The 72,089-nt window shown below is 36.6% G+C and overlaps 1 protein-coding gene across 1 annotated transcript; it reads right to left on the bottom strand.

The window, feature by feature from the left end:
- Positions 1 to 58,290: 58,290 nt before the first annotated feature.
- LOC138337406 (uncharacterized) lies at positions 58,291 to 59,844 on the bottom strand. The gene is made up of 3 exons (XM_069287315.1): positions 59,640 to 59,844; positions 59,173 to 59,306; positions 58,291 to 58,971 (listed from the first exon to the last, which is right to left on the bottom strand). Exons 1-3 carry the CDS (start codon positions 59,842 to 59,844, stop codon positions 58,291 to 58,293), a joined length of 1,020 nt encoding a protein of 339 aa, XP_069143416.1.
- Positions 59,845 to 72,089: the final 12,245 nt, after the last annotated feature.

Raw genomic sequence — 72,089 nt, 5'->3', positions numbered from 1 at the left:
TTAACATACGACTAGTACTTATCAACCATAGAACGAACTACAAAAACCCAAAATTCAATAATTTTCCATGTGACCTTTATACGGTGTATCGTCAAGTCTAAGGTATATAGACTCCATACACGGAACATAAGTTCAACTATAATGTTTTACCAAGTATAGGAACTATCTGCGAGACCTTTCCCACAACTCGTGAAACTTACTACGAACTTTTAAAACCTTCCATAGGCTTAAGGTCCTAAATTAAATATCTAATCCATCCTAACAATGTCATCTACGACTCGTTAAACCTTCTAATGTTCTTCATTTCAAGTCGTAGGTTTAATCATCAAAAACATAAATATACAAACTCACCTCAGGTTTTATGACTCGCCTCCTACGGCTCGTACAACTTTCTACGATCTGATGGGATAGATTATTTTATCGGTAAAATTTCTGCACTTTTTTTTCCTAACTCAACTTTCCATTTTTCAAGCCGTTACAGAGAGAGTCTTGCTCGAATTTATGATTAATTGGTCTATTAAAGATCATTAGGAAAGTGGGAGAGGTAGACTGTGTATTGTCTCTACCTCCATATTTGTCAGGTGTTACTTTGTGTTTCATGTGTCTATAATGAAATAGTTTCATGGTAATGGAAATTATGTAATTCTGTTGGACTCTATGTTGGTTAATGATATCCTATATTATAAGAAGAAATATGCTGCTATTCTAAAAAACAAGGATTGTATGTTAAAAAATATCTTGAGGGATTCCTTTTGTGATAGGCAAGTTGAAGAACCACATGTAAAAAAGGCGACTTATGAGACCGAATGAGACATGTGTAGCAATATCTTCAACTTTCATGGATTCAAGTACAATTTATTTTTTATTATCCATCTCTTGTTGTAAATTTTTGAATGATTTGTTATTAATTAGAATCTAAAATAATGACATGTCCAGTTATTGTGGGTTTTTAGGACCATATTACCCCTATATATGTGTGCATTGGGTAAGATTTAAAAGATAATCAGGAAATGTGACTTGGTTTCTGGCTCGTTGTCAGGGCTTCATTATAGCATAGAGGTTTCCTCTAGAAAAGTTAACATAAAAAGTCTATATCTCGCAGAAGTTTTCCAAAATGAAGGTTATAAACGGGCAATGTGACTTAAAATCTATTTACTGCACAATTTTTGTCATATCTTACAATATTCACCTAGAGAATCCAATATTAACTTTACTTATATCTAGGGAATTTTATTTCTATAGGTAAATGTTTTTTGTCTATATTTTCAACCAATTCCTTTTAGATTCAAAGAAAATAATCTTCAAGGGAATTTATGGGATTTGAACCCTAGATATACTTATTTTGGTGGGATAGAATTTGGGGAAGATTATATGCATATTTTTAAATAATAAATGACTTAATTATACTTTTTAGTAAAGAACTATAAATTTAGTTTTTAACTGTCTTTTGCGAACCTACTAACTTCATAAAATTGGTTCTTTAAGATTATGAACAACTCTCTCAACTGAAGAGACGTTAATGGGGTTTAAACTGTATGAATGAGATACGTGTGATCATAGAGCCTCCAATATGATGAAACAAATCCTGGATAAATTTTTAGACATTCTAAAAAGGTAGAATTATGTGGGTGTTAATACCAAGATGTTTGTTTGAGGTGGCAGATGGCTAAAGTACTATTACCCAATGTTTATTTTTGTAACACATCCAAAATAACATATGTGGAAATTGAGTCGAACATGTGTGCCATGAGTTACTAATGTCCTAAAATTGTTTATAAGGATGTTTAGAAGCATTGTTTAATGTTTGGTGAAGTTTGGAGGTGAAACATCCAAGATGTATGGAATGTAGTTGAAGTTGAACTAGTGTGTTCTAGTGTTTTGTACTGGAGTTTTTGAGTATTGTTTGAGGGGGAAATTGATTTTAGATGATTTATACACATATTCTGACATGTAAAGGATCAAAACCTTTGAGAACGACACAGAAGGACGACTTCAAGGTTCCTAGAGGATAACCCAACTTGTTGGTCAAAGCTGCCTAAGGCAGCAGAATTTCTTCATGAAAGGAACACGTCTGTGTTGTAGACTTGTTCCTAACAAGTAAAAATTTATCCTTTACCTCGTGGACACAAAGTTTAATGTAATTTTCTACAAATTAATTTAAAAAATCATGCGGGAGCAGCTCTGCGTCATAGAAGATAATTCAGGATATTTATGTTGAGTTTGACTTGGTTAAAGGGTCCTATAAGTGCATGGGTATTTTGGGTATTTAATGGACTATTATTTGAGTTTATTAGACCTTTTTATACCCCAATTCACCACTCAAATGAAAACCCTCAATTCCAAAACAAAACGTCTCCATCTCTTATCTCCAAAAACCTCCATTGATGAAGCTTTGAAGCTCAAAGGAAGAAGACTGATTTTTGAAGAGTTTCTCCATAAATTTAGTGGGCTTTTCATCACAATTACTGTTTGATTTTTCATCCTTGAATTCTCTTCCAGTCAAGGAGTCAGTTGTTATGATTTAAAGATGATGAAAAAGTGAATTCTTCTATTTTCAATTCTAGCCATGGGTGGTTGCCTAAAATGTTTTTAATAAATGAATTATGATTGAAATGATGATTAATTTGATGATTTGGGATCAGAAACTCCATGAACCCATGAAAATTATGATTTCCTTATTTTGACCATTTATGGGTTATTTGATCATGTCTCAATTGTATTGAATTCTTATGTAGATTATATTGGAATATTAATTTTTGTATAAATTGTGGTAGAATTTAATATAGTCAGTCTTTATTTTATGTTTTTCATATTGGGTCTAGTTAGATCATTGTATATTGTGATTATTGGATTGAATTGGTGATCATGGCTATTGGTAAGATCATTTGTGTATTGAGTTGGATGAATTGGCTATGGATTAGAGTTGTGGAACTTGAATGGTGGTATGTTGACCTAACTTTCTCTATATTGTGTATTATAGTTCTTGAATATGATTGTGATTGGTATGGTCCACTTATGGTGGCGGTGCTTATATATTATACTTGTGAATAATGTGGCCTCATCAGCATTAGTTTATGAATTATGATATTATCAGGTCATAACATTAATATATTAGTATTGTGAAGGTCTCGATGACTTATGGGTATATGTGAAGTCAAAGTATGTGTTCCTGTAGTTGATAATAAGTAATCATGGTAGGCTATAGTGATGCCTTGTATGTGTATACTTGATCTTGAAGTGTGAATCTTCTTAATTGACAATGTGAACATTATTATGTGTTATATTTATGATTCTATAAAAGTAGGTAGGATGACTTGCAATTATAGCTAGTTGTTCATGTGTGCCTCTTGAATAAGATGTTATCTGTGACAATGTAAAGTGATGTGTGTCTTCTGTAGGTAGACCTATGTCCCTTGATTGATACATGAATGAATATGAATCCTTGACTTAGTATGTAAGAACACCCTTTGTCATGACTGTATTGGTATGAAATAAATATGATCTTGAATGTAGCAAAGAATATCCGTAATGTGAAACATTTTAGAGTGAAGGTTATGATGTACATGAAGTTCAAAGTCGTAATGGTATCCTTCTCGTGTGAATGATGTACTTAAGGTATATTTCCTGGAACGACATGAAATCATCCTAAGGAAATTCATTGAGCTATCCTCATAACCATTGTAAGGCAACCCTAGGCGACCACTTTCGTAAGATGTAATGTCATGAGGTTTTGAACTAGATATGGAACCTTGTCATGTACTTCTTTATTTGATTTAATCTAATAGAACAAAGGCTAGCAATGAGTAAGTACGCTTAGGGTGTTGGTCTAAATAAGATGACATTCGAGAACAATGAAACCCTTGATATTCCTTAACCATGTGCCTACATGGGGTGTGTCTTAGTTCATAATTGGCAAGTAGAACACCCTCCATCGAAGTAGGTTTATCACTTCGGATTCCATGCATAGTTGTTATGGTCTATGTCGTTTATTGCCTATTCTGCCATGTGGTATAGATGCTAGTGTTGTATAAGTTCTATGAGGTTTAGGTAGTGGAATGGGATTCTATCTAGCCATTGCACGACTAGGCTTTGAAGATATTACTATGTGAGTGCCCTAGGTCTTATCGAATGCCATTATGTAACATCCCTCAATTGACTTATGTGAATCTACATCCAACATGGTTGTATTCACGGTATAAGTTCCTAAAATGGTATAAAATATCGTATGGAGGCAGTATCTATAGGTTTAGGCGATTTGAGAAACGTGAAGGGACCACCAAGGTGTTTGACGACTAAGTCACCTATGTGCCTCAGATGAAGTTACGTGCCTAATTGTGTGTTTCGTGATTTAATGAAGTCATTATATTAGTTATTATTGTGTTTATAGGCAGTGAGTCATGTTTTATTAAGTTTGGAGGTCAAACGTTCATGACGTTCGAATGGTTTTCCTTGAAACGACCTTGGGTGTCTATGCATGTTCCATCGAGTTTTACGTGTTTGTTTTGGATGAAATTGTTATTGTAGATCCTAAAATCATACAAACATATTTGGATTATAAACATCCTGGTACGACTCTGTCAGAACTTGCATCTAGACCCAAGACGAGACCGGCGTCGTTGACCTCTCAGAGGTCGTACACAAGCATACTTACATCAGTCTTACTTTAGATAGGTTAATTTAAGCTAAAAATTTGAAACTCTTTATTTCCTTACATACTTATAAAAAGATTCTCATTAATATGTAATTTTTCACCATCAATGATCTAGCATTAAAGATAAGCAACTGAAAGAAAGAGTTCAATTCTTATTATGTGTATAATAAACACAATGGAACCAATACAAAGTTTGAATAAAAACAAGATTGAAACGCTAGTGGAACATGATCCACTAGCTCAACTCTAAAATGAAGATAGGATATAAAACATTAGCATGGTCGAAAGCTTGAGGACCTACAAACTTTGGATGAATGTTGGATGTTCGGATAACTGCAACGATGATTCTCTAGCTCTATCTCCACCTGTTCCTGCACCTAAAAATAGTAGAGTTTTTATAGGGTTAGTACACACTTGTACTAAGTATGGGTATATGCAAGCACACACCACGGACATGCATGAGAAATAATAGCTCTTTCCTAATAACATGCTTTTTGGATGTCAAGTTTGTTCACTTTATAAATTGAGATTAAGAAAGTTTCCAAATTTGGATTAGGCTAGTTAATAAGCTTTCCAAATTTTGATTAGGAAAGTCAATGATCTTTCCTTATTTGTATTAGGAAAGTTATGCCATGAGATTAACATACATCATCATACTTTTCACATTTGCACACAACACATAACATTTACACATAGCACATATCATATAGCATACGTCACATTTTGCATGAAGCACATAACTACTTTAATATCATTCACCCCTTTTCCATGAGAACTTGGAATCATAGACTTAACTTTAAGACATCCCAGGAACGAGGGCTCAACAGATGGGACCTCAACTAGAGAGTCTCCATTAGAAAACAAAGAGTCTGCTTCGTTCATTCATATGTATTCCATTTCATTTCATTCATATGCCAGTATAAACACTAGTTATACCTAGGATGTAGTTTAAGACTTTCATTAGGTTCGTTGTGAAATGACCAAGAATGACCTAATGTGATTGCTTGAATCTAACTCACCTTTTGATTACTCTATCCTAACACCTTTGGTTCATTCATTCGTTATGTGCATCATTTAAGGTTGGACTCATTCTTTCATTGGGAAATTTAAAGTTAACTGACATATATCATTTAGCATCATGAAATCCATTGTCTCTCACACACCGAAAAGAGGTGGAATCACCGGCCAAAGTGACCCATAACATCCTAGCGTACATAGGGATTTAACCCCGACAGATAGTTATATTGGCTATATAGGATCAAAGAATAGGAGATATAAGGAGACCCATACCCGAAAAGACGAACAATCTTCTCTCATTAGAGTAACGTGAACCTCCGCCCTTCCTGAAATAAGGCATCACCGCTCATACCTAGCCTATCGGTGCTCAGTATAAAGTTCCATTTCATTCATCTCATACATCACGGATGTTTGATTATAGTATGAGGACATCATAAATCATTAGATGATTTCTCATCTTATCATTAGTATTAAATGTGTCAAGATCAATACTTTCATTAGAGTGTTCATCGAGACAGGTCTCTTAATTATCTTACACTCTCATAGGTGAGTACGTTTCGGTTATATTTACATAGGCTCATTTGAGATTGCTCTAATCATTTACATTAGCCTCATATCATTTTGTCACCGCATTACTTATCATTAGCACCTTCGCTTTTCATAGTGACTCACTTCTTAATACGTGAATGTTCATTTCATCATATACCAATGCACTTGGCCATTTAGTGTGTTTCACAACCTTACCTACCCCTTCTAGGGTTTTATCATTTCATTGTACAGTCAATCATTTCATTGCTCATTTCATAATTTCATTGTTCATTTAATTGCATACAACTTAGGTTCACTTACTTTTGAACATATGCTAGACTTATGAGACTATACATATAAGCGATGGGTCATCGTTCATAGTTCGTTAAGTCATTAATACATTCCTAAAATTATGTGGTACAAGACATATGTATCTTGTATATATTCCAACCTCCTTTTTGAACGAAATTAAAGTTAACTAAGCTGGAAAATTATTCATAATTATTAGCATCCTTTCATCAACCTTTTCATGTTAGTTTCTTAGGGCATTTCACCAAGCATTTAGTGCACTGTTAGGTGTAGTTTAGTAGTTAAACTAGTCAAGAGTTTATACTCATATTAGTAACATCACACCCCATATGAACATTAGTTTGTGTTCAACTTCTGCACATAAAATTTAAGGATTATACATCCCTTTACACATCTCAAAACAGCAACCAACTTCACTGCCACACATTACACACACAAATCACTTTTTCAAATGATTTCGAACAATATATTAATTATTCACAAAATTACAAACATGCATACTAAAACATAAATATTACAAAAACACATTTCATCCCTACTTTGTACCAGTAAACATACCTAACAAAAAGTTCAATGGGAGCTAGTGACAAGGACATGCAAAAGGAGGAACAATCCTAGTTTTTGGAATGAATATCTTTAATATTAAGGGGTATCTTGGGAAAAGGACAAGAGGAAAGAAACCCATACCTTAATTGATGTTCAAACGATGAATTTTCTGCCCAAAACCCTCTCCAAAATCATTCCAAGCTACCTCAACGTCCACACCACTCAACGAACAACTTCTCTTTGCCTTAACGTTTTTGGTTACTTTGTTTTTCTTATAATTTCATGTGAGTTCTTCAAGTGAGAAGAATTCTTTATATTATTTCTGTTCTTTGTTCTTTTTGGCAGAAACCAACGTGAGAGAGATGATGAAATATGAGAGAGATATCGTGAGAGAGTAGTCTTATATAGGAGTTTTAGTTTGGGAATTAGTCAAACTAGGACTACTTATTCGTTTAAATAAACACCTGATTTAATTATCTTATTGAAATGAACATTATGCCCTTAAAAATCATATTATAAACATTAATTATATCACCAACTTGTTGCTTCCAATGGGGCTCAAACTCGGGTAGAGTGGCGCTTGTGAAATGGACCATGACGGGTCAACCTGAGCCGAATTGGGTCTTTTAAAAAATTAATTAATTCCTTAGGGTAATTACGATATTACCTTGACCTAGAAAAGACCATTTTACCCCTGCACTCTCAAAACATAAGATTTCTTCTTTTTTAAGTCCCATAAAGACTCCTTAAATTAAAGCTTCATTTTCGAGATCCTTACATGGTTGGTTACAACTTGTTCTAGATCAACTAACTCCCCATGTTTGTTTGCTTGGCTTTAGCAAGGTTTCTGAGGTCTGCTTCTATGCGTATCAATCTGTGTGAACCTTGGTCTAATCACAAAAATTCTTGATACCTTAAGTATTTATCCTATTCTTTTTTAGGGTTGTTACATTATCTTCCCCTTAGGAACATTCGTCCCCAAATTATACAATCACGACATTTGTAATGCCAGGCAGATCATAACATAATCATTATGCACAGTCAATAAATACCGACAATATGGATAGATAAGAAAACATAGACTTAAGAGTAGAAAATCTAACATCAAGAGCTTGAAAGATGAGGGTAGCAGGGACTCATGTCGGTCTCAGCCTCCCACTTAGCACCCTTAACAAGATGATTTCACCATAATACCTTAACTTTGGCAATCTCATTGTTCCTCAGCCTCTTGACCTGTCTGTCAAAGATCTCAACAGGTACCTCTTCATAATAAAAGTCTTCATAAATCCCCAACCTTCTATTGGTATAATTGATGTTGGATAACCTAGGGACTTCTCCAAGATAGAGACATGAAAGACTAGATGGACAGAAGAAATCTCCGCAAGCAATGCTAAATCATAGGCTACTTCTCCCACACGCTATAGGATCTCATATCGACCAACCTACCTGTAACGACCCGTTTAGTCGTTTTGAGCAACAGACTTCAATTCTGGAAAAACTGGCAGAAGTGACGGACCCCACGACGGAAGGTCATGGGCACGATGGACCGTCGAGGGGGTCTCGTCCCAAAATACTTAGAAAATCTTAAATTGGGTAGTGAAAATCAGCTCTCTGAACTTTGTGACGGAATGGCAGGACGGACCGTCACAGGTGTGACGGACCGTCACAGACCATTGGTGGAAATTTGGGTCTCTGAACTCTGCGACGACCTGCAAGACGGACCGTCGCAGGCACGACGGACCGTCATAGGTTGCACAAATCCCAGGCAGAGTCGGATTTCTGGTGAAGAAAAGCCCTCCACAAACCTGCATTAGTAACCAGCCAATCCCAGAAAGCTACGGATGTCAGTGCGATTAAGGGGATTTGGCCAGTTCTTAACATCTTTAATCTTTCTAGGGTCTACCTCTATACCTCAATCAGACACAACATGACCCAGGAAGGTCACTAATCCCAACGAAAATTCACACTTGCTGAATTTGGCATAAAACTAATGTTCTCTAAGTACCTGCAAGGTTAGTCTCAAATGTTGATCATGATTCCTTCGAATTAGAGTAGACGAGACTGTCATCAATGAATACTATAACGAAAGAGTCAAGGTATTCGTGGAATACTATGTTCATGAGATCCATAAATGCAGCAGGTGCATTTGTGAGACCAAATGACATGACTAGGAACTCATAGTGACTATAGCGGGTACGAAAGGTTGTCTTTGGAACATCTCCATCCCGAACCCTAAGTTGATGGTACCCTAAACAAAAATTAATATTTGATAAGAAACTAGACCCTTTGAGTTGGTCGAACAAGTAATCTATTCTAGGAAGTGGATACTTATTCTTGATAGTGACTTTGTTGAGCTGCCGATAATCGATATACATTCTAAGGATCCCCTCTTTCTTCTATACAAACAATACTAGAGTTCCCCAAGGGGATATGCTCGGCCGAATGAAACCCTTATCAATGAGATCTTTTAACTGCAACTTCAATTTTTTGAGTTCTACTGGAGCCATTCAATAAGGAAGAATTGAGATTGGTTTAGTATCGGACTCTAAGAGATATTACACCTAAAACTAGTATTGTGGTTTTAGTGTTGGATACTCGAAGAGAAGCTGCTAAAAGGGCTGAGGATAAATGGAAAATGTTCGAGCTCATGAAAACAATATTCCTTTACAAGACAACCAAGTGCATCTACTTCAAGAAGTTTCTATGGGTAATCAAGTTATGGTTGTTCCTCCACCAGAGATCGATGGAGAGATAAGGTTGTCTTTTCTAACGTTAACCCAAGCCATGACCACTTAAGCTAATGTCGTCACTTCAGAAGTCAAAGCAATGAAGGCCCAAATAAATACGGAGGTTGGACCTCGACTGCCTCAACATGCTAGCAATATGTCCTCTCATTTGAGAGACTTTACAAAAATGAACGTACATATGTTGTTAAGGTAAAAGTCAGATGAGGACTCTCAATACATCCTTGATGAGTCTATAAGATTCTCTATTTTATGGGTATCACCTAAATTTAGAAGGCCAAGTTGGTGGCTTATCAAATCAAAGATATGGCCCAAACTTGGTATGTGCACTTGAGGGATAATTGAGCACTAAGAGCTTGTCTTGTGACTTTGGAGATATTCAAGAAGGCTTTCCTTGATAGGTTCTTTCCTAGAGATATGGGAGAAACTAAGATGGAAGAATTTATCAACCTTTTTCAAGGAGGTACGAGTGTAGTTGACAACTCTTTGATGTTTACTAAATTGTCCAAGTATGCTCCATCACTGGTGTCAAACACAAGGGATGAGATGAGTCGTTATGGGGGTGTCCTATCATTTGGTTGAAGAATGTATGTCAGCTATCCTACATGCTAATATGAATTATCTCTTGTCTCATTGTTTATGCTAAACCTATGGAAGAAACTAGGTTAAGAAGAAAGAGTAGAGAGGCCGAGAAGGAAATGTGGAATGCAGCAAACGTGCCGTCATCTTCGACTCAACAGTAATTCAAGCCAATCTTCGTCACACCGGATCTTCAGGGTGAGCTAACACTTCTAGCTTGGATTGGATCTCCTCCGTCACGTCTTGATGCCTTGAACCTCTGGCACGGACTAGCTTCTTATGTATTTTTAGCTTTTAGAATACTCTTAGTTTTGTCATTTGATTTTAGATGTTCTTGTGGTGATGACTTCCAGATTCTGGGGATAATGATAAGTTTTTGAGTTATAGAAGTTGATTATTGATTTTACTTATGAGCTTAAGTCTTCCGCATTACTTTCTGTTGTTATTACATTGAAATGTTAAGGTTAGATTTGTTGGTTCGCTCACATAGGAGGGTAAGTGTGGGTGCCAGTCGCTGCCCGGTTTTGGGTCGTGACAAACTTGGTAACAGAGCATTAGGTTCGTTGGTCTCATCACACAAGAACAGGTCTAGTAGAGTCTTAAGGAACGGTAGGGGGATGCCTTTACTTTTCCTTGAGAGGCTATAAGACTTTAGGAAAATTTCACTCTTTCATTCTTTCTTTCGTGCTACTACTTGAGTCCAATTGGTATCTAGGTGATACGAATTGGTATCTGACCATCTTCACTCTCTTTCGCAGATGGTTAGAACTAGAGCAACGACTACGCCAACATCAACACCGGCCAGACAAGAAACAACTGAGCCAGCCACTGGGGCTGTGGCTCGAGGAAGAACAACGGCAAGGGGCCGTGGTAGAGGTCGTAGGAGGACGTTCTCTAGAGGAAGAGGACGAGCACCTAGCCCATCTGATACTAGGGCAGTAACTCCTCCACCGATTGAGGAAGTAATAAGAGAAGGGGAGGATGGGGAAACTGAACAAGTGCAAAACGAGAAAATGCCACCCCAACCTACCCCAGAGATGATCAATCAGGTTCTGGCTTATCTTAGCTGGTTATCTGATCAAGGTCAGGCACCTCCAGTGTTTTCTGTGCCAACACCTCCGGTTTCAGAAGTACAACATGCGGCTACTATGGCTCCCCGCATGGATGTTCCATTGGACATAGGCACATTTCCACGTCTGACTACTGGGCCTATAATGACAAATGATCAGCATGAACTTTTCAGTAAGTTCTTGAAATTGAAACCTCCGGTCTTCAAGGGTGCTGAATCGGAGGATGCTTATGATTTTCTGGTTGACTGTCACGAACTACTACACAAGACGGGTATAGTCGAACGGTTTGGTGTTGAGTTCGTGAGTTATCAGTTTCAAGGGAACGCCAAAATGTGGTGGTGGTCACATATTGAGTGTCAACCAATAGAGGCACCACCTATGACTTGGGCCTCGTTCTCTAGCTTGTTTATGGAGAAGTATATCCCCCGGACTTTGAGGGATAGGAAAAGGGATGAGTTCCTGAGCCTAGAGCAAGGTAGGATGTCGGTTAATGCTTATGAGGCTAAGTTCCGTGCACTATCCAGATATGCCACTCAACTCTGTTTCTGTCCTCAAGAGCGGATTCGCCGGTTTGTGAAGGGGTTGAGGTCAGAATTGCGGATTTCGGCCTTACAGGTAGCGGCAACGGCAAAATCCTTCCAAGAAGTGGTAGACTTTGTGATAGAAGTTGAAGGAGTGAAGCCAGACGACTTCACCCCAACATCGACATCAAAAAGGCCTCGAAAGGGAGGTGATTTTAATGGTTCTTACACTAGGGGACAGGGTTCGGGAAGTTACTCAGTCCGACCAATTCAGTCTTCACTACAGACTGTAGTTGGGGGACCACCTCAGACCGGTCAACACTTCTCCGAGGGGCCTAGGATTGACTCCAGAGAATGTTATGGATGTGGGGAGATTGGACATATTAGAAAAAATTGTCCCAGACAAAGTTATAGACCCCCAATAGCTAGAGGTAGAGGTGGTCATGGTGGAGGCCGTTATTCTGGAGGACGTGGTGGTCGAGGTAATGGTGGTCACCAAAACGGCAGAGGTAATTGGCAAACTGGGGCCACTACATCACAACATGGTAGGGGCAATGGACAGACAAACGATAGGGACCATTGTTACGCTTTCCCTGTGCGGTCTGAAGCGGAGGCATCTGATGGTGTCATCACAGGTAATCTTCTGATTTGTGATTGCATGGCTTCTGTATTGTTTGATCCTGGATCCACGTTTTCTTATGTATCTTCCTCATTTGCTAATGGTCTAAATTTACATTGTGAATTACTTGATATGCCTATCTGTGTCTCTACTCCGGTGGGTGAGTCTGTGGTAGTTGAAAAGGTATATAGGTCTTGTTTGGTAAACTTTGTGGGGAGCAACACTTATGTAGATTTGGTTATCTTAGAAATGGATGATTTTGACGTGATTCTGGGTATGACTTGGCTTTCTCCGCAATTTGCAATCCTGGATTGTAATGCTAAAACGGTGACGTTAGCCAAGCCTGAGACAGACCCGTTAGTGTGGGAGGGTGACTACACTTCCAATCCGGTCCGCATCGTCTCCTTTCTTCGTGCTAAGAAAATGATTAGTAAAGGGTGTTTAGCTTTCTTGGCACATCTCAAGGATGACACTACCCAAGTACCTTCGATTGAGTCGATTTCAGTAGTTCGTGAGTTTCTGGATGTGTTCCCTGCAGATCTTCCTTGTATGCCACCGGATAGGGATATTGACTTCTGTATTGATCTTGAACCCGGTACTCGCCCTATTTCTATACCCCCTTATAGAATGGCTCCTGCGGAGTTAAAAGAGTTAAAAGCACAACTTCAAGAGTTATGGAACAAAGGCTTCATTAGACCAAGTGCATCTCCTTGGGGTGCTCCGGTTTTGTTTGTAAAGAAGAAGGATGGGAGTTTTCGAATGTGTATAGACTACAGACAACTAAACAAGGTAACCATAAAGAACAAGTATCCTCTTCCCCGCATTGATGATTTGTTCGATCAGTTACAAGGTGCTTGTGTCTTCTCTAAGATTGACTTGAGATCCGGTTATCATCAATTGAAAATACGGGCAACGGATGTGCCAAAGACTGCTTTTCGAACGAGGTATGGGCATTACGAATTTGTAGTGATGTCCTTTGGTCTTACGAATGCCCCTGCTGCGTTCATGAGCTTGATGAACGGGATTTTTAAGCCATATTTGGACCTCTTCGTGATCGTATTTATTGATTATATATTGGTATACTCAAAGAGAAAAAAGGAACATGAAGAGCATTTGAGAATGGTATTGGAAATGTTGAGGGAGAAAAAGCTTTATGCCAAGTTCTCTAAGTGTGAGTTTTGGCTAGATGCGGTGTCCTTCTTGGGGCACGTGGTTTCTAAGGATGGAGTGATGGTGGATCCTTCTAAGATTGAGACAGTGAAGAATTGGGTAAGACCCACTAATGTATTTGAAATAAGGAGCTTTGTTGGGTTAGCTAGCTACTACCGCCGATTTGTCAAGGGATTCTCTTCTAATGCTTCCCAATTGACGAACTTGACTAAGCAGAATGTCCCATTTGTATGGTCGGATGAATGTGAGGAAAGATTTCAGAAGCTCAAGACCTTGTTGACTACCGCACCTATCCTTACCTTGCTAGTAGAGGGTAAGAACTTCATTGTTTATTGTGATGCATCCTATTCTGGTTTGGGTGCAGTACTAATGCAAGAGAAGAGTGTGATTGCTTATGCTTCAAGACAATTAAAAGTGCATGAACGTAACTATCCCACTCATGATTTGGAATTGGTTGCGGTAGTGTTTGCATTAAAGCAATGGAGACACTATTTATATAGGGTTAAGTGTGAGGTCTACACGGATCATCGTAGCCTTCAGTATATCTTTACTCAAAAAGATTTGAACTTGAGACAGAGAAGATGGATGGAACTACTGAAGGACTACGACCTCATCATTTTGTATCATCCGGGGAAGGCGAACGTTGTGGCGGATGCTTTAAGTAGAAAAGCGGGAAGCATGGGAAGTCTAGCTCACTTGCAAGCCTCTAGACGCCCATTTGCTAGAGAGGTTCAGACTCTAGCTAACGACTTGATGAGATTAGAAGTAAATGAGAAGGGAGGATTGTTGGCTTCTGTGGAGTCAAGATCTTCTTTTCTTGACAAAATTAAGGGAAAACAGTTTGATGATGAGAAACTAATAAGAATTCAAGATAAAATATTGCGTGGGGAGGCTAAGGAAGCACAAATCTATGAGGAAGGTGTTTTGAGAATCAAGGGAAGGGTATGCGTACCCCGTGTCGATTATTTGATCAACACTATTCTGACAGAGGCTCATAGTTCAAGGTATTCTATACATCCGGGTGCAACCAAGATGTATCGTGACCTAAAGCAACACTTTTGGTGGAGTAGAATGAAGCGTGATATTGTTGACTTTATTGCTAAGTGTCCAAACTATCAACAAGTAAAGTATGAACACCAAAGGCCCGGAGGAACACTTCAGAGAATGCCCATTCCGGAATGGAAGTGGGAAAGAATTGCAATGGATTTTGTGGTTGGTCTTCCAAAGACAATGAGTAAGTATGACTCCATTTGGGTGATTGTTGATAGGTTAACTAAATCTGCTCATTTCATTCCGGTCAAGGTGACTTACAATGCAGAAAAGTTAGCCAAACTTTACATCTCGAAAGTGGTGCGATTGCATGGAGTTCCACTATCCATTATATCAGATAGAGGTACGCAGTTTACTTCTAAGTTTTGGAAAACATTGCATGCGGAATTGGGTACTAGGTTGGACCTTAGTACTGCGTTCCATCCTCAGACCGATGGTCAGTCTGAAAGAACGATTCAAGTGTTGGAGGATATGCTTCGTGCATGTGTGATAGAGTTTGGTGGTCATTGGGATAGCTTCCTACCCTTACCGAAGTTTTCATACAATAATAGCTATCACTCAAGCATTGATATGGCCCCATTTGAAGCATTGTATGGTAGGAGATGTAGGTCTCCCATTGGTTGGTTTGATGCGTTCGAGGTCAGACCTTGGGGTACTGATCTCTTGAGGGATTCGATGGAAAAAGTGAGGTCTATTCAAGAAAAGCTCCTAGCGGCGCAAAGTAGGCAAAAAGAATATGCAGATCGAAAGGTTAGGGACTTAGAGTTCATGGAAGGTGAACAAGTCTTGTTGAAAGTTTCGCCCATGAAAGGGGTGATGCGGTTTGGAAAAAGGGGTAAACTAAGTCCAAGGTACATTGGACCATTTGAAGTACTCAAGCGAGTAGGGGAAGTGGCTTATGAGTTAGCCTTGCCCCCAGGGCTGTCCGGAGTACATCCGATATTCCATGTGTCGATGTTGAAAAGATATCATGGGGATGGAAATTACATTATCCGTTGGGATTCAGTTTTACTTGATGAGAACTTGTCTTATGAAGAGGAGCCTGTTGCTATTTTATATAGAGAAGTTCGCAAGTTGAGGTCAAGAGAGATTGCATCCATCAAGGTGCAATGGAAGAATCGACCGGTTGAAGAAGCTACTTGGGAGAAGGAGGCGGATATGCGAGAAAAATACCCACATCTGTTTACAGATTCAGGTACTCCTTTTCGCCCTTGTTTTCCTTCTTTTGATCGTTCGGGGACAAACGATGGGTAAATTTGTATCTAATGTAACGACCCGTTTAGTCGTTTTGAGCAACAGACTTCAATTCTGGAAAAACTGGCAGAAGCAACGGACCCCACGACGGAACGTCATGGGCATGACGGACCGTCGAGGGGGTCTCGTTCCAAAATACTTAGAAAATCAGAAATTGGGTACTGAAAATCAGCTCTCTGAACTTTGTGACGGAATGGCAGGATAAACCGTCACAGGTGTGACGGACCGTTACAGACCCTTGGTGGAAATTTGGGTCTCTGAACTCTGCGACGACCTGCAAGACGGACCGTCGCAGGCACGACGGCCCGTCACAGGTTGCGCAAAACCCAGGCAGAGTCGGATTTCTTGTGAAGTTTTAAGGGACGTTTTTGGACTATTCTTTCCTTAGTTATAGACTTCGTGGGTTTATATTAATAATTCAAATTCTTGAGGGTTAAAAGAGGTAACCCTAAGTTAATTAGTGGGGTATTATTGCCATCTTTTATTCTTAATTATGTACTAATTAGGGTAAAAGAAAGAGGGTTGGAATAAGAAAAATTGAAAGAACGAAGAGAGACAGAAAAAGAAAGAGAACGAGTAAAGAGAGAGAGAAACGAAGAGGATAGCAAGGATTTTGAGAAGATAGCTTGTGATCGCAATTCTTCGGTGGAGGTAGGTTATGGTTTTCACGCTTTCATAGTAAACTCTTAATAGAGAATGATATGTATTGGTAGTATTGTAAACCCTACTATATGCTTAATTGTCTGTTTGCATGAATATGATTATGTGATTGTGATAAGATAAGCATGATGAAAATATTGAATCCCAAATCTTGAAAAGAAACTTTAATATACATTATTAATGATGATGCCTTGGTATAGAAGAAGGCTTGATGAATTAAAGTAATGGGATTGAGGATGCCTTGGTATAGAGAAGGCTTGATGATTTACAGAATGATATTAGTGGGTCGGAGTGTCACGTTCCGACACATAGATTTAATGGATCGGAGTGTCACGTTCCGACACATAGATTTAGTGGATCAGAGTGTCACGTTCCGACACATGTAGGGGATCGGAGTGTCACATTCCGACACATGTAGGGGACCGGAGTGTCACGTTCCGACACATGTAGGGGATCGGAGTGTCACGTTCCGACAAATGTAGGGGATCGGAGTGTCACGTTCCGACACATGTAGGGGATCAGAGTGTCACGTTCCGACACATAGAATTAGGGGATCGGAGTGTCACGAACCGACACAAGAGGAGGAAAGATAATGAATATTGAAAGATGTTAATATACTCAATCTAACGAACATGATTCCCAAATGAGTATGGTATTGGGGCTTGAGTCCTCATGTGTGAATTTGATGGTACTTATTGATGATTATAGTACTTGTTGTTGTTACATGTTGAGTTTTATAGTTGATTTATGATAATACTTGATATATGTTGTTCCCTATTTTGAGTTGGCCGATGATATATACTCAGTACCCGTGTTTGTACTGACCCCTACTTTTATTGTTTTCTTCTTGTTAATTGTGGAATACAGCAAACGTGCCGTCATCTTCGACTCAACAGTAATTCAAGCCAGTCTTCGTCACACCGGATCTTCAGGGTGAGCTAACACTTCTAGCTTGGACTAGATCTCCTCCGTCACGTCTTGATGCCTTGAACCTCCGGCACGGACTAGCTTCTTATGTATTTTTAGCTTTTAGAATACTCTTAGTTTAGTCATTTGATTTTAGATGTTCTTGTGGTGATGACTTCCAGATTCTGGGGATAATGATAAGTTTTTGAGTTATAGAAGTTGATTATTGATTTTACTTATGAGCTTAAGTCTTCCGCATTACTTTCTGTTGTTATTACATTGAAATGTTAAGGTTAGATTTTTTGGTTCGCTCACATAGGAGGGTAAGTGTGGGTGCCAGTCGCGGCCCGGTTTTGGGTCGTGACACTACCTCGGACACAGCTTCTCTTTTCTACCAAATCTCATCAACCCTTACATAGGTGATATATTAAAGTAAACCTATCACCAACCTCAAATTCTAAGGGTCATTTTGTGTTGTTTGCATATGACTTCTGTCAACTTTAAGCAATAGCCAACCTGTCGCTAATTACTCTAACCTTCTCTAAAGACTCATGAATGAACTCTGGACCCAAAATTGATGAATCTCCAACATCGAACAACCCAAATAGAGATCTACACCCTTCTATAATACAGTGCCTCAAACAGTTTCATCCCAATGCTGGACTGATCGATATTATTATACGAGACCTCTATTAAAGGCAGATGGTCATCCCAGCTACCTCTGAAGTCAATCACACACGCCCTCAACATGTCCTCCAATATTTGAATGGTGTGCTCTACTTGACCATCAGTTTGAGGATGAAAGGCAGTACTAAGCTTTACCTGCGTGCCCATGCTTTTCTGGAAAGGTCTCCAGAAATGGGAAATAAACTGAGCTCTTCTATTTGAAATGATACACAAAGTAATCTCATGCCACCTCATAATCTCCTCAATATAAAGTCTTGTATAATCCTCAGCTCTGTTGGTAGACTTCACAGGGATAAAGTGAGCAGACTTAGTCAATCTGTCCATAATAACCCATATAAAGTCCTGCTGCCTTTTAGTACTCGAAAGACCAACCACGAAGTCCATATTAATGGCTTCGAACTTCCATGTCCGAACCTCAATAATCTGAGTCATACTACCATTCTTAAGATGCTCTGCCTTAACCATATGACAATTAAGATACTTATCCACGTACTCTACAATGTCCTTCTTCATGCCATCCCACCAATAGATCTATTTAAGATCATGATACATCTTGGAGAAACTTGGATGTATGGAATATCTGGAACCATGGGCCTCTGCCACAACCCTGGTCCGCAAATCATCCACATCTTGTACACACATCCAGTCCTAGTATCTAAGTATGCCATCACCACCTAAAACAAAAAACTCATTCATTTTTTACAACACTGAGTCCTTTAGCTTTATCAACACATGATCAAGATGTTGACCCTTCCTAACCTCAACTACAAAGGATGATTCAGAACTAGGATGAAATGAAACACCCCCACTAGTAGATTCAACCGATTGCACACCTAGTCTGGCCACTTTGAGTACCTCTTTTGCGAACTCCTTCTTATTTGTCCTCAACGTGGGTTGTACTCCCCATGCTCATCCTGCTCAATGCATCAGCCACAACATTAGCCTTACTTGGATGGTAGTGCACATTCATGTCAGAATCCTTCAACATCTCCAACCATCTCCGATGATGTAGATTAAACTTTCTCTGTGTGAACATGTACTAGAGACTCTTATGGTCTTTTAACACATCCACATGCACTTCATACAGATAATGCCTCCACATATTTAGATCAAACACCACAACTGCAAAGTTCAAGTCATGCTTGGGATAATTCTTCTAACGAACCTTGAGCTGTCTGGAATATAGGCTATCACCTTACCAGATTGCATAAAAACACAACCCAAACCAACCCTAGGTGCATCCAAAAAAACTATGTAATTCTCACCACACTAAGGTAGAGTAAGAGTTCCTAGAAACTGTTCTCACAAGTCTATGTCCATTCAAACTTGTCTTTCTTATTCGTCAAAGCTGGAAGTGGGGTAGAAATGGAAGAAAAGCCCTCCACAAACCTGCATTAGTAACCAGCCAATCCCAGAAAGCTACGGATGTCAGTGCGATTAAGGGGATTTGGCCAGTTCTTAACATCTTTAATCTTTCTAGGGTCTACCTCTATACCTCAATCAGACACAACATGACCCAGGAAGGTCACTAATCCCAACAAAAATTCACACTTGCTGAATTTGGCATAAAACTAATGTTCTCTAAGTACCTGCAAGGTTAGTCTCAAATGGTGATCATGATTCCTTCGAATTAGAGTAGACGAGACTGTCATCAATGAGTACTATAACGAAAGAGTCAAGGTATTCGTGGAATACTATGTTCATGATATCCATAAATGCAGCAGGTGCATTTGTGAGACAAAATGACATGACTAGGAACTCATAGTGACTATAGCGGGTACGAAAGGTTGTCTTTGGAACATCTCCATCCCGAACCCTAAGTTGATGGTACCCTAAACAAAAACTAATATTTGATAAGAAACTAGACCCTTTGAGTTGGTCGAACAAGTCATCTATTCTAGGAAGTGGATACTTATTCTTGATAGTGACTTTGTTGAGCTGCCGATAATCGATACACATTCTAAGGATCCCCTCTTTCTTCTATACAAACAATACTAGAGTTCCCCAAGGGGATATGCTCGGCCGAATGAAACCCTTATCAATGAGATCTTTTAACTGCAACTTCAATTTTTTGAGTTCTACTGGAGCCATTAATTAAGGAAGAATTGAGATTGGTTTAGTATCGGACTCTAAGAGATATTACACCAAAAACTTGTATTGTGGTTTTAGTGTTGGATACTCGAAGAGAAGCTGCTAAAAGGGCCGAGGATAAATGGAAAATGTTGGAGCTCATGAAAACAATATGCCTTTACAAGACAACCAAGTGCATCTACTTCAAGAAGTTTCTATGGGTGATTAAGTTATGGTTGTTCCTCCACCAGAGATCGATGGAGAGATAAGGTTGTCTTTTCTAACGTTAACCCAAGCCATGACCACTTAAGCTAATGTCGTCACTTCAGAAGTCAAAGCAATGAAGGCCCAAATAAATACGGAGGTTGGACCTCGACTGCCTCAACATGCTAGCAATATGTCCTCTCATTTGAGAGACTTTACAAAAATGAACGTACATATGTTGTTAAGGTAAAAGTCAGATGAGGACTCTCAATACATCCTTGATGAGTCTATAAGATTCTCTATTTTATGGGTATCACCTAAATTTAGAAGGCCAAGTTGGTGGCTTATCAAATCAAAGATATGGCCCAAACTTGGTATGTGCACTTGAGGGATAATTGAGCACTAAGAGCTTGTCTTGTGACTTTGGAGATATTCAAGAAGGCTTTCCTTGATAGGTTCTTTCCTAGAGATATGGGAGAAACTAAGATGGAAGAATTTATCAACCTTTTTCAAGGAGGTACGAGTGTAGTTGACAACTCTTTGAAGTTTACTAAATTGTCCAAGTATGCTCCATCACTGGTGTCAAACACAAGGGGTGAGATGAGTCGTTATGGGGGTGTCCTATCATTTGGTTGAAGAATGTATGTCAGCTATTCTACATGCTAATATGAATTATCTCTTGTCTCATTGTTTATGCTAAACCTATGGAAGAAACTAGGTTAAGAAGAAAGAGTAGAGAGGCCGAGAAGGAAATGTCTTCTGAAAGTAGTTCGTCTAAAAGAAGGCTTGACAATTATGATAAACCTAGGTTGAAGAAGAGGTTTTTTAGTCAATTTCTTACAAAATTTACCAAGGCTCGTGGTAATAGGGTGTCAAACCCTAAGTCTCAAAAGGAAAGAGGTACTAGCTAACAAAGCAAAAATCCAACTTGTTGAAAGTGTGTCAAGAAACATTATGGTGGTTTCCTTGTTGGGACGGACAATTGTTTTGGGTGTGAAAAGAGTGTCCACAGGGCTAAGGATTGCCCAAATTTTAAGGGGTAATACAATAAAAGTGGGCAAGTTCAATCTAGTGGTTCTAATGTGGATGCTTTAAATAAGAATCACTTTTATTCTCTTCACTCAATGGGTGAAAAAAAAGTTCTCCCTATGTGGTGACCTGTATGTTAGAAGTCTTCTCTATTGATATGTATGCTTTCCTTGATCGGGTGCTACATCATATTTTGTTACACCCTTCGTAGCTATAAAGTTTGATATTTTTTCTAATATCCTAATGTAACCTTCATGATAACTACCCCGGTAAGTGAGTCGGTGTTTGCAAAAAGGATATATAAAAATATTCCTATAATGTTGTCGAGTTACTTATGTTGAATTGGTAGAGTTTGATATGGTCGATTTTGATGTCATCATGGGGATGTATTGGTCGCATGATTGTTTTGCGTGCATGGATTGTAGAACAAGAATTGTCAAGTTCAATTTTGCAAATGAACCAGTTTTAGAGTAGAAGGGGGGAAATTATACTCCTAGAGGTTGTATCATCTCTTGTTTAAGGCTAATAAAATTATGTCAAAAGGGTGTCTATACCATATTGTAAGAATAAAAGATTTAGAATTCAAAAATCCTCCGATTCACTTAGTCCACGTAATAAGGGAATTTCTGAAAGTCTTTCCTAATGATTTTCCTAGAATCCCTCCCAAATGGGAAACTGATTTTGGTATTGACTTGCTACTAGATATCAAACCCATTTCAATTCCTCCATATCGAGTGGCTTCAGCCAAGTTGAAAGAATTGAAGTCTCAACTCAAGGACTTACTAGGCAAAGGCTTCATTAGACCTAATATTTCTCCATGGGGTGTGCCGGCTTTGTTTGTGACGAAGAAGGATGGGTCCATTAGAATATGCATTGAGTATCACCAACTCAATAATATCAGTATTAAAAACAACATTCTCTCCCTTGGATATACAAATTGTTTAATTAACTCCAAGGGCCAAGCTAGCTTTCTAAGATTTACTTAAGGACAGGGTATCACCAACTTAGTGGGAGAGCTGAGGATATAGCAAAAATGGCATTTCGTACTAGATATGGTCAAGATGAGTTCTTAACAATATACTTTGGTCTCACTAATGCCCCGTTGATGTTTATGAATCTTATGCATTGGTTTTTTTGAAGTTTCCTAGGTACATTTGTCATTGTCTTCATTGACGACATCTTGATATATTCAAAAAATGAGGGTGAACACATGGATCATCTAAAAGTTGTTTTACAAGGGCTTAAGGAGAATAAAATATTTGCAAAGTATAGCAAATGTGAATGTTGGTTGAGGTCTATGGCATTTGTTCGTTATATCATATCTAGTGAGAGAGTTGAGGTTGATCCAAGGAAAACTGAAGCATTTTTCTAGACCATTGACTCCAACAGACATAAGAAGTATTTTAGGTTTACCGGGATACTATTGGAGGTTTGTGGATGGTTTTCCGGCCATTGCATCTTCTTTGACTACATTGACCCAAAAGAGTGTTAAATTTGTGTGGTCGTAGGCATGTGAAAAAAGCTTCCAAATCTTGAAACAGAAACTTACCTCCGCTTCAATGTTGACTTTACTAGAGGTACCAAGGTCTTTTTTGTATATTGTGATGCATCCCGAGTGGGATTAGGATATGTTTATATGAAACATGGGAAAGAAGTAGTCTATGATTCTAGACAACTTAAGGTGCATGAGAAGATTTAACCAACTCATGGTCTTTAGTTAATGGACGTGGTATTTTCCTTGAAAATATGGAGGAATTATTTGTATGGTGTCCATGTTGATGTGTATACCGACCATAAGATTCTTCAATATGTGGTTACTCAAAATGAGTTAAATCTCCAACAAAGAAGGCGGTTGGAATTAATGAAGGATTACGACATGAGTGTTCTCTACCATCCCAACAAACTCAATGTGGTTATGGACGCTCTAAGTCATATGATCATGGATAGGGTGTCTCATATAGAAGAAAACAAAAAAGAACTAGTGAAATATGTTCATAGATTAGTAAAATTGGGTGTTAGATTGGAATATTCTTCAAAAGGTAGTTTCATGGTCCATCATAACTCTAAATCATCTTTACTGGTGGAGGTGAAGCCTAAACAACACATTGATCAACCATTGGTAGAACTGAAGAGAGTCAGTTCGTTGTAAGCTTATTGAGACATTCTCCTTGGATGGGGGAATAGTGTCTTAAGGTATCAAGGAATGTTGTGTGTGCCCAAGGTTGATGAATTGAGAAACCGAATTCTTGAAGAAGCATATGTGTCCCGTTATTCCGTTCCTCCAGGTTCTACAAAAATGTATCATGACCTTAGGGATGTTTTTTGGTGGTAAGGTTTGAAAATGAACATAGAGGAATTTATTGTCAAATGTCCAAATTGACAACAAATGAAAATCAAACACCAAAAGTCGGGTGGTTTACATCAATAATTCCAAGTTCCCACTTGGATGTGGGAAGATATTAATATGGATTTCGTGGTACGTTTTCCTCGAACATAAAAGCATCAAGACTCCATATGGGTGGCCGTAGATTGGTTAACCAAATGAACTCATTTTATTCCCATCAAGTCTACATACTCAGCGGAGGATTATGCAAGGATCTTTATAGATGAGGTTGTGTGTCACTGTGGTATTCCTTTATCTATCATATAATATAGGATTGCACAATTACATTTAGGTTTTTGAGGTTGTTCCAAAAAGGGTTGGGTACAAAGGTGAAACTAAGCACCACTTTTCATCCCTATACGGATGGTCAAGCGGAGAGTACTATTAAAACCCCTGAGGATATCCATAGAGCTTGAATAATTGACTTCAAGGAAAATTGCTATAAACACCTGCCTTTGGTTGAGTTTTCTTATAACAATAGTTACCATTCATCTATATATATGGAGATGTAGGTCTCCAATTGGATGGTTTGAAGTGGGTGAGTCTTCACTTTTGGGTCCCAAATTGATTTATAAGACTTTGGAGAGAGTGCATATGATAAGGAACCGGTTGAAAACAGTATATAGCCGGCAAAAGTCTTATGTCAGCCATATGAGAGGGAATTATATTTTGAAGAATGCGAAAAGTTGTATCAAAATATTTAACCTATAAAAGGGGTGGTAAGACTTGGTGAGAAAGGCAAGTTGAGTCTTAGTTATGTGGGTCCCTTTGAAATATTGCAAATAGTTTTAAAGGGTACATATGAGTTAGAGTTACCTACTGAATTGGCTTTGGTTCATCCGGTGTTCCATGTTTCCATGCTCAAGAAGTGCATCAGTGATCCCGACAACCTCACTTGTAAGAAGGTTCTGGTTGAAATCCTTTATAGACAAATAAAATAGTTAAGGAACAAGGAGGTGGCTTCCATAAAGGTGTTATGGAAGAACCACCAAGTTGACGGTGCAACATGGGAGACTGAGGCCGACATGATCTCCCGTTACCCTTTTTTTTATTACTTAGGTTATATGTTCCTCTTTTTAGTAAAAATAATGATTTTATTTGAAGTTGCCTTGATTTTTGGTCTAGTTTTGCAAAAAGGTTCATGTCATAGTGAATTATAGTGAACTTTATGCCTTAAAATGAATTTTTTCTCTTTTGCCTATTTTGAACTTATTTTGTATATTTTTGTTGTTGTTTCTTTATGAGTGTATTGAGGATGATGATATCTGTTGAAGAAAGCTTTGGCATAAGCGATTACACATGTTGTGAATGTTGATCTCTTATGAGTTGAAAAATGGTGTTTTTAGTTGCATTGTAAAAAAATGGGGTCATGTGGTTATGTTGATTTGATTGTTAGTCATGTTTTGATATGTTGTGGTTTGTTGGGCTGCTAGTGTTTAGACTATTCCTTCCTTGCAGATAATTTTATTTTCATTCGGGCACGAATGTTCCTGGGGCTAATGTAATACTACGAAATTCTAAAGCCTAATCAAAAGCCTATAGTGATATTCTAAGATATTAAACACTATTTTGTGGAAAAATATAATGCATAATAGTCATTTAGGAAGTTTTAGAATCAAAATGTCAAGGAACGCCGATGACATACGGAAACTAGTCCAAGAGGTGCTAGTGTTGCTTAGACTATTTTACAAGGTTTTATGCGTCGGAAAATGTTGAAATTTTGTTGAAAGGTGTCTTACAAGAAGTTACCACTCCCCAAGGACCAACTAAAGGGTCCCTGAGGAGGACCCTTGCATTATGGCTAAAAGTTGTCATAGACAGTAACTATTGACGACTTGTAGACGATCAGGCGTGGTTCAATTGACGGGTCTTCGAGTGCCACAGTAGATGTAAACATAGTTAATTAGTGAAGGGGTCTTTTTTCAAGATTCTGATCATGATGAAGGATGTGCAGCACGGAGGAGGGCTTGGCCATCTACTAACCTACGGCCAGTAGGTCGGGGTCTAGTAGGTCAGGTCACTATTTTGCTACAACATTTTAGGTTACTTTAAATTAATTAATTAGGTGTTTATTTAATTAGTTAGGGGTTAATTTAGGTTTAAATAAGTTATTTAATGGCCTATATAAAGACCCTATCCTAACTAAACTAAACCTAACTTTCATAATTCCCAAAACCCAATTGCTCTTCCTTCTCTCTTCTTTCACTCTCCCAAATAGAAGAAATCCATTGAAGTCTAGGTCAAGGTCTAAGGTCTCTTATAAGGGGGATTTTCCTCATCATTTTCCATCAATTAACAAGATATGGTATTCCTTTAACCTTTGGGATTCCTTTGTCCAAAGGGTTCCTCCAAATTGATTTCAAAGAGAACAGTTTTAGATTGGTTTTCTTCTATTACGAAATTGATCTTTCAATTGACTTTGTGTATGATTTATTTAGATAATTATGATTATATTCTGATGTATTGTAATTCAATTATGATAGTTCATTATTAATTAACCTAGGTTGTGAAGTAGATCATTAATTCGACCTAAGTCCCTAACCCTATTGCTATGAACTAGTGTTGAATTGTAGTGTCTGATTCAATTGACTTCCTTATAGTGCTTATTACTATTGTGTGATGATATCAAACCCAGTGTTGGGTTGAATTGTATGGTTGATAGTAAAACCTTGATGATTGCTTTTGAAGGAATTTGGGGAAAGTCTTGTGATCTTAATCGTTTACTTCAAATATACATAGTTGTGTTTAGTGATGAAGTTATATTGAAGTATACCTTGTGATAATATTGATTAGGATTTATATAATATTTAATTGTCATGTCTTGAGTCATGACTTGTGAGTTCTTGGCTATGATTTATTGGTATAAGAGTGGTGATGACTTACCTACGTGCCTTATCATAATGTAATTATGTAAATGTGTTCACCTTACATGTATGAATTTTAATTAAAGGAAAATATTCATTCAATTCCTATTGATATATAATTATGACTATATAAAGGGTAGACCCTATGACCTAAACTAAGTTATGATAATCAAAAAAGTCTTAAAGACATTTCAAAAGTGACTCTAGCTTTACTCCGAGCGAACAAGAGTGAGAAGTATCCCTTCCAACCTAGGGAAGTTAGGATCACTAATGTACTCAGGAGATTGGAGACTTTAACGATGAAGGAAAAAGTGGTTCTCAACTACATGTCATAGTTCTTGAACTATCTGACCCCATAGTAATACTAACTAGTGGATCTACCTAGATGCTATGTTCACGTTTTAGTACTACGTTGGTAAGTTGTCCACCTTATTTCCGTACAGGATTTCATGACACCGGAATCCAAATTGGCTTATGTGGTCTATGTACATCAAGGCAAGATGTTAACCAAAGTGAAATGAAGTAACAAAGTGGACTCTAATTTGGATGACATGAGTTGTTTGACTTAGTATGGGTCGGGGTTTGGGAATATTCCTATACATTGAAGTAGTTAGCCTTGAAGGAATTCTTACAAGGATGTTTAAATATGATTATATGCTTATAAAAGTAAATGATACGTATATGATGATAGTACATATTAATGACATCGTGTGAGTATTGGTTTCACTTATGAACATGTAATTAGTCTCAATTTCTAAAGTAAGATGATGTTTACTCTTAATGATATAATATGTGAAGTTAGAAATGGATTATAGTTCTTGTTGAGTTACTTGATTGTATGAGGTTATGGAGACTTACTTAGTCATTGCTCTAGTGGACTTAATTGGGGTTCATGAGTAATGGTCTTGTTTTGGTTATGATGTTATGAACTCTAATACATGTTAGGTGATATTATAACCTTATAATATGGTTGTATTGATTATGTGGTCAATTATGTTTAAACGCATGTTGACTTGAATAGACTTAGATTTTTGGTCCAGTGATGTCACGAACTGAGACAACACCCTAGAAGATATAACACTCTCAGAGTGCAACCATACACTCTACCTCTCGGAGGTCTTGTACAAGCCATTTTCGTATCGTTCATAGCATATACATAATGAAAAGTAGTGGGTGGGATTAAAAATTTTTACAAACATTAAAATATCTATAATAACATGTTTCATTAGAAATCCTAGAAAATACTAATTTTCAATCAAATAAAAACTTAGACACGAGAATACATAGGACACGACACATACAATACTAATATAGAAAGTACTAGCTCTATCACAATACTTCAAAGGAAATAAAAGACATCTATATATGCCTGATATACCGTGGTTTCACGGTATTATTAATACTTTTTCATTAAGTTTAGTGTGTCCAAAAGACTTTTTGTGCTAATTTTTACATAAGTTTCTCCTTATTAGCAGGAAATCTTTCCAAAGATGAATGCGGAAGTTTTTGAGCAAAGAAATACAGAAGAGACCACCTATGGAGATTATGACAGTCTGTCATGCTTATGACGTTCCGTTGGTGGCAGCATAGTGCAGCTGCTGAAGGAAAATGGGGATGTCTGACCAAGTGTTGGGTTACAGAAACTGTGACGGACCGTCGTAGCCATGACGGTCCATCCTGAAGGTTCGTCATGAAGATCAGAGAAGTAGCACCAGTACCCATATTTCAAGAGTTCAAGTGTTTTGGAACAGAGACCATCCATGGACTGTTGTGCTCCTAATTATTCATCATACGTGCCATCGAGGGCAATGAAGAGAGCCACAGAAGAAAATTGCACAAGTATGGGATGATGGAATCCATGACGACCCGTCGTGACCACAATGATCCGTCGCGAGTTCTGTTAGACCTTTGAATATTTTGATCCTCTTTATTATTTTGTAGACTCTTTGAGAGATTATTGATTATCTTGAGACTTTTATCATTGATTGTTGGTGACTTTTGCTGATTAATCAATTGAGGATATACTTCAACTTTGCTTGAGTGACTCTAAAATTCAACCTCTCCTTCACTATTCTTCTCACCATTCACCAACAACTTTGGAGATAACAAAATGTATGGAATTAGTACAATCATTTGTACTAAGTATGGCATTATGCATAAAATAATGAAGATGGACATTTATTAGAAATACGCATCTTTCAATTAAAAGTCATATCGTAATCATAAGATTAAATTTATCAACTTAGAAACACATAAGAAATAACTTAAACCATTTATCATATTTTTGAAGCAACATTATAGTGACGTTGCTTACCTTCACCTAAGACACCTTCTAGCAAATAACTCTCCCACTAAAAGTTATATTAAGACACACTTAAACAACACAAAGAGAGACCGCCCACACAAACTCTCTAGGCACACCTAAATGACCCTAAAGACCACATGTAATGATATCAACACATACTTACAAGACATCAAGAAGATAATGTCCATGATTGACTTCCTCAATACTACCTAAATAATCCTTACGACTACTTAACGCTTAGATAATTTCCACATAATCAAAACCTTCCCTAACTAGAGTCATTCTTAATACTTATCTAGGTAAGATACGAAGTAACCATTCTTATGCCCCATTCTCACCTGAACTAGAGAACCTTTAACTACTCTATATTTTTACTTATTCATTTAACATGCTTTCTTAACTTTAGTTATTACATTTATTAGTTCATTTAACACTCATTCATCACAGAAAGACATTGAAGTAATGGTCTTGGACAAGACCTAGGAAATCTAACTTACACCTTCAAAACCTATTGTGCAATGTATAGATAGCGACTCATACCACCATATAAACTTCATAGAACTTCTCTAATGCTAGTAGGTCTCCCATACAATAAGAATAGGCTACAACAGACATAGACCATGATAGCTAGACATGGATTCTAGAGTTCTAACCTACTTCAATAAGGGGGTTCTACTTGCCAATGGTAGAACTTGGATAGATCCCATGTAGCAACATGGTTAAGGAATATGAAGTGTGTTCTTTGTACTCTTTTGTCATCCTTTAACTAGAGCTACTTACCTTACCATACTCACTCGGTGCTAGCCTTTGTTATCACAAAGAAATTTACATTAAAGGTTCATATCAAGGGGTTCCATATCTAGTTCATAACCCAATCACATTCACCCTACCAAAGAGGTATGCTAAGGTTACCTTACAAAGGAGACACGAAGCTCATAATCAATTTCCTAAGGTTTGATATCATGTCGTTCTAGCCAACCAACCTTAAGTCTAGCATCCTTTACATGAAGGATACCATTACGACTTTTGACATAAAAATTCATAACCTTACCACTAGGTTTAATGTTTAACATAAAGGACCTTCTTAACATCATTTAAGGTCAAATGTCTTTCATACATACAAGATTAAGAGTTTTTTGTATCCTAAGTCAAGACAGCTCGTATTCACATTCATACATGCATAAAGTAAGGGACAAAAGTCAACAAAGACAAGAGAAAACAAACATCACTTTAACACATATTACATGTCATTCTAGAAGCACATTGAAATAACCATTATCATCTTTAAGTCATCCTATACACTACCATATCATCATAATTATGACCATTATAGAATCATATAATCAAGTAGGAATAATTGTGCATCAACACTAAGAAAATACACATAATAGTTGTAGTCTAACATGATCATCTAATTAATATCAATAGAAGAACACATATACTTTCACATTAATTATCATGTAAATATACATTATGAAAACTCCCATAATTAACTATACAAATCATCGTAATACTTCAAGTAGTTCAAACAAGGCCATGATCATCATATTACATAAAGTAACACCCACAAGACCACATCATACGAGTAAAGCACATAACACCTCCACCATAAGTGGACAATACAATAACAAAATAATTTAAGTCTAATAAACATAAAATAAATGTAATTAGGGAAGTTTACCACCACTTTATCCTTAAAACTGTAATCCAATTCTAAACAATCTAATTCAATACCATGAGGCCCTTACCCATGTCCATGAGAAAAAATTCAATATAAAAACAATCATACTAAATGAAACTAGTTAAATTCAATATAAATTCATAAATATAATACAACCTACATATAAATTGAATAAAATTATTACATCAGTCAATATCCCATAGAAAACTACACTATAATTCATAATCATTAGATCAACATTATTTAACCCATAAAGTAGTAAAAAACTAGGGTTGATCAATTACATGGGTTCATACGTTAATTGAGTTAAAATAATATTGTTATTAACAATTCAATCAATATTCAATGCTTAATATCCTTTAATGCAAGAACCCATGGATATATAATGAAATTGGACAATTCATCTTTGAAAACATTAGAAAACATCTTTGAAAGTTGGGATCCTTGATGAATACAGTTTCAACGATTAAAATAACACATAAATGAATCTAATTCTTACATATAATGAATAATCTCAACTCATTTCTCCAATACAAGTCGTTCCTTGAGTTTTTGCTCCAATAGAGATCTAGGAAATTTCAATGGGAATTTTGGATTTGATGTTGAAGAATGAAATCTTCTAAGTGTTTAGGGTTAAAAACCTATATAAAATACCCAAAACTCTTTAGGAACCTTACTTAATATTTATTTGGACGTTGGTTGAAGTTATAATTTCACCCCTAAACTTATATTTAACCAGCAAAGAGACAGACACATCGACGGATGGACCATCAATGGTCCGTCCCTTGACCAACAGGCGTCCTGCAGGTCCATGGTCTTGGACTGAGGCTGCTCTTTGGTCTGTCCTTACCCAATCCTATGTTTCCATCGATGATTCCTCACCTAAGGGGCATCGACAGACACACTGGGCGTCGATTATCATCCGTAGGTGGGCTGTCCTAGGCAGTCATGGCGACCAACATGGGTCCTTCTTCAAGGACCCTTAGATGTTCCTTGGGGATATTTTCCTGGATGTTTCAAACCCAAACATGCTCGTATATGATTTTAGGTTCATATAAAATGAACACATAAAACTTAATGAATCATGCATAGACACACAATGTTGTTTAAAGGCAAACCTTTCGAACGTCATAGAGGTTCTTGGATGTTTGACCTCCAAATTTAATGAAACATGACACACTGTGTATATAAAAAATAATAACTCATTTAATGACCTTAAAACCTCTTGAATTACACATAAAAACATAAAAACATATGAGGAACATAAGTTAGTTAGTTGTTGAACGTCTTAGTTGTCCCTTGACGTTTCACTTTCATATCACCTAAAATCTTAGAAACTTCGTCAATAACACATTATAGTCTATTTTAGGACCTTAAACCATCACAAAAAATATGTTATTATCGATCTTTAGCTATGTCATTCTTGGGATCTTACAAGTGTTGTACATGATCTTGATTTAATGAAATGTGCTACTGACTCGTAGTGGTTCTTGAATGTGCATCATACTTTTTTAAGTAAATTAGCATGCTTTAATAAAATTTTATTTTGAGCGTGATTTTTATGTTGTATGTTCATATGATTTCCATACTTTGTCTAAGTAATGTGCTAACCCTATATTTCCTTCTTTCCCCAAAATTTTAGGTTTCGGTCATTGAAGGCTTCATGACAACTTTTAAAGATGACTTGGATCCTCATTTTCCAATTTGGGTTGGTCCTCACCACTTCGAGGACAATTCCACCTCTAGTATTGGATTTTGTTTAGTCTTAAAGACACTTTGTTCATTTTCTTTCATTTGAGTACAATGACTATATAGCCTATATGTAGCTTTATTGGTATTCATGTATGGGCTATGCCCAATTGCTGTACTCTTGTTTAGATGGTTTAATATGATACATCCATGTTAAGGCTATGTTATATATTTTATATTTATAATACCTCATAAAGGTAGAAAACTATGTATTATTTATATGTGAAGGGTCTATGTATACTCGAAATGAATATATTATGTGTAAGCGAGAGAAATAAGATAAACTTATGAAATAGTGTATATGAAAAGTTTTAAATATTACACATTTTTAACCTATGAAATGTGATGACGAATTCGAAGAGGCTAGTCTTAGTCCTCTTCGAGGGAGATGATGTCACTTGCGTCTAGGGGGTACTTCACGAATGTGACAGGATATGTGACACTTAGGAATTCTCACTTGTTGGTAATCTTGAAAGTTGTTCCTTGAAGAGTTAAAACTATATGTGTCCTCTTTCTTCTGATCATGTTCTTGTTGATATAGGATATTACTACACAATGTGCAGCCGCAAGAGGAGTGGAGCAATATTTGGCTAATGCAGCAGTTCCTCCCCAAGGCAACCAAGTCCATCCACAAGACAACCAAGTGTGTCCTTCAGAACAAGCTTCGGTCATTCCTCCACCTATGACGGATGGAGAGATAAAGTCGACATATTTATTTTGGCTCAACCTATCCATATCCAAGAACAATCGGTATCCACTCAAGCTCAACCATGGTGGCTCAACAAACTAGGGAGGTTGGACCCGGTTCTCAACAAATTGCTAGTACCATTATATCCCCCTTGAGGGACTTCACTAGGATGAACATTTCTATGTTCATTGGGTCGAAAGTGAATGAAGATCCCCAAGACTTTATTGATGAGGTCTACAATATTCTTTAATCTATGGGGTTAACTTCGAAGGAAAAGGCCGATCTAGCTTCTTATCAACTCAAGGATATAGCTAAAACATGGTACACACTATGGAGAGACAATATGCCCTTGATAGTAGGTCCTATAAATTGGGAGGTGTTTAGAAGGGTTTTTCTTAATCTATTCTTTCCTACGGAGAAAAGGGAGTCCAATGTGGAAGAATTCATCAACCTTCTTCTAGGAGTTATGAGTTTGCAAGAGTACTCCTTGAAGTTCACCAAAATTGTCGAAGTATGCTCCTTCCCTAGTGTTTAACTGAAGGTATGAGATAAGTCGCTTTGTGACAGGAATGTCTGAGGATTTTGGTGAAGAGTGTCGTTTGGCAATGCTCCATGAAAATATGGGTTTTCTAGGTTGATAGTTCATGCTCAACAATTTGAGGAGATTCAACCCAATATGAAGAATAGGGAGTAAAATAGGGCAAAGGCTTATAGGGGGTAGTTTCAAGGTAGGCTTGACATTCAAGACAAGCCTAGGTTCAAAAAGAGGGTTTCTAACAAAGTTCCTAAAAACATTCCTAATACAAACAAGGATAAGGTGTCTAATCCGATGTCCCAAAAGACAAGGAGTTCACCAAGTTATAAACCAAAATTTTCCAACTGTGGTAAGAAGCATTGGGTTGAGCATCTAGTTGGGACGAGAAATTATTATGGTTGTGGAAAAGAGGGCCACAAATCTAAGGATTGCCTTAATGTGTGGAGTCAAGAGAATATAAGTGGTCAAGCTCAATCAAGTGGTCCTATTTTCGAAGCTCCAAAGAGGAAACATTTTTATGCTCACCACACTATGGTTGAAAAAAAAAGAGTCCCCCGATGTGGCCACGGGTATGTTACAAGTATTCTCTATAAATATTAATGTTTTATATGATTTTGGTGCTTCATTGTCATTGATAAATCCTACAGTAGCTAAAAAGTTTGATGTTTATCCTGATATTTTGAGTGAATGTTACAACCCTGGTGGATGACTCTGTTGTGGCTTGAAGAGTCTTTAGAAGTTCTCCTATATCTTTGCCCAATAGAGTTACTTGGGTAGATGGTTAGAGCATGATATGGTCTATTTTGATGTTATTTTTGAAATGGATTGTCTTCCTTTTTATTTTGCTTGCATTGATTGTCGAACAAGATTTTTTAAGCTATGTTTTCCTAATAAACCCGTCTTAGAGTTGAAGGGGGGTAACTCTATGCCTAGAGGTCGAATAATTTATTGTCTAAATCCTTGTAAAATTATCTTTAATGGGTATACTTACCATATATTAAGAATCAAATATCGAGAGTCTGTCATCCCTCTAATTGAGTCGGTCCCCGTAGTAAAGGACTTTCCAAGAGTCTTTCTTGGTAACTTGCTTGGAATTTCTACATTTTTGTACTAACTTATTACCGCAAGGCTCCGGCGGGATTTAATGATTTAAAGCTTCAAATCAAGGACTTTTTGGATATGGGTTTCATTCAACCTAGTATTTCACCATGGGGAGCTCTGGTGTTGTTTGTTTTGACTAAGGGTAACTTTTTTAGGATGTGTATTGATTATCAACAACTCAATAAAGTCACCATTAAGAACAACTAACCTCTCCCGCGGATAGACGACTTATTTGATCAACTCCAAGGGACTAGCTACTTTTATAAGATTGACTTGAGATCGGGGTATCACAAACTTAGGGTAAGAGGTGAGGATGTACCTAAAACATTATTTCGAACTAGATATAGGCACTATGAGTTCTTAGTGATGTAGTTTTGTCTACACAAATGCCCTTGAGGATTTCATGGATCTAATAAATTGGGTGTTCAAAAATTACGTAACCTTTGTGATTGTCTTCATTGATGATATCTTGGTGTATTCGAAAAATGAGAGTGATCATATGGGTTATTTGAGAGTGGTATTACAAGTCCATAAGGAACAACAAATTTTTTCCAAGTATAGAAAGTGTGAGTTTGTTTGAGATAGGCGGAATTTCATGGTCATATAATCTCATGTGAGGGTATAGAGGTTGATCCAAAGATTACCTAGACAATTAAGATTAGCCTAGACCATTGACTTCAACCGACATTAGAAGTTCCTTAGGTTTAGCCGGGTACCATAGGAGGTTTCTAGATGAATTTGTGTCCTTTGATTCTCCTTTGACTAGCTTAACCAAAAAGAGTGTAAAATTTGAGTGGGCAGAGGCATGTGAAAGAAATTTCCAAATTTTGAAAGATAGGCTTACCTCCACTCCCGTGTTGACTCTACCGGAGGGTACCAAGGGTTTTTTGGTATATTGTGATGCATACTGAGTGGGTTTAGGTGTGTCCTTATACAACATGGGAAGGTAATATCCTATTCCTGTAGACAACTAAAGGTGTATTAGAAGAAATATCCAACTCAAGATCTTAAATTGGCGGTCGTAGTAATTGCTTTAAAAATATGGAGACATTACTTTTTTGGTGTTCATGCGGATGTTACTGACCATATGATTCTTCAATATGTTTTTACCCAAAATGAGTTGAATCTGTATCAAAGAAGATCATTGAAATTCTTGGAAGATTACAACAAGAGTATTCTCTACCACCCAAGCAAGGCCAATGTGGTTGCGTATACTTTGAGTCGTATGACCATGTGTACAGTATATCATGTAGAAGAAGGAAAGAAAGACCTGGTGAAAAATGTTCATAGGTTTGAAATTGGTACTTACATTGGAAGATTTCCGAAATGATGGTTTTGTAGTTCATAACAACTCCGGATAATCCTTAGTGAGGTGAAGTGTAAGCAACATCTTGATCAACAATTTATAGAGTTGAAGAAATTGGTACTTAGTTAGTTGAACGAGTCATTCTATCAAAGGGTTGGAAAGGTTTCATATGAGATGAGACTATCTAGTGAAATATCTTCGGTTCATCCGGTGTTTCATTTTTCCATGCTCAAGAAGTGTCTTGGTGATCCTGTATCCATTTTTATTATTGAAGGGTTAGGTGTTGATGAGATCCTTTCAAAAGAGGATCCGCTGCAAATCCTTGATAGAAATCAGATCCAGGAAATCCCCTATACGTAACCGGCGTCGTCGTCCGCTTTAAGGACTAAGATGAGCCACTTAGCTTACATCATTACATTCATCTGTCAAAATTATAGGAAATTTAAAACTTTTTACCACTTGTATTTTGATGTTCACATAGACCTCTATATACATATAGTAGATATATATCGAGTATACATAGACCTTTCGTATAGGAAGATTACTTAGTCTTCTACTTTTATTCCACATAAATATATAAAACATAGCATAATCTCAAAATAGTCGTCTCATCTCATCACCTTTTAATAAGAGAATATCATTTTAGTCCTGGCCCTTACATCAATGCAACAAGACCATATATAGGTCATAAAACGTATAATATCCAAATGAAAAGGAAAGAAAAGTAAGAGTCTTAATACTAAAACAACTTCATAGCTTGATATTGGTATTGCCCTCAGAAAGTGAGGACCTACCAAACATGGATGATCAAGAATTCCAAGTCTTCCTCAAATTCGTCTCTGAAAGTTCTTCAACCACCGGAACCTAAAATGTTTGGGAAAAGTGAGAAAATGAGGTAGTACACCACTTGTACTAAGTATTAGAACATACGGACACACGTCTTGAAATCATGCTAAGAAGAGGGATATTTCATAAAGGTATGCAATTTACTTTAAGAAGCTTTATGCACATTCAATAAGACCATACCAATCAATTAGAGACATATATTAAGTCCAAATAATGTATACATAAAACCAAAAATAATAAGACTAGTCGAGTCAACATGCGTATCATATAATTGGATACATAGTCAACCAACTCTATCTTCAAGTCATAATAGCAATAAGCATGAATAAGAGTTCATTATAACCTAACCAAAGCAAAGCAATTATGCATGAACCCCAATAGATTAAATAAGTGAAATTATAAACAAAGCTCAATAACCTTACTCAATCACTAACCCAAAAAGAATAATCAACAACCTCCTACTTGACATAGCATAGCATTTAAGAGTTTATATTCTCATACATTAACAACGTAGACCAACACATATTCATAAGCAAACACAATCAACATTTGTATCAAAAATGTGCAAGTTAATCATATACATATCATGTACCATAATAAGCATATTGATACATAACAACATCCTCCTAAGACTTCCTTCAAGGCTAACTAGTGCAATGTTTAGGTAGAGTGCAATACCCCTACCTATACTAAGCTAAACCCCTTAGTTCAATTAGATAAAGTTCATTCCATTAATTAATTTTACGTTTGGTAACATCATTACCTAACTTACATATACCACATAAGCTATTGTGGAATCCAGTGTCATGGAACCCTACACCGGAATAATGTCGACTACTTGTCAGGGTAGTACTAAAACATGAACATAGAAACTTCGTGGATCCACTGAATAGTAATCTTGTGGGGGAAAATAGTTAAAGAACTAGGAGATATAATTGTGAACCTCTTTATTCTACATGCATTGTAGTGTCCAATCTCAAGAATACATTAGTGATCCTACCTTCCCAATGTGGGAAACGACACTCCTCACTCTAGTTCACTTAGAGCTAAGCAAGAGTCCATTTTGAAATGTCATTAATATATTTATTATCACCGTAAATTAATGTAGGTCATATGTTATGACCCTAGAATGAGTATTTGAAGCCCTTAAATCTTCCCCTAGCTTGGTCTCCAATGGAGTTCTTCACTAGAGAGGGAAGGAAGAGAGTTCGGGTTTGTGAGTTAGGAGATCTTAGATTAGTCTAATGGTGTTAAGGTATTTATATAGGGTGTGAATTTACTTAATTAAACTTTTTTTAACCCCCTAATAATGAGTGAACCATTAATTAATTAATTGGAACCAACAAAAAACGTGCAGCAAGTGAGGCCCTCACAGACGAGACCTCGACCAACAATACTTATGTGCTGCACTTCGTCTATGAGTTTAGAGGCTGGTCCAAATGGACCATTATCCAAAATGTCTAAGTTTCTCTCTAATGATGGCATCGATGCCCCGTCGATCCAAACACGCCCCATTGACTCCCCTCGTGTGTGCAAACTGCCCAGGCAATGCTTTTGATCCAAAAACGAAAGGGTCCTCCTTAATGGCCCTTGGTTGATCCTTCCGAAGTCTTACCCATATTTTTTATCATGAATTCATCCAAACACAAGTTAGATACCATTCCAGCAAATTTCATGAATTTTCAACTTCAAAAAGCTAGTTAAATAGGCTAAGGCACGCAAGTAACTTCTTTAACTAGTTTTCAAATGTTTTTGACGTTCTTGGACGTTTTCGTTTCTATATTTCCTAATTGAATTATATTCATTAAAATGGACCTTAAAACAGTATATACAGCTAATGAAACTTACGTTAGGCTCTTGAACACATCTTGGATTTTCAAAGTATTACATTATCCCCCTCCCCCATTTAGGAACATTCATCCCCGAATGACGCTAAAAATATTTCGAAGGAAGGAATAGACTCAAGACTAGCAACCTAACCAACAACAATACATAACAAAATGAGTTACAACATCAATCATATCACTTACACAAGGTTATTCAAAAGGCTTCAATTACCACACATAAAGCTCAACCTCATATTATGAGGAATATCCTTCTCACAACAACAAGAGCTCAACATAGCATTTATGAGTCAATTATGCCAAATTCAATTAACAACATGCTACATATCATTTCATAAAGGCTCACCATATCAAAATACAAAACATAACTCGAACAAGTAAAATTGCAAATTATTAGCATTCTTCACTATAAATAATTGTAACAACATTTAAAAATGCACATTTTCCAAAACATCACCAAAAAATCAAGAACTTCAACTTTAACTCATTATTTTGATTATTACTAGAAATAACTAACTTAAGTTATCAAATAAATTAGGGTAACAGGACTTTATGTTGGCCTCGGCATCCCATGTTGCACCCTCAACTAGGTGATTCTTTAATAACACCTTTATGGAAGCCATCTCTTTATTCCTTAACTACTTTACTTGACTATCAAGTATTTGAACCAGAACATCCTCATAAGAGAGGTTATCCTTCAAACCAAGACCCTTAATACAAAAAATAGATTTGGGATCCCAATACACTTCTTAAACATAGATACATGGAAAATTGGATGAATCGAAGACAAATAACTAGGACACCTTAGCTCATAAGCAACCTTAACATGCAAGAATTCGTAAGGACCCACATAACGAGTCAACTTCCCTTTCTTGACAAATCTAACCACCCCTTTCATAGGTGAAATTTTTAAATACAACTTATCACCTTCTTCAAACTCTGAATCCCTTCTCATATGATCGGCATAAGACTTTTGCCGACTATAGGCCCTTTGCAACCGGTTGTTTATAATATAAACTTTCTCCAATGTTTTATAAATCAAATCGGTACCAAGAAGCAAAGACTCTCCCACTTCAAACCATCCAATAGGAGATCTACACCTCCTACCATACAAGGCTTCATAAGGGGCCATGGATATAGATGAATGGGAACTATTATTAAACGGAAACTCCACCTGTGGCAAAGGCTTATCCTAATTTCTTTTGAAATCAACAATATAAGACCTAAGCATATCTTCAAGGGTTTGAATAGTAAGATCTGCCTTACCATCCGTTTGGGGATTAAAAGAGGCACTTAACTTCACCTTAGTATCCAATCCTTCTTATAATGACCACCAAAACCTAGATGTTAATTGTGCACCCTGATTCGATATGGTAGATAACACGATACTATGGTGACACACAATCTCATGTACTAAGATCCTTGCATAATCTTTCACCGAATAAGTAGACTTGACGAGAATGGAATGAGAGGATTTGGTCAACCTATCCACAATCACCCATATAGAGTCATATTGCTTATGGTTCTGAGGTAAACCTACAACAAAATCCGCATTGATGTCTTCCAACTTCAAAGTAGGAACTTGGATTTCATAAAATAAACCATCCTGCTTTTTATGTTCTTTTTTTACTTGGTTGCAATTTGGACACTTAGCAACAAAATCTGCTATGTCCTTTTTCAGAACTTCCAACCATATAACCTCCTTAAGTTCATGGTACATGTTTGTCAAACCCGGATGAATGGAGTAACGGGACCCATGGTCTTCTTGAAGAATTCAGTTCCTCAAACAATCTACAATGGTAACACACGACCTTCCTTGATACCTCAAGAAACTATCCCCCAAGGAGCATGACTCATTAAGCTTACAAAGAACCGATTCCTTCAACTCGATCAATGATTGATCAAGGTGTTATTTGGACTTCACCTCGATAACCAAAGATGACTCAGTGTTATGATGGACAATAAAACCACCATCCGTAGAATCTTCCAACCTCACACCCACTCTACAAAATTATGAACATCTCTCACTAGGTTTTTTTTTGCTTCATCTACTTGAGACACACTACCCAGGGATAACCGACTTAGAGCATCAACAATTACATATTCTTTGTCGGGGTGATAGATAAAACTCATGTCGTAATCCTTCAACAACCCAAACCACCTCCTTTGTCGGAGATTCAAGAAAACACATATTGGAGACTCTTGTGGTCGGTATAAACAGCAACATGGACACCATACAAGTCATGCCTCCATATTTTCAAGGCAAATACCACAACCGCTAACTCAAAATCATGAGTTTTATAGTTCTTCTCGTGCACCTTAAGTTGTTTAAAAGCATAGGATATTACTTTCGCATGTTGCATAAGCACAAACCCTAAACCCCCTCAGGATGCATCACAATACACAACAAAGCCCTTTGTACCCTCCGGTAAAGTGAATATCGGAGTGGAAATAAGCTTATCTTTCAAGATTTGGGAGCTTCTCTCACATGCCTCTGACAACTTGAATTTCTTACTCTTTTGGGCCAACGTTGTCAAGGAAGATGCAATGGTTGTAATAGCATCCACAAACATCCGATAATAACCTGCTAGATCCAAGAAACTCCTAATGTCGGTTGGAGTCAATGGTGTAGGCCAATTCTTAACCGCCTCGGTTTTCCTTGGATCAACCTCAAATCTCTCACTAGAGATGATATGAATAAAAAATGCAACTAACCTCAACCAAATCTCACATTTGTTATACTTGGAAAATAATTTTTTCTCTTTAAGCACTTGTAACACCACCATCAAATGCTCCATGTGGTCACCCTCATTTTTTTAACATACCAAGATATAATCGACGAACATAATGACAAATAAATCTAGGTAACTTCGAAACACTCTATTCATTAAATCCATAAATGCCGCCGGGGCATTAATGACACCAAAGGACATTACTTAGAACTTATAGTGACCATATCTAGTATGAAATTCCCTTTTTGGTGTATCCTCACTTCTAACCCTAAGTTGGTGATATCCCGATCTCAAGTCAATCTTAGAAAATTAGCTTGCCCCTTGGAGTTGATACAAAAATTGTCAATCCGATGGAGAGGATACTTCTTCTTAATATTTAGTTTATTGAGTTGACGATAATCAATGCACTTTCCAAAGGACACATCCTTCTTCTTTACTAACAATACTGGAGAACTCCATGGAGAAATACTAGGTCCAATGAATCCTTTGTCAAGTAAATATGTGAGTTGAGCCTTCAACACTTTCAATTCGTCCGGAGCCATCCAATAAGGAAGAATTGAAATGGGTTTGTATCCGGTAACAAACTGATACAAAAATAAATTTCTTATTTGGGAGGAATACTGGGAAGATCAGTAGGAAAGAACTTTGGAAGTTCCCTCACTACATAGTATTCAATAACACTCATACCTCTTTGACGAAGGTTGATGAACTCCACCACCTTGTCTTCCTTCTTCTATCTAGGAAAGAACCTATCAAAAAAAGAGGTCTTGAAGACATCCCACTTCACCGGTCCACCCCTTAATGACCTATTGTCCCTACATTGGACATGCCATGTTTTGGCCACATCTTTGAGTTTGTAAGTGGCTAACTCGGACTTCTCACTAGTATTCAACCCCATCGCATAAAGGATCTTGTAGATTTAATCAATGAACTCTTGGGGATCTTCTTCAACCTTGGACCCATAGAAAGTAAGAGGATTCATCCTAGTGAAATCCCTTAGACGGGAGTTCATGGTAGCAACTTGTTGGTGTGCTCGGGGTACAACCTTCCAATTAGCTTGGGTCATCATGGCTTGAGCTTGAGTAGTAGAGGCTTGAACTTGGGTAGTATTAGCTTGGGCCATTTGTAAAGGAGCATCCCTTATGGCCTTATCCATAAAATGAGGGGGGTTTACCAGGGCTTGGTCATCGTTCACATCCTCCTCAAGATGAGGAACTTGATCACCACAAGGAGGAACTCCCGCATTGCCAATCTATTCTTAATGTCTTTGATCCGTATTCCTTAGAGTATTTATTTCCTATAATAATAATAATAATAACATGATTAGATGCAAAAGCACATAGAGCAAACACTCCAAAGGCACAATATTGGACTTCCAAGTAAGTGAAAGTTTCCCAAGAATCTCAAAGATTCCTATTCATAAGTGTGGCGCGCTTCATAATTATGAATACAAACCTATATAAATGTGGTTAATAGAAACATCGACTAAAAGATATTTAACCTCATGCTCTGATATAAAGTTTTCACATCCAGGAAAACCACATAGATGCAACCGTTTTGTCATCCTCTTTGAGGACTAAGACTACCCTATTCGCATTCATCTTTACATTCATAGGTAAAAATTATCAGAAATTTAAAACTTTTTTACTACTCTTACATTGAGGTTTACATAGACCTCTATATACACGTAATAGATATATATCGAGGATACATAGAATTTTTGTATAGGAAGATTACATATTCTTCTACTTTTATTGCACATAAATTATAGAATATAGCATAGTCTCAAAATATTCGTCTCATCTAATAACCATATAAATTAAGGTATATCAATATTGGTCCTAGCCCATTCATTATTGAAACAAGACCACATATAGGTAATACATCATTTAATATCCAAATAAAAATGAAAGAACCAGAAGAGTCTTAATTCTAAAACAACGTCATAGCTTGATAATGGCATTGCCCTTGGAATGTGAGAACCTACCAAACTTGGATGATCAAGTATTCCAAGTTGTCTCCAAAAGTCCTTCAACGACCAAAACCTAAAATTTTTGGGAAAAGCGAGAAAATGAGGTTAGTACACCACTTGTACTATGTATGAGACCATATGGACACATGCCTTGAATTCATGCTAAGAAAAGGGACATTTCATAAAGGTATGCAATTTACTTTGAAAAGCTTTATGCACATTCAATAAGACCATATCAATCAATTAGACACATTCATTAAGTTTAAAGCATGTATACATAACCCAACAATACTAAGTCTAGTTGTGTCATCATGCATATCATAAATTAGATTCATAGTCAACCAACTCTATCTTCAAGTCATAATAGCAACCAGCATGAATAATAGTTCATTATAACATAACCAAAGCAAGACAATTACTCATGAACCCCTATCAAGTAAATAAGTACAATAACCAAGCAAAGCCACATAACCTTACTCAATCAAGTAACCCAACAAGAATCATGATCAACCTCGTACTTCACATAGCATAATATTTAAGAGTACATATTATCATACCATAACAACGTAGACTATCACATATTCATAAATGACACCAATCAACATATAGTATCAACAATGTGAAAGTTTATCATATACATATCATGTACCATTATAAGCATATTCATACATAAGAACATCCACCTAAGACTTCCTTCAAGGATAACTAGTACAATGTTTAGGTAGAGTCACATACCCTTACCTAGACTAAGCTAAACCCTTTTGATTACCTTAGTTAGAGTGCATTCCATTAATTTATTTTACATTTGGGAATATCTTATCCTAAACTACATAGAACACATGAGGTAATATGGAATACGGTGTCATGGAACCCTACACCGAAAGAAAGTATACTACTTTCCAAGGTAGTACCAAAACATGAATATACTACGTGCATCAATTAGTTAGTATTCCTATGGGGGAAATAAAGTTCAAGAACTAGGAGATATAGTTGGGACCCTCTTTACGCTACATGTAATGTAGTCTCCAATCTCAAGAGTACATTACTGATTCTACCTTCCCTTGTGGGAAGGGACACTACTCACTCTAGTTCACTTGGTGCTAAGCTAGAGTCCCTTTTGAAATATCATTAATGTCTTTATCATCGCCATAACTTCATGTATGTCATAGGGTCTAACCCTTGTATAAAAATAATCATCTCTCAATAAGAATTGCATGAGTATTGTCTTTTAATTACAATTCATATGGGTAAGGTTATCACCTTTACATATCACTCTATAATAAGATACGTTTGTAAATCGTTCACCATCCTTATAACATATAAATCTTAGACAACACCTCACAAATCATAGTAAATACATTTCAAGGCAACATCATACAACCCTATCAATCCTAATACAAGGTATACTCCAATACAACATCATGACATAATCACAATTAACTATATATTGAAGTAAAGGATAGATATCAAAATACTTACCAAGTCTCCTTCATAATTAATCATAAAATATTACTATAAACCATTAATTCAACTAAATTATTTTATAATATAATCATAATTAAATGATTAACATGATAACAAGGCTAAAAGAATAACTACATCATAATTCAATACTAGTTCATAGCTTAAGACTAGAGACATAGATCAAAGTCATAATCTAATTCAATTACTCAAGAACTAGCATCATTGGAATATATTTAACCCTAATTCATTCATTATTTCTACAATAACATCAACTAGTAGTGATTCAACAAATAACCAAGTTAGTTTAATCAACAATACACAATTCATATAAAGATCATCACCTAGGGTTAAGAGGTAAAGGTCATCTTCAACAAACTAGAACAAACCATAAAGATATATCATAATTAAGTTAGAATACATGTTAATCTATTCATAATATCCTAAATTAATCATAAACAATTAAATTCATAACATAAATTTCGAGATTGGAAAAGACCCACTTGAAAACACAACTTTTGAAATAAATTTGATGGAACCTTTGAGGAAAGAGGTCTCAAAGGTGAAAGGAATCACATACATTACTAATTGATGAATACTGATGGAGAAACTTGACTCTTTGCATCCCTTAAACCCTCCCCTGTCTTATTATTCAATAGAGTTCTTCTCTAGAGAGAGAATGAAGAGAGAACAAAGAGAGTTTGGTTTTCTGAGCAATGAGAGCTTAGATTAGTCTAATGTGGTTGGGGTCCATATATGGGTTTTTAATGAAATTAATTAGACTTTTATTAACCCTAAAATAATTACCTAACCACTTAATTAATTAATTGGAACAAACTAAAAACGTGCAACAAACTCAGGCCCTCACAGACGAGACATCGACCAACAGTCCGTCTGTGAGTCGACAACCCATACCCCTTCTGTGTTGCACTTCATTGATGAGTTTAGAGGCTGGTACAAATGAAACATTAGCCAAAATGAGTAATTGTTAGTTGACGGATGGCATTGACGCCTAGTCTATCCATACACGCCCTATCGACTACCCACGCAGATGCACACAACCCAGGCAGTTCTTTTGACCCCAAAATAAAAGGGTCCTCTTCAAGGTCCCTTGGTTGGTCCTTGGGGAGTCATAACCATATATTTCAACCATGAATTAACCCTAACACATGTTATATACCCTTCCACAAAATTTCATGAATTTTTGTCTCCTAAAAGCTAGTCAAAAAGGCTAAGACAAGCTAGTATGTTGAGGAACAAGGAGGTGGCCTCCATAAAGGTGTTATGGAGAAACCATTTAGTTGAAGGAGAAATATGGGAGTCCGAGGCCAACTTGAATTCCCATTATCCTCATCGTTTCCTAACTAAGGTTAGATATTCCTAATAATAATGAAAATACTTAATAAATTTGGATTTGACTTATTTTACAAAAATATGCAAATTTAAGGTAAAAAGTTGTGTTATAAATAAGATTCATGTGTTCGGCTGGAAATTGCACTTATTTTTTTGTGTATTGTTTTATTTATGAAATAGTATTCACAATGTTAATGTGTTGAAAGAATTTTTGGCATTAATGACTTTATAATTATGTTGAGATCAGGTTGATATTGGGAAGGAAAATCCTCATGTTATGATGTGGAGCTATTTTGTGCGGTACATTATGATTTTGTTGCTATATGTAAATATCATATTGTTAGGTTGATTTGAGTTTTAACTCATGCTATTATATTTTTGTTGGTTGGGATGATGGTATTGAGTATATCATTTCCCTTAAAGAGATTTTAGAGTCAGTCAGGGACAAATGTTCCTAAGAAGGGATAATGCAACAATCCGGAAGTATAATACCTAATATCGAGACTCACATGTTTAAAAAAGACTAGTAAGACTTTTTTAAGGCCTAAAATAAAGTATATGTATCATTTAGGAAGTTTTAGAGTCAAAACTTCAAGGAACGTCCATGACGTCTGGTGAATTGTGAAATAAAGGTTAGTGTGCCTTGGCATGTTTCATGTGGTTTTAAGATTCCAAATTCAATAAAAATTTGTAGTATGTTTTTAAAAACGTATTATAATATGTTTATGGTGGAAATGTCTGGGTACGACTCCCCAGGCCCACCCTAAGAGTCCTTGAGAAGGCGCCTTCAAAAATGACCAAAAGTTATTAATTCACAATGTCTATCGATGAGCCAAATGATGGGTCATCGATGGATCCATCATCCATCACTTATAAAAATATCTGAAAATTCCTAAAACAAAGTCTCTTAACTTATCATTAGACGTGTATTGCGGTGATGTAGACTGACCTACAGATCGTAGGTTGGGGTCTCGTAGGTTTGGTCAGGTTTTCACTGTCCAATTTTAAGTTGAGTCTTTTAATTAGTTAGTTGATAAGGTCATTAATTAGATTTTATGTGCGTCTAATTAAGTTAATTAAGGTACTATATAAATACCTAACCCTCCTTACACGAACCTAACTCGCTTTAATTCCCATACACAAAATCCTTTTCGTTCCCGACTTTCTCTCTCCCCAAAGAAAACCCCATTGAAGAATAATGTCAAAGGTCTTAGGGATGAAAATTTTTTACTTTTTCTCCATGAATATTCATAAATATATAATTTATGGAAAATCATCACCATTGGAACTCCATTTCCCAAAGGGTTCTTCAAATTTGATTTCCAAAAGTTTATAAAAACAGGGGTTTCATTCTTAATCTGAAATTGATCGTTCAAATGGAATATTTTCTGATTTCTTTTAATTATTATCGATATAATATGATTTATTATTGGTTAATTAGGGTAGTTATTCATGTTATACCTAGTTCTATATAAAAGGTCATGAGTAGACTCTATTTCCCTAACACTAGGTTATAAATTGATGATCAATTGATTAGTGATGATCCAATTGACTTAGTTCTTGTGTTAATTATTAATATATGATGTTATTTAGTCTACTAATGGATTAATATGGTTGGTTAATCATAATACTATGGAAGATGGCTTGTGAAGGTAAATTTGTAAGACCTATGAACTTGAATTCTTACTTCAGTTATGGTGGATTGTACTTGATGATGATGTTAACTTGAAGTATTGATTATGATTACATTAGAGAGTTGATGGTATGACTAATGCAATTGAAATGTCTTGATAATATGGATTGTGAGATTATGATTAAGGTATGATGATATCACATTGTTTTTGGATAAATTATATGCCTTATTATGATATGATGATGCTAATGTTTTAATCTCACATATGGATGTTGTATTGAAAGGAAGTTCTCACGCAATTCCTAATAAGCTAATGCTATGAATATACAAGGAGCTAGTCTCCTAGGACCTATACTAACCTTTGATGATTAATAAAGGCTTAAACACATTTCAAAAAGGGACTTTAGCTTAGAACCATGTAAACTAGTTGCAGAGGGTCCCCTTCCCAATGTGGGAAGGTAGGTTCACAATGATTCTCATGAGATAAATATTACAATGCAATTGTACATAAAGATGGTCTCAAGTATGTCTTCGAGTTCTTGAACTGTGTTTCCCCTATAAGAATACAAGATAGTGGATCCACCTAGAATGCTATGTTAACAGTATGGTATCCTTGGCAAGTAGACCACCTTCTTTCGATGTAAGGTTTCATGACCCTGGATTCCATATTTAACTCATGTGGTCTATCTTTGTTAAGGAAATTGTTCCCAAAAATAAAACAAATTTAATAATGTTAATTCTTACTAGGATGACTTAAGGGGTTCATCTTAGTATAGGTAGGGTTATGGGATTCTACCTATGCATTGCATTAGTTTGCCTTGTTGGAAATTTTAAGAAGATGTTCTTATGTTTTTATCACTCTAATCATATGTAAATTTTGACTTTACGCGATGATGACATGTGTGATACTAATATCACTTATGAACATGTTATTGGTCTAGATTACTAAATATGATTATGACTTCTCATGATGCAATGTTATATGAAGTTAGATGTTGTTTATGATCTTTTGTTGGGTTAACTTTGTTCTGTAGGGTAATGGGAATCCACTTAATCATGGCACTTGTAATATTGGTAATGGCTTATGGCTAATGGTTTTGCACATATTTTGATGTTATGAACTTTTATACATGTTTTGTCTTTGTATAACATTATGTTGGAGTTGTTTTAGGTTACGTGCTTTAATATGCTACTACACATTTTGACTTGACTTTACTTCACGATGTTGGTGTTGTATAATATATGATCTTTTCTTGATGAATATTTGTTCTCGATTATGCATAAAGAATTTTAAATGAAAATTAGCATCTTTTAAACAAATGCCTCTTTAAGCATGATTTCAATGATTTATGTGCATATGTTTCCATGCTTAGTTCAAATGTGTACTAACCTATATCTCTAGGTTTTCTATAAATATGCATTTTTCGGCTATTGAGTTCCTAGATAGCCAATTGAAAAATAATTGGACTCTTTTTCCCAAGTGTTGGTAGATCCGTATGTTCAGGGATGTAACCTATTTCTACATTCTAGCTTTGAAGTTGTATTATCAGAAAGACATTGTTCATTCCTTTATCATTTGGATGTAGTACTTTATTGGCATGTTGAATTTGTATTGGATATATCCATGATTCATACTCATTTAGATGGTTCAATATGAGATTAAATATTAGAGTAATTCCTATGTTTCAATTACATTGTCTAAAGAAAAACCCTATGTATGCTTCATATGCGAGGAGTCTAATTGAACTCCACATGTATTATGCGAGAGGTCAATATAAATCTTATTATATACATATGTATGAAATTTTTTTAATTTTCCACACTTTTTAACCTATGATATATAATGAATAATTCTAAGAGGCTAGTCTTCATCCTCTCTAAGGAAGACGTGTCTATTACGTGTTGGGGGTGCTCCCCGATTGTGACGGACCTCAACCTGGGCTCTCTCTTAGGTGCCGCCATAGTAGCCTCATCTCTGATGAGGCCTATATCTAGTATCCAGATAGGTTGACTTTATTTATCACAGTTCCATATCGGCACTCCCAAATCCCTACATATATTAAAGATCAAACCCGACTACGAGTACTTCAACCATGACTTCCCTGTCCCACGTTAGGTTGTTGTCGCTCTTCATGATTGAGACAGTTTCATACTAACAACCAGAAGAATTTGGCCACAAAGTTTATTGTGGGCTTCCTGATGCTCCATCGGGATGCTCTAACCTACTCTGCAAGCTCTTTATCTACAATAATGTATTGAGCAAACCATGTCTTCAGCGCCACCTGTTTCTCTACACTCATCTGAAAGTGACAACCTCGGACTATGCCCCCCCTCTAATTGAACTCCACATTGTTTATGGCCTAATATGGACCTATATTAGGGATGTATTGACACTGACCGATTGTGGCCTGTGAGATGTCCACCGGGCTTCATTGGAACATTGTTGAAGTGAGAGGGCCCTTTTTTGTGGGTTTGGCTTGCTTGTGAATTGATACCCTAAGAGTGGCAGCATAGGAAGCATAGTTGTATGTACCCATTGCTTGTGACTTGACTCTCCTCAATGATAAGTAAGGCCATCACCCCCATCTTATTAAGCAAATTGGCATCACTATAGACCTGTCACTGACCCTTGACACACCATCTGTTTGCTTCATCAGCCAAAGGGGATGGATCATCTATTCATTGTATTGGTGCTACTTCCGAGCTAATAGCTTTATTAGAGAAGCTTCTTGTTCATTGTCATCCAATCGTGTGGATTCCTTAGACCTGGAACAGGAAGCACTGGTCAGCTCAAACCCCTAAGAATGGTTGAAACCACAGCCTGAAGCGGTGCCTGACTTAGAGCTTGATATGGAGATAGCTTCAGAACTGGAAGCTCCCCATATGTTGACCCGATCAGTATGCACTCCTTATCCGACCAGGAGGTATTTACTATGCAAAAATTCACCTTTTGAGGGATGCCCCTACTTGCTCGTGGTGCAGTGGGTAATGACCTTATGCCCAGAGGAATATAGGTTGGATCCCTCACCGAATTCGTCCCTTCGTCAACTCATCATAGGGTTGGGGCGGTTGACATATAATTTCTCCTTTTTGTGTAAACAGCTTGCCTCTTGGAAACCATAGTACTTGTGAAGGGGTTATTATTACCCAACAAACTAAAGATACACTCAGAATACTTTTAAGATTACGAGTGAATAATAGCAAAAAATAAAACTAATATTTGACAGTGGCTTAAGTTATATATTGACGGTTAGGGTTGATGGTCCATTAAGTGATCTACGGTCCATGGAGCCTTTCTTTTGATCAGATGGCCAAAAGCCATATGTTTGAACTAACAAGTAGACGCAAATACACATTCTACAGATGGTGGATTTAGGCACAATAACAATCCATCATACCAAGGGTTTGAAAAATTTCAATTTTTAGCATGCTTTTCTAGTAAATAAATATCGAAGTGAAGATCTAAATACGGAATCCCTATGTTTGATCTTTAAAAAAAAATTTAAAGTGTGGAGAAGTGATATTACGTTTCAAGAAATGAAGAGCGGTGTGACTGTGTGATGACATTATGCATTACGACCACAAGAAGCTTTCTTCGCACAACGAATCCGAACAGCGAACTTTTGGGAATGAGATGTGGGAATGATTGGTAGAGAGGAAGTGGAAATGTTACGGGTATGGAATGTCGTTGGTCAATGGAAGTGAAAGAGTGAATTAGGGATTTACTTATGGAAGTTCAAAAGGAAAGAAACGGTTTTTGTTTCTAAAATGGAAGTGAGGAATAAATTTGAATATCGGGATTTTTAAATGAAGGAATCCGAGTAGGGTCAACAGGCTACAACTTTCGACTCACAAGACCCCGTTGACGGTCCGTAGATAAATTGATGGTCTTTCAATGGGGATAGTCAATTACCTTTTGACCTTGATAATATTAGACACATACCTTGGATCTACTAACGCTATTCACGGTCTGTCGATTGATTGACGGACCATCAACGGGGTCCGTAGACATCTACACCAGACTATTTCCTTCATATTTTTCCTTTAGCTCCTGCACATGTAACAACCCTTAGGCCATTCTTCTTTTATTTTCTGGACATTTTTAAGACACAGAACCTATGTTATATCTAGCCAACTCTAAAACAAATAAAATATTAAAAACTAACAACTCTTATACAAAAAATCAAATAAACAAAAGAAAACGACTTGATCAGAATTGTAAGCCAATGGTTGGCAAGATTTTACACACAAGAGGTTGCTGCCCAAGGTGCGTTTGATTTAAAGTTACGGAACGACGCAGGTCTCTTGATTACTCAAACTTCATCAAGATAATAGGTCTCAATCAATTATTTCACACTCTCTGTGTTTCCCGGATACTACTTGATCAATACCCATTCACCTTGAACCTTGTTCCTTCGCTAATCTCTAGCTCTACCACTCCATGGGGAGACACTTGCTTGAGTAGAACTTGTTCGGGCCACTTGGAGTTGAGCTTTCCCGAAAATAAGCGACACCTAGAGTTGAATAGAAGTACATGATCTCCAACTATAAAATGTCACTTCTCAATCCTTTGATCATGGTATTCATTCATGATCTCTTTATACATTAATGCAATCTCATAGGCTTTAAGGCAAAATCATCGAGAAAATTCAATTTAATCACTTTTTCAGTTGATAAGACACCCAAATAAAAATTAACCTTCTTCATTGCCCATATATCCTCATGCTCTAGCTACACTTGTAAATGGAAATACTTCCCATACATAAGTTGCTATGGATACTACCGATGGGAGTCTTATATTCTATGAGGTAGGACCATAGAGCATCATCGAGCTTTCTTGACCGATCCGTTCAATTGGCATTCACGGTCTTTGCCAAGATTTGTTTTTATCTCTCTGTGGACACTTTGACTTTTCCACTAGTCTGTGCATGGAAAGGAGTAGATACTTTTTGGAGGACACCATATTTCTCAAGCAATGTTTTAAACAACTTATTTCAAAAATAACAAGCTCCATCACTAATTATTTCCCTTTGTGTGCTAAATCTGGAGAAGATATTCTTCTTCAAGAACGCGGTGACACTCTTGCCTTCATTGTTAGGAGCGCAATTGCTTAATAAAAATATATTTCATCCCATATGAACTCAAAAATGGCCCCATAAAATAAATTCCCATACATCCAAATTTACTTAATTATTATGGTTGGGTTCATAGGAAGCTCTTGAGTTTTTAAAATTCTACCACCTCTCTAGCAATGGTCACAAGACTTGACAAAATCATGAAAGTCTTGATGAATGGTTGGTCAATAGCATCCATAGTGCAAAATTTGGTGTGAAGTTCGAACACCACTATGATGCCCACCAGCAGACGATAAATGACACGCCTTGAAAAAACTCAATATCTAAACTTCAGGCACATAACGAAGAATATTCCCATCAACACAACTATGATACAGGTATGGCTCATCCCGAAAACATTTATTGACAACATGCATTAACTTATTCTTTTGGTTAAACAACACATCCGAAGGTACCACACCACTTGAAAAATAATTATCAAAGTTTGCAAGCCAAAGAATAAGATTATGGGAAGCAGCAAATGCCTTTTCATCGGGGAACTTATCATAAATCTCAAGCTTGTAACTAAGCTCGAGTAACACTTCATCCTCTAATCTATACAAGTGATTAGCGACTTTGTTCTCTGTCGTGTTGCGGTCTTTTACGACAAAATCAAATTCATTCAACAACAGTACCCATCTAATGAGTTGTGGTTTCGCATCATTTTTGGCCATCATATACCACAACAAGAAAAGTCTGTGTTCATTATCACCTCTATGCCAAGAAAATAAGAGCGAAATTTCTCCAATTCAAACACCACCTCAAGAAGCTCTTGCTCTGTAACCATGTAATTCTTTTGGGTTACATTAAGGGTTTTCCTGCATAGTAAATTGGGTGAAGGATCTTTTCACGCCCTTTCTTTAATACCACGTGAAGCGCCACCCCACTAGCATCATACATGACTTCAAATGGTTTGGCCTAATTTGGAGCAATAATGATGGGGGAAGAGACCAAATTGTTCTTCCACTCTTGAAATACTATCAGAAAAGCATCATCAAAGTCAAATTTACTGTCCGTTTAAAGAAGCTTGTACAGAGGGTATGTCACGACCGGAGAGTACCCCTTAATCGTAATCGACATCGTCATTCTCATAGAGGCCTAAAACTAGCCCTTAGAATATATCATTGCATTTTATAGATATAAACATAAAAAAAATTAAAAACGTTACATATGAAATATATATAGACTTCTGATTTATCAACATAATAAAATTCATCAACATAGTCTAAGATTGTCTCACGCATAAATATCTATTATAGAAGTACAAGATTTGGGACATACCCTTATATTATTACGACATGTCTCATATAGAACTTACAACAAGGTATCAAATATTATAAATGAACAAATGTATAACACATATTCAATTATCTAGAACTAGAATAGTGGGTATCATCCTCGAAATTGAGGACTCATTAACAACTTAAGAACTATCCAAGTCCTCCTTTAAAATGGTCTTGATTCTCTTCAATTGCCCGAACCTACATTTTTGTAGAAATAAAATGACTATGGGTTAGTACAAACCACATATACTAAGAATGAATACATATACAATTAAAACATGTAGAGACATACTAAACAGAAAATGGTGTTCAAAACATGCTAAGTCACTGTCACATTCGGGGAGCACCCCGTAGACCGAACGGGACTTGTCGTCCTCTTTGAGGACTAAACCTAGCCTCTTAGCTTACATCATTACATTTATATATTAAAAATATGGAATGTTTTAAAACTTTTTCATTACTTGTACATTGAGGTGTACATAGACCTCTACATACACATAATACTTATATCAAGTATACATAGACCCTTCGTATAGGAAGATTATTTAGTCTTCTATTTTTATTACATATTAAATATATATATATGTGTGTGTGTGTGTGTGTGTGTGTGTTTGTGTGTGTGTGTGTGTTTAGAAAGAGAGAGGAGAGATAGATAGAGAGAGAGAGAGAGAGAGAGAGATCGATAGATGGAATATATATATATATAACATAGTCTCAAATGGATGTCTCATCTCAAAACCATCTAACCAGACTATAGTAGTTTAGGCCTAGCCCATACATCAATGTAATAGGGCCACATATAGGCTATATAATGTTAGTACTCAAATGAAAAGGAAAGAACATAGGAGTCTTAAATCGAAAACAACTTCATTATTATAATATTGGTGTTGCCCTCGGAAAGTGAGGACCTACCCAAACTAGCTTGACTTAGAATTCCAAGTCATCCTTCAAAGACATCTCAAAAGCCCTTCAATGAGTGGAACCTAAAATGTTTTGGAAAAGGGTAGAAACTCGGGTTAGTGCACCACTTGTACTAAGTATGAGACCATATGCACATATATTATGAAATCATGCTAAAATGGGACAATTCGTTAAGTATTTAATTTTTTTTGAAAAGCCTTATGAACATTCAATAAGACCATACCCATCAATAAGGCATATTCATTAAATCCAAAGAATGTACATCACATGACCAACAATACTAAGTTTAGTCAAGTAAACATGCAAATCACATAATGGTTCACATTGTCAAGGAAACTATATCATCAATTTGTATTAGCAACAAGCATGGATTAGAGTTCATTACAACAAAACCAAAGCAATAAAATTACTCATGGATCCTCATTAAGGAAACTAGTGCAATGAACAAGGAAAGCCCAATAACCTTACTCGATCAAGTAAAACCAACAAGAATCATGGCCAACATCAAACTTCATAGAGCATATCATTTAACGATACATATCATCATACTTTTGAATTAGAGAAAAACACACATATTCACAAGTTAAAGCAATCATCATATAGTATCATCAATGTGAAAGATCACCATATACACATCATGTACAATAATAAGCATATACATACATATGAACATCCTTCTTAGACTTCCCTCAAGGCTTACTAGGCAATGTTTAGGTAGAGTCCCATAACCCTACCTAGACAAAGCTAAACCCCTTAGGATTTCCTAGTTAGAATTCATTTTTTTAATTCATTTTACATTTTGGGAACATCTTGAATTAACCGACATAGACAACATTAGCTAATGTGGAATCCGGTGTTATGGAACCCTACACCGAAGGAAGGTGGATAACTTGCCAAGGTATTATAAAATCATGAACATAGAAACTACGTGGATCCACTAGCTCGCATTCCTATAGGGGAAACATAGTTCATGAATTAGGAGATATAATTGGGACTCTCTTTATGCTACATACAATTAAACATCATACCAACCCTATCAATATTAACATAAGGTATACTTCAATACAACATCATCACTTCATCACAATTAACCATATTTGAAGCAAAGAGTTGAGATCACTAGACTTACCAAGTCTTCTTCATAATCCACCATCAAGGTCTTACCATCAGCCCTTAACCCAATAAGGGTGTAGTATCATCACACAATAACTCAAGAACTTTAATGATAGGACTATAATTCATTTTAAACTATTCATAATTAATAAATAAAATTAAATAGTATTAATTTAACCTAACCAAGTCAATCAAATCAACACTACACAATTCATATCGAATATCATAACCTAGGGTTAAGGTAAATTGGTCATATTCTAAAAACTAGACTAATCCATCAAGAAATAACATAATAAAGTTATAATACAAGTTAGTATATTCATAATAGTCAAATTAAATCATAAAAAAAGAAATTCACAAGATCAATTTCAAGATTGGAAAAGACCCACTTGTATTTCATACTTCTAAAATCAATTTGATGGAACCCTTTGGGGAAAGAACTCCCAACGGTGAAAGGAAACTCATACCTTAGTGTTTGTTGAATATTGAAGGATAAAATTTGGTTATTTCATCCCTATAACCCCTTGAATTTGAACTTCTATGGTGTTCTTCAACTTGGAGAGATAAATAATAGAGAAGGAAGAGAGTTTAGGTTTTTGGAATTATGAGAGCTTAGGTTAGTGTAATTAGGTTAGAGTCTTTATAAAGGTTTTAAATTAACTTAAATATACCTCCACTAACACATAATTAACCTCATAAATAATCCAACTACTTAAATCAATTAAACTGAAACATGCAAAAAAATAGTGGCTCCATAAATGAGACCACGATCGACGGATCGTGTGTCCATCGACGGGCACTGTTCACCTCTGGGCTGCACATTCATTGATAAGTTCAGAGATTGTCCATTTTTAGACTTCCAAAAATTTATCTAAGTGTCCATATACTGAAGAAGTCCACGAACCATTTGTTGGACAATGGATCGTGTCTTGCATCCGTTAGTGAACACTGCTTTTGTCAGCCTTTGATCCAAAAACGGAAAGGTCCTCGTGAAGGACCCTTCGGTGGTCCTTGGGGATTATTGCCCGGAAATTTAAACTGTTAATCAACTCTAATACGTGTAAGACACCCTTCCACCAATTTTCATCATTTTCCAACTCCTAAAACATAGTAAAATAGGCTAAGGGACTAGCACCTCCTTGGACTAGATTGTGGACGTCATGGACATTCTTTGACGCTTTGATTTATTAACTTCTTAAATGACTTATATTTATTAAAATAAAAATTAAAAGAGTGTAAATACCTTTTGAAACTTATGTTAGGCTCTAGAACACATCTTAGACTTTCGAAGTGTTACGTTATCCCTCCCTTAGGAACATTGTCCCCAAATGACACTAAAATCTTTAAAAGGAAGGACTAGACTCAATACTAGCAGCCCAATCAATCCACTATACATACATCATGATTTAAAACATCAATCATATCATTTACACAAAGCAATTCAAAACTTCAATTACCACACATAAAGTAAAAATCACATTATGAGAAGTTTCCGTCTCACACAATAACATGAGCTCAACATATTATATATGAGTCAATTATGCCAAAGATCAACTCACAACATGCTTAATATCGTTTCATAAAGACTCACCATATCAAAATGTATAACATAACTCAAAACAAGACAAATAGAAAAATTGACAATTTTCAACTTAAATAGGCATGTTTCATTGTAACTTCACTATATTGATTTCATAAAAAAAGCACATTTTTGCAATGCTTCACCAAAAATCAAGCAACTTCAATTTTAGTCATTACTTTCATTATAAAAAGGAATAATTATCCTTAGTTATCACATATATGAGGGTAATGGGAGTTCATGTTGGCCACGGCCTCCCATGTCCTCAAGTAGGTGATTTTTCCATAACATCTTTATGGAAGGAACCTCTTTGTTCATCAAATTCCTTACTTCTCTATCAATGATTTTTACTGGAACCTCCTCATAAGAAAGGTTATCCTTCACACCAAGACCCTCTACAGGAAGAATAGATTCAGGATCACTATTGCATTGCTTAAGCATAGAAAAATGGAAAACTAGATGAACCAAATATAGTTCACGAGGGAGTTGCAATTCATATGAAACCTTACCAACCCTTTGCAATATTTCATAGGGACCTACATAAGGAGGACTCAACTTCCCATTGTTGCCAAATCTAACCACCCCTTTCATAGGAATAATTTTCAAGTACACCTTATCACCCTCTTCAAACTCTAATTCCTTTGTCCTGTGGTTGGCACAAGAATTTTTCCGGATATAGGCTGTTTTCAAGAGATTCCATATGATATGAACCTTCTTCAAAGTCTTATAAATCAAATAAGGATCCAAAAGTGAAGATTCACCCACTTCAAACCATTCAATTGGAGATCTACATCTCCTATAATACAAGGCTTCATAATGAGCCATAGATATAGATAAGCTGTTGCTATTATTGTAAGCAAACTCCATTAAATGCAAGTGCTTCTCCCAATTTCCCTTGAAATCAATAAAACAAGCTCTAATCATATCCTCAAGGGTTTGAAGAGTAAGCTCCGCTTGAACATTCGTTTGGGGATGAAAAGTGGTGCTTAACTTCACCTTTGTACCCAACCCTAGTTGGATTGACCTCCAAAACCTAGATGTAAATTGTTCACCCCTAACCTATATGATAAATAACGGAATACCATGGAGACAAACAATCTCAGCTATGAAGATCTTTGCACGATCCTCAACTGAATAAGTAGACTTGACGGGAATAAAGTGAGGGGATTCGGTCAACCTATCAACAACCACCCATATGGAGTCATATTGCTTTTGTGTCTGACGCAAACCTACAAGAAAATTCATATTAATGTCTTCCCATTTCCAAGTATGGACTTGGATTTATTGAAACCAACCACTTGTCTTTGATGTTTGACTTTTACTTATTGGTAATTTGGACACCTGGCAACAAATTCCATTATGTCCTTTTTCAAACCTTCCAACCAAAACACTTACCTAAGGTTAAGGTACATCTTTGTCGAACTCAAATGAATGGAGTAACGGGACCCATGATCTACCTTAAGAATCTGGTTCCTTAAACCATCTATATTCGGAAGACACAACCTTCCTTGATATCTCAAGACACCATCCCTCCCCTAAGGAAAATGAATCATTAAGCTTACCAAGAACTGATTCCTTCAACTCCATCAATGGTTGGTGAAGGAGTTTATTGGGCTTCAATTCAACCACCACATAAGACTTGGAGTCATAATTGACCATAATACTACCATTCGGAGAATTTTCCAATCTAACACTCAATCTAGCAAACCTATGAAAATCATTCACTACGTCTTTCTTGGCTTCATCAATATGAGACACACTACCCATGGTCATATGACTTAGAGCATCCAAAACCACATTGGCCTTGACGGGGTGATAGAGAAACTCATGTCATAATCTTTAAACAATTCCAACCACCTTCTTTTTGGATATTCAACTCATTTTGAGTAAACACATATTGGAGACTCTTGTGGTCGGTATACACATTAACATGGACACCAAAAAAGTAATCCTCCATATTTTCAAGGAAAATACCACAGCCGAACTAATATCATGAGTTGGATGGTTCCTCTCATGCACCTTAAGTTTTCTAGAAGCATAGTCTACTACTTTCCCATGTTGCATAAGCACACACCATAAACCCACACGCGATGCATCACAACTGTAAGACCACGAAAATGACTTATATGATGAAATAGACAAACATGGGTGTCATAGTGGTCTAATGTCTTTATTTGTTTATAATGTGGTTTTGAGGTAGTGTCTTAAGTTTTACATGCATTGGAAGTCAAACATCAATGGACGATCAAGACGTTCGACGACTAAGTGACCTATGTGCCTCATATGTGGTTGTATTTTTTTATATGTGTTTCATGAGCTTATATGGTACTTAAAGGATTTATTATAGTGTATATAGGTAGTGTGTCAAGTTTCATGAATTTTGGAGGTCAAACGTCCAAGAACATCTATGACGTTTGAATGGTTTTGCTTAGAACGACCCTGTGTGTCTATGAATGTTTCCTCAAATTTTACGTGTTCTTTTTGGGTTAAACTTATGTGATAGGTCCTAAACTCGTATACGAACATATTTTAGGTGGATACGTCCGGGTACGACCGTATGTAGGACATGCAAGGTGCCCTAAAGAAGGACCCCAACATTGGAGTTCAAACTACCAGGCACTGGCAATCGACGACCCAAACTATGGCCAATTTACCTGGAAATGGCCCGTCGATTGGTCTCGTCGATGGAGCCACTTGTCCTGCAGATGGGGAGTTGCAGGTGCAACTAACAAGACCTCATCGATGGGACGTGGGTGATACCACGTACTATCAATATACGAAATGTATTAAATTGATATCTACTTGGTTTTAGATTGATAAATCTATATTGAATTGACTTAGGTTATGTATTGAATTGATGTTCATGGCAATGGTTAAGTGCATTATGGTATCGAATTGGATGATTTATCTTTGGAATCAAAGTGGTAAGATGGAGTGGGGGTATGATGTCCTAATTAGACTTTAATTATGTTGTGATTTGTATGATCCACTTATGGTGGCGGTGTGCAATATGATTATCATGGCCTTGTTGTCACTACCTGCAGTACTATGATGTTTTGTATTGTTGTGTTATGTGAAGTATGATTTTATATATCTATTTTTGAAGCAATGTGAAAGTATGTGTTCTTTATATGTAAGTTAGTAAAACATGTAGACTATGACTATGTGCTTCTATATGTAGTCTTAGGGTTGATACATGGTTGTTCCTACTTGACTATATAAGTCTATAATAGTTATATTGAGTATGATATGGTACTGTGTAGGATGACTTAGAGATGATAATGGTTATTCCTATGTGCTTATAGAATGACTGGCAATACATGTTAAGGTTAAGTATTTTGTTTCTTGTCTTGATTAACTTGTGTCCCTTACATGATGCTTGTATGAATATGAATATGTAATGTTTTGACTTAGGATATTAAATTCTCTTAGTTTTGTATGTATGAATGATATGTGACCTTAAATGATGCTAAGAGAGTCCTTTATGTGATGGCTTGGTCCATGTGGATAAGAGCATCCCTTATGTCACCATCCGTCAAAGGAAAGAATTGACCAGATCATTGTCATTATTTACATCTTCTTCAATATAAGGGACTTTATTGCCTCGGGGAGGAGCTCTGGCATTGGCAATATCTTCCTGAAGTATTTGTGCAATGTTCCTTAGAGTATTCGTTGCCTATATCACAATAAAAGTATTAGATACTAAAGATACATAGAGTTAAGACTCTAGAGGCATGATATCGGATTTCCAAAGAAGTGAGAATTTCCTAAACATCTTATACATTCTTTTTCATAAGTGTGGCGCTCCTCACAATTATAAATATGTAGCTACATAGACATGGATAAGTGAGAGATCGACTCTAAAGAAATTCAACCTCTATCACAACCCAAAAGTACACCCTAGAAGTTAGAGCATCCTTGCATCATCACACGGAAAACGAGACTTCAAGAAGTCTCATCTAAGCCTCTCATATCATTCATTGCTTGATAAATATTCTAGAATGTGTAAAAATTTAAAATTTTCTTCACACACAAAGAACTCTTACATAAACAATACGCAAGTAGAAGACTTTCATTTAAAACATTAAGCTTTTACAATATTTACTTGAACCATCTAAACTTTAGAGTATACAACACTAAGGACTATTCCCATACAAGACTATAAAATAAAGACTATTGCATAAGGAACTTGTGGATATTCTCCTCAAATCGATGAGGACTCACAAATACATCATCTTCAAAAAAATTAGAAATGTATCTATCCTCCATGGCACATCAAGACTTCCAATTCCCTACACTTTAGTTAAAAAGGGAATATAAGGGATTAGCACATTAGATGTACTAAGCATGGAAGCCATTCAAAAACCATGAAAAAGTTATATTGAGTAAATAACATGATTTTCATGAATTTCGATTAAAACATCATACTATAAGAAATAACAACAACATATAACAACTTAGAAACTCATAAGAAATCATTTAGCAAAAAGTCACATTTTTGGAGCACTTTTTCAGTGAACTCACTTCACTGTACAGTGAACTCAATTCATTGTTACAGTGAAGTTATTTTCATTCACTTTGCACACCTTTTTATCATATAAGTCCCTCACTAGAAGATATCCTAATACTCTCTTGACTAATAAAAAAAGAGACCGCCCATAGACCCTCTTTAATCACACCTAATAGATCTTGTTCAAAACCCATAATTAGATCAACATACATTTACAAGACATCAAACATATGAACATCAAATCCTCTTACCGAAGGTTATTCTAAGGTTCACTTGAGTGAGTTGTGAAGAGACCGACCATACAATACCTTGCACACACACTTAAGAGATCCTATAAACATCCCAAGATCGAATCATTCACACTTAACACATTAGCATACACAGATAATATGACATTCTCCGTTCAAAGGATATTAAAATGCTTACTTAAGTAAATCAAGAAGATAATATCCATGATTGACCTATTCAAGATTACCTAAGTTAATCCTTAAGACTACCTAAGTATTAGATCATGTCTACATAATCAACCAACTTCCCAAACTAGAGTAATTCTTAAGACTTATCTAGGTAAGATAAGAAGTGACAATTCGTATGCCCTCTTCACACCTTAACTAGACAACTCTTAATTACTCTAGATAAGTACAAATTCATTTAACATACATTTTTAATATCACACCCATATCTTAGACCCTAGATGAGACTGGCGTCGTTAACCTCTCAGAGGTCGTAGACAAGACTCTTCGTAGCTTTCATGACAATCATATAATTAAATTTAGCGGAAAATTTAAAAAAATTTAAATTTACTGAAGTGTACTTAGACTTCATATAATTCGTGGATAAGAGTAATATACTAACAACTCAAAATAAACAACCATGTATTAACAGATTGAACAAATCAAATGAAGAATTCATGATATCATTAATAGTTTACAAACCAGCCTTAATTTAAAAGTTTGAACAAATGTTTGAAAGAAAACGCTAGGAACAACATCCACTAGCTATGTCTAATTTACTAAATCTAGAGAATTAAGGGTAGGAATTCTCTAACTCAAGCGTACCTACCAAAGTTTTGAGATAAAGCGCAGTCATCCTCAAACTCAAGAGGACCTACCAGAGTTTGGAGGTACTAGTCCAAACAGCTTCAACTGATCTTCAATCTCCTTCAAGGATCTGCACCTATAAAAATAGTAATTGTATATGAGTTAGTACACACATGTACTAAGTATGGGTATATGCACATAAACACATAAGGACTATACATTATCAAGGAAAGTTCTTCCTATAGCAACATACCATTTTTGGAAAGTGAAGTCACTTCATTTTCCTAATTCGTTATTTACGAATCTTGCTATGAAAATGACATATTTAAATGCATTTAAAACACACAACTCATTTTCTTTATGAACATAAGACCTTGGAATCATGACCATAATTTTTAGAATAACTCAAGCAAACTTTAATATTTTTGCACCCCTTAGGCCGAGTACTCCCTCTCCTAGACTTAGTTTATTTTTCAGTTTTTTCTTCTTTTTATCGTATAGTTCAATGATCTCCTTTGATCCTATGTTTTACTTACGAGTGCAATAATTCATTGTAGTCCCAATGCTACAACGAATTAAGTAAGTAATCCAAAAGAACAAGGAAATGATTGGACTACCCTACTGATAAGTTGTTCTTTCCATTATTGTTTAACTGGGCTTGAAGTCTTTATAAGCCAATTTATGAACCATTATGTTTTGCTCCCTTTATTAGCATAAACGAATAACTGTTAAAACTTCACTCTTAATAAAAACTAATGATTTGATATACTTATGCTTTTGCTTACGTAGTTCGCTTTGAGCTTACATTTCTTGTTCTTTGATCTCATTGTCAATTTGAACATACTAGGTTGACTTAGGATATTCTTCTAAGACTTCCATTGGTATCTTTCAACGTAATGACTAAGAATGACTGACATCATTACTAAGTCTAACCTCACCATTTGTTCATCCTATCAGAACACCCTTCATCTTCCTAGTTCTTTCTTGATTAATTTCATACTTTCTAAATAAAATCTTTAGCATTTAACCGACATATATCATGTGAGCTAACATAAAATCTAGTGCCTTTACCACATTGAAAAGAGGTGTCTCACTGGCCAAAGTTAAACCGAATACTTCCTAGCTTTATTAGGTGTATTAACTAGCTAGTAACCTATGCTGGCAGCATAGATCAAAGACTAAGAGAATTTGGAGAGTCTTATCAACCTTGTTGATAGTATCATCTCATGAGGCTTACATGTATTTGCACAAGCTCATTACTAGACTATCGGTGCTTACTCAATTTATTTTACTTTACAATTTTTAGAGTTGAATCATACACTATCGAAGTTTTCTTCTTGTATGAGGTATGCTTAGCTCAATGGATGACTTGTCATCCCTTTCTATACTTGATAAATGTAAACATAAATCTTACATTATCAATATGGTGTGAATGAGACTTGTCTCACGATCTCTAACACCCTCTTATGTGAGTATCTTTAACATAATTGTTTAGATTCAAGTGAGACTTGTCTCATTTCATTCAACACCCCATTCTAGGTCAATTTCATAACTCATAATCTTTTAGATATTTCATAACTCACCTTATATTTTTCAATGTAATTTATAGTCTTGTACCATTCTTTATAAAAGTTATAAGGACTTATTCAATATGCTACTATGTTCACAAGTTCATTTAGATAGGGTATGTTGGGACTTGTCCCAATCATTGACATACATTAGGTTATGAGTTCATTAAGTTTCATCTTGTCAAGTTAGTATTTAACATGTATTTGTCCTTACAAGAAACATAATAATTTACATTGGCGATATAAGATAGGTTTGACTTAGTCATTGGCCAATTCTAATACATAATTTGGAAATAATATTGCTGCCTAATTTATTGGCATATACCAAACTTTCACTAAACACTTGTCAAGATATTATCACTATCCAAGTCAATTAACTTCATGTACATACTATTGTAATCTCATCATTTAAGCAAGCCAACTTTAACATTTGTAGCTTATAAGAACAATTCAGTGTTTAGTTTGGCCATGCTATAAAGTTGATTTGGCATTGAAGATTCATTAACTAGCTTTGATTCTCATTATTATTTCTTCTTGGAAACATTGCATTCAAAACACCTACAAACATATCTACTGTAAACACAGACTGTAATTGAAACCTTCGTTCCTTTCAACACTAAACTGAATTTCATAAACGACTTGTAACAATTTCATCTTCTCGAACACAATTAGGCATTACAACATTTTTTATCTCATGTAAATGACACTTTATTCATAATAATCTAACCGATAGGTCTCATTCGACATTATCAAATCACATAAACCTATACATAATGATCAGTTAGCACCACATACAAACAACATGCTCGAGATTTGCATTATACATACTACTAGAATTAGAAATAGGAAGAACTAAGGAGATGAACATTCGACAATTTCATTGGAAACAACCCTAGTTTTGGTTTTGTTGAATTCAAAATGTTTGAAAATTCTCCTGGCAAAGGAATACAAGAGAGAAATCCATACCTTAGTGAATTGAATCTACGAAGAGCACCCTATACTTTGCACAAAAATATTGAAGAATTGCCTTGAAATTGCCTAAGGAGAATTAAGAGAATTTTTTTGTATTTTTCTTACGTTTGTTAACTATTTTTCAGTCGTGAATTTATACTGGATGAACGTGAGTCTAAATATTAGGAACGGAATATAGACTAATTCAACTTAGGCTAATTAACTACGTTAAATGAATCAATTAGAAAATTACAAAAATGCCCCTCCTAAACCAGGCGTGCTTTTAGCATATGTGCATCCTGCACTTTCCCAACCATGCACTCTGTAGTTGCACTTGTAAAGTTCACTTCTTTTCCCAAGGATACTCATTATGTCCTTGGGCACTACTTAATCTACATCATCATTTTAAATGATCATGTGCTATGGTACCTGGGCTTGACGCTTGGATGTATGTGTGTAAGCAAAGAAAACAAAAAAATTAACTTAGGGTCTTCATTGCAGGTACAATTCCTAAAGAAGCTTGGATTTGAGCATTTGAACATTAAAGTGTATTTTAAGTTACTTATTAATACATAGAAATTGGCTAACACCCTTTAGCCAATATTCGCTAACATACCCAATATTACTCAATATTGAACATTGGGATGCCTATGTACCCCAATACATATTATAAAAACCAAATAGACTCTTCACTAGACAAGTACATTTTCTGGAACAATACATAACCCCCCCCCCCCCAGGAACATTTGTCCCCGAATGCCACTACACATCATTTTTAATTAAAGAGGGTATTTTGGAAAAACACATCAACATACTTGAAATTTTGCTCTTTGTGAATATCTGATTCACAACTTACTCTGGATGATGAACCTCACTCAAAGCTTATCAAAAGTTTCATATATGAGATTGAGGAACTTCCTTCTCAATCTCACTTTAACTCAATGCACATCATGTCAACGCTATACAAAAAACAACAACATGAATGCAAGCACGAACTCATATTAACTCATACAATGCAAGTATAAAACACACAAATATGGACTTAAAACACAAAAACCGACTAATGCACTAAAATTTAGAGTTTCATAAACAAAATCAGACTTAGGAAGAGTATATCTAACCTCAAGAACTGAACAAGTGAAGATAACGGGATCTCATGTCGGCCTCGGCCTCCCATGTTTCTCCCTAAACAAGGTGGTTCCTCCACAACACCTCTACGGTGGCAACCTCCTTCATCCTCAGCTGCTTCACTTGGCGGTCTAAGATTTCAACTGGAACCTCTTCATAAGAAAGGTTCTCATCGACTCTTAACCCCTCAACAGGCTTGGTGGATGCTTGATCACCTAGATATTTTATAAGCATCGGAACATGAAACACAGGATGAATAAAAGCCAAGACATTTGGTATCTTCAATTCAAAAGCAACATTCCTTACTCACTGTAAGACCTCATAAGGACATATATGCCTCTGACTCAACTTCCCTTTCTTACCCAACCTCATCACCCTTTTCATGGGTAATATCTTCAGGTAAACTTGATCACCTACCTCGAATTCAAGAGCCCTTTTTCTGTTATCAGCATAGGATTTTTTATTACTGTAAGCAGTAGCCAATCTATCCCTGATCATTCTCACCTTTTCCATAGCCTCGTGTATGATCTCAGCGCCAATGATGGAAGACTCTCCTACCTCAAACCACCCAACTGGGGACCTTCATCTCCAGCTATATAGTGCTTCAAATGTTATGTTTATAAAAGGACTCAAGCAGTGCCAAGTAATCATCCAAACTCCCCTTGAACTCAATAACACATGCTCTCAGCATGTCTTCAAGGGTCTGATGTGTATGCTCTTCTTGTCCATCCGTCAGAGGATGAAAAGCAGTACTGAGCTTCACCTATGTACCCAAGCTCTTTTTGAAAGATCTCCAAAAGTTAGAAATGAACTTGTCTCCCCTATCCGAAATGATAGATAAAGGGATCCCATTCAACCTCACTATCTCAATAATATATAGCTTGGCATTATCTTGGCCATGTAAGTAGACTTCACAGGAATGAAGTGAGCAGACTTAGTCATCCTTTCAACAATGAATCAATGGAATCATGCAGTTTCCTGGTCCTGGGCAGACCAACCACAAAGTCCATATTAATAGCCTCCCACTTCCATGTTGGAATCTCAATCGACTATGTAAGACCTTCACACTTAAGATGTTTGGCCTTAACCTGTTGGCAATTTGGGCACTCCTCCACAAACTTAAAGATATCTCGCTTCATACCTTTTCATAAATAGATCTCATTGATCATGATACATCTTGATGCAACCTAGATGAATGGACTACCTGGAGCCATGAGCCTATGCAATAATATTAGGTCTCATATTATCAATTTTGGGCACACAATCTGCCCTGGTATCTAAGCGCACCATCCCTCCTTGGGAGAATAATTCATTCAGCTTACTGCATACTGATTCTGTTAACTCCATAAGTAGTGGGTCAATATGCTTCTTAGTTTTAACATCTACAACAAATAAGGATTCAGAACTTCAATGAACTGAAAAACCCCCACTTGGTGTATCTACCAGTCATACACCTAACCTTGACAATTGGTATACCTCGTTAACAAGCTCCTTCTTCTCATCATTAATATGAGACACACTGCTCATGCTCCATCAGCTCAAAGCATCAGCCACTACATTGGTCATACCTACATGATAATGGACACTCATGTCCTAATCCTTGAGCAACTCTAGCCATCTTCTGTGACGAAGATTCAATTCTCTCTATGTTAAAACATACTGAAGACTTTTATGGTCAATAAATACATCAACATGTACACCATAAAAATAATGTCTCCAAATTTTTAGCGCAAATGCCACAACAGCTAACTCAAGATCATGTGTAGGGCAATTCTTCTCGTGGATTTTCAACTATCTTGATGAATATGCAACCACCTTGACGTCCTACATAAGAACACATCTCAAACCTACACAGGAAACATCACAGTACACCATATACCCTTCATTACTCATCGGCAATGTGAGTACTAGGGCTAAAGTGAATTGGTCTTTAAGCTCTTGGAAGCTCTTTTCACAAGTTTCAAACCACTCAAGCTTTGCCATCTCCTTTGATAAGCAGTCAATGGAGAAGCAATAGCAGAAAACCCCTCGACACACCTGCGATGGTAACCAGTCAAACCCAAGAAACTCCGGATGTCTATAGTAGTGAGAGGTATTGGCTAGTACTTCGCTGACTTAATCTTTTTCGGATCAACCTCTACACCCTTGTTGAACAAAACATGATCATGGAAGGTCACTGATCTTAGCCAAAACTCAGATTTTCTAATTTAGCATACAAGTGATGTTCCCTGAGTACTTGCAGTGTCATTCTCAAATGTCGTTCATGCTCTTCTTTGGTCTTAGTGTATATGAGGATTTCATCCATAAATACAATGACAAAATAATCAAGGTATTCATAGAAGATCATATTCATAAAGTCCATAAATGTGACTGGTGCGTTAGTGAGACCAAATGATATGAGAAGAAACTCATAATGACCATACCTAATACGGAAGGGAGTCTTAGGAATGTCCTCTTGTCTCATTCTAAGCTGGTGATACCCTGGCCAGAGATCTATTTTAGAAAGAAACTTAAACCTTTGAGGTGATCAACTAGATCATTAAATTTGGGAAGAGGGTCTTTTTTTATAGTGACTTTGTTGAGTCGCCGATAATCGATAAACATTCTAAGGGTTTATCCTTTTTCTTAACGAACAACACTAGAGCACCCCATGGGGATATCCTCGGCTGGATGAAGCCCTTATACAGTAGATCTTTTAACTGCACCTTCAACTCTTTGATTTCAACTAAAGCCATTTTATAGGGAGGAAAGGAAATTGGTTTGGTTCTGGGATATATGTCAACACCAAAGTAAATTTCGCGTTCCAGAGGGATTCATGGTAAATCCTTCGGAAAGACATCTTGAAACTCATTCATTTTAGACACAGAGTCTATGGAAGGAATTTCATGTTCTAAGTCATTGCCTCTTACTATGTGGTAAAAATACCCCTTAGACAACATCTTATTGGCTTTAATATGGGAAACTATTTGTCCTGTTGGATTTGAACTATGCCCTTCCCATTCGAGCTCTAACTCATCAGGAAACTGAAACCTTGCTCTACTTTTTCGACTGTCTATGGTATCACAACATTTATGGAGTCAATCCATACCAAAAAATATATCAAAAAGTCAAGCATGCTTAATTCTATTAGGTCAGGATAGGTAAATCTATCAAGAATAGTTATTGGGAAATCTCTATATACTCTTTCATCGCTAATGTTATCTCCTATCAGAATACTAACTAGAAAAAGTACATGGAAGATCTTAGGAAGAAAGTCAAATTTCCTAGCTACTAAAGAAGTAACAAAAGGCAATGTGGATCATGGATCTAAAGATGTGTACACAAGAAAAGAAAAGACATTAGGTACCAGTGACCACATCAGCTGACTTCTCCTTCTCCTCTCTACCTTTCAAAGCATGGAACTTGTTCCTCTTGGGAGACTCGGTAGCAGCACTAGGATTAGGCCGAGGATGAGTATCTGCCTTGGCCTAATTCTTAACATGTGGGCAGTCCCTAATCATATGCCTATTCTTGCCGCACCCATAGCAGGCATTAAAATCTACCATGCACTCACCTCTAAGAAAACGGCCACTTACCATACGACTTTCTGTCACGCGGGGCATTTATATCTTTGCCCTTTGAGGGCCCATAATTTACCCCTTTTGCATTAGTGTTCCTAGAAGGAGTAGGATTACGTGAGTGCTGGTGCCCCTTCTTGAACTTGGTCCTGTCTTGGCATCATAACGATCTCCTACCAGTGCTAGAACCAGCCTACTCACAGGGCCTAAGCTTCGTTCTTTCTCGGCCCCTTTTCCTCCGATGACTCTCCTCCACCTGTTGTGCATGTACCATCTTCCTAGCAAGGTTCATGTTATAATTAAACATGATTTAACGACATTCCTCCTCCAGATCCTCTGATACACCAGTCAGAAACCTGCTCATCTCATCCCTACTACTAGACATTAGGGAAGAAACATATTTGAAAATTTAAACAAACTTCAAGGAGTATTTCTTGACTATCATACCTCCCTGACGTAGGTTGATGAACTCCTCAACCTTAGCTTCTCTCTGCTCTCTAGAAAAGAACCTTTCTGGGAATGGATTCTTGAGAATGTCCCAAGTGATGGGGACTTCTCCTAGTGCTCGGTCATCTGCCCACGTCTTGTACCATACCTTAGCCACATCCTTGAGCTGGCATGCACCCAACTCATCCTTATCCTCTTCATTAACACCCAGAAAACAGAGAATCTTGTGGACCTCGTCCATAAACTCCAAGGGATCCTCATTGGTTCTGGACCTGAAGTGGACTGGAGGATTCATCCTTGTGAAATCTCTCGGTCTGCTAGTCATGGTACTAGCATTTGGGTTCTCCCTTGGAGCATCCTCTATAGTAGCCTAGGCTGTCATAGCCTATGCTTGCGCAGTGATGGAATGGGCTATCTAAACTAGTGTTGCTCTCACTTTTCCATTTGTCAACGCACATGGGTTGACACTCACTTGCACTCCAACAGTTGGGGCTTGAGGAAGAGCTTTGTTTACCCCAGCACCTGCTTCTCAAACTTTCGTGCCTGCTTTTTTATCTTGTGTTCATTTTTCTACACGCACACACAAGAATGATGTTAGATGCTAGAATAAAACAAAATGTGAAAACTCTACACAACACGATAAAGAGTAGAAGAAGGGAAAATTCTTAACATCATTAAGTGTCTAAGTCATGGTTGCGGTGCACTTCACAACCATAAGCTAGAAACTACAAAACGTGTTAATTTTGAGCCTTAGTTCCTAGATAATTTCACCTCATGCTCTTATACCAAGTTTTTCACACCGGGTCCTAGA

This window comes from Solanum lycopersicum, chromosome 7, assembly GCF_036512215.1.
Source record: "Solanum lycopersicum chromosome 7, SLM_r2.1".
NCBI classification, from domain to species: domain Eukaryota; kingdom Viridiplantae; phylum Streptophyta; class Magnoliopsida; order Solanales; family Solanaceae; genus Solanum; species Solanum lycopersicum.
The sequence above is the reverse complement of the archived record's forward strand: the minus strand, read 5'-3'. Positions and strand labels throughout refer to the sequence as shown.

What these genes read in the sequence shown, in the direction of transcription:
- LOC138337406 (XM_069287315.1), bottom strand. Translation starts at nt 59,844, where the DNA reads ATGGGTAGTGTGTCTCATATTGATGAAGCCAAGAAAGACGTAGTGAAT. An exon ending in GTTGAAGGAATCAGTTCTTG is followed by an intron (nt 59,307 to 59,639) that starts GTAAGCTTAATG and finishes ATTTTCTTGTAG; the next exon opens with GTTTGCGTCAGACACAAAAG. An exon ending in AGATCTTCATAGCTGAGATT is followed by an intron (nt 58,972 to 59,172) that starts GTTTGTCTCCAT and finishes ATTGATTTCAAG; the next exon opens with GGAAATTGGGAGAAGCACTT.